The 72,089-nt window shown below is 38.0% G+C and overlaps 1 pseudogene; it reads right to left on the bottom strand.

Moving 5' to 3' along the window:
* Positions 1-22,808: 22,808 nt before the first annotated feature.
* LOC142458459 (mitogen-activated protein kinase 6-like) lies at positions 22,809-40,982 on the bottom strand (annotated as a pseudogene).
* Between the last annotated feature and the right edge of the window lie 31,107 nt (positions 40,983-72,089).

Consider the following 72,089-nt stretch of genomic DNA (forward strand, 5'->3'; position numbering starts at 1 on the left):
TGCTACTCATAACTACCTAGGATTTTTTTATATGCATTGTCATCATTTATACGTGTAGTTGATTTTTCAGCCTCTCACTAAGCTCAAATATGCTCCTTTGAATGGTGCTATGATATTACTCTCTAAAATTTTGTTATGTAAGAAACTGCAAGGTAACACACATAATCTTTAATATCCCCCAATAGAATATGTGTAGCCATTTGAAAATGTAATGTTGTCGATGTGGCAATGTATAATTTCCTCATGGTTAGTCTGAACTTGGAAAGGACGGTAAATATAAAGAATGGGCCCTGTTTCACGGGTTCTATCTGCGTTGGCTATCAGCTCGAAAGTCACAGGGCTCCTGGAGGGCCACCATCAGAGCAGCTCGACCTCTGTATTTGGTGGCCTCAGAGCCACATTCAGTGTCTATTAACAAACAGACAAAGTGCGGACAGGAATTGAGATGCCCGCTATAAGAGATGTAAGGATTAGTCAGCCCTGATTCCTACAGTGAAGATAGACTTTGTCACAAGTTAATCGGAGTACAGTTTTTAGTACCAAAAGACTATTTCAGATAAAGGAATACTTCATAAAAAGGAATATTAAATTTCTTAAGGTGATTTTCCTAGAGAGGTAGTCTACATGTGAATATATCAGAATCGGGCAGAAGATATCTCAATTTTTATCTTAGTTTTGTAAAAAAATTAAGCGAATCATGTACATTAGTCATGTATAAGAGGATAGTGGGTGGTGGATCAATGAAAGAACAATTTGCTTTGCATTGTTTGAAATAAAATTGCAAAGTCATTGTAGGGCAATGTAATGGGGCTCTTTGAATGGAAAGCAAAGAAGAAACCTAAGAGTTGTGCAATTAGTGATCTGAGAGTCAGCAATTTGGGCTAAACGTCAGGTGGCCTGTTTCTCCCAGAAGTTCTAGATTGCTGCTTCCTGTCATTATGAGGAATCTGCCACATTGTGTCCGCTTGTCATGAAGACAACTGCTGCGAACGATTTGGCCTCTTTGGCTGTCATTTCAAAACTTAATCAATACTGATTTTCTTTATAAATGTCCACTGAAAATGAAAAAGTAAAAAATGGGAAATTGATAGTTTTCACTTTTTCATTCATCTTGTAGCTCAGCAGCAGTCTGTTTTCAGAAACATTTGCCTCATGCTGTGAACTGACAGGTAGTCATCAGAGTGCAATTCTTTTTAGATAAGGACAGTTCAACATCTTTTTCGTTTTGGCAAAAGAATCAATAGTGCATTAAATTCTAGAATGCCCTATCCATTATGAAAACATTACATTTTATTGGACAAATTAATCTCTATGCTAATACCTGAAATCAGCAGAGATAACATGACTGTCTTAAACAGTACATTTCTCTGTCTTTCTTCTGTTGACCAGGAGGGAAATAATACTCATGGTTAATCATCAGTTTAGTTTCAGGTCCAGCATGACTCATATAAGAAAAAAAATACTATACGATGAAGGAATTATTATTATTCAATAATATGCATTAAGAACTTACCTTTGTCAAATACTGACCTAAGATCTTGACAGTCATTTTCTCATTTCCTGTCAGGGTCACTAGAGTGTAGGAGTTTAAGTGCTATAGTAAGAGCTCAATGAAATATGAGCGACTAGGTAACATGCACAGGTTGTAGTAGACAGAAAGCAATAAATTATAACCTGTCTTCAAAGCCAAGAATGTTATTTCATAAGTAATTAAAAATGATTCTTATTTCCTAACATAGCAGATTTGAATCATGTTTCTATTGAGATCACATTTGGAAAGAAAATTTGGGATGCAACACCTAACCACCATGTCTCCAAATCCAAAGCAATACTAATAAGTGACCTGAAGGAGTTTGGGCTTCACAGGGGTTATGTTCTCAGCTAGTAATGAAAGTAAATTTTGCCCAACAGCTTCCTGAGAGAAAGATTGGGGGGGGTTGCTTCTGTAATGATTAAAGCCTAGAAAAATCTAGGCGCAATTCTACTCAGCCAAATGAGGTTGCTGAGTCAGTATTGATTCAATGGCCTTAAATAAGTGGCAAATTACTTTCTCAACACCATCTAAGGTTCATTTGCCTTGATGCCAAAATTGTTAACTTAATAACAGGAACTTAATGGATGGTAAAATCATGGGGGCTTCAAAAAGTTTGTAAAAATAAATGGAATTTTTAGTTTCCTCCCCACCTTTACTTAGTGTTCTACCTCCCTCATTTGTCTTACTCTCTTCCTATTTTCCTATTCCTTCCTATCTCTAATTATCATCCACTTTTCATTTCTGAGCCCTTTTATTCCTCACAAGAATTATTTAACATATTGTATTTCAAAGCATCTGCAGTTCCAAATCCCAAGCAGTCAAATCATAAAAGAACTCTTAAAAATGTATATACAACAAGGAATACATTTGAGAGATGCAGGCTAAACCTATCATCATTCCTGGGATAGGGTAATGGTAGGGGCATCTTTATTCAAATATTGTTCTATTATATATATTTTAAAAATTCATAGTTTTAAATGTCCTCAATGTATGGTTCATTGTGTTTCCAGAAATGATTGTATATACTACAGCTGTTACAAAATAATATTTGGTTATAGTGAAATGAACTGAAATACTAAGCTAATATAATCTTGAAAAAAATTTCACTCACAAGAATTCATGTGACGATGGAATTGTATTTTTCCCCTAGTTTCTCTTGACTGTCCTGAACATTGCAAAACTTCTAATAAACCTAGTACTGTCCAATAAAAGCCCACTGCATCCTGTAATAAATGCGATAACTAAAATAATCCCACACATTCCAAAAATGATTTCTATTAATCTCACTAGAAACTACAACTTTGATTTATGTGAAGAGATTTATTAGAATCTCCTGCCCAGTACTCCTGTTGTAACCTGAAAATTAAGAGTTAAGGAGGCCCAAACTGGGAGGTAGGGTGCTAACAATAGATTCAGTGGACTAGGGTCTGGTTCAGACTTCACTCTTTGACTTTCACCCACAAAGAAATTAGAGAACTTGCTGAAATGCTCTCAGTTCACTGTGTCTGCCTGCCGGCTCCACTTTCCCCTCATCAAGTTCAGAGGATGGCATCTGTCACTCCTTCTTGCCCATTAGTCCCACAGTGAGCAGCAATTTCCCCAGACTGCTGTGTAAAAGTGGTCATAACCCCAGGCTCACAGAGAGCTCCCAGAAGCTAGTTACAAGACCTCACACCAGAGTTCCCAAATCTGCTATACACCATGTGCCTGCACTGTAGGACTTTGAAAACCCTCTCTTCCCAGCCAGGAACAGAGTAACTACATCAGCCATCTCCTTCCCGCCTTCCCCCAGCTGCACACTTGCCAGAGTAGGTAACAACAGATAATTTAAAAATAATGTTCAGCAATTGAAGAATAACTAGGATATTTACCTGACACAGAATGCAATTCCACAGGCAGGACAGACCCAGGAGGGACACAGGAGGGCTGCCTGGGGTGAATTCAGATCCATTTGGCACCGAACCCACTCCACTAAGCTGGTCTCACTTCCCTGGGGAACAGCACAGCACAGCCCTAATACCAAGGTACCCCATAAGGCCATTAAAAGTGTGACTTTTTGGGGGGGTAAAAAACACTTTCAATTCCTGGCTGTAGTTCTTTGTGTAACCTTGAATGTGAGCCTATAGAACTCTGACCATTAGCAACCATTAACATATCAAGGCAGCCAGAACTTGAATCTCCAGAGTTCAGCCTAGGGTTTTTAACATAACAAAATGGAAAAAGCCAACAGGCCTTTACAATGTTAGGCTCCACAGAGTGCCTTTGAAAGACTTCAAATTGTGGTCTGTCACGCCAGACCTGACCTTAAACTCACCCAGTAGGCCTGCCACAACCCCCACAGTAGCATATCTACAGTCACCAGCCTCAGCCCAGGCTCTCAGGCCCCACCACTGCCTCTTGCCTACATAGCAGTGTGACCCGCCACCATAGAAGGCCACAGGTAGTTCTTGAAAACACTGATCAGTCACAAAGAGAAAGAGTTCAGGGCCTCTTGATCTCCCAGAAACATGGTGCCCAGTTCTTCCAAACTGGCATGCAAATAGTAAAATACCACAACACTATCAACAGGAAAAGAAGAAAAACAAAACACAATGGCTGAGAGAATGATGCTCATAGAAGAATCGGTTGTGGATCTGCCACAAAAGAAAGATTCAGAAGTCTGCTTGCAGTAATTCATGATATTAGGGAAGCAACACAGAATGATGATGCAATTACAGAACAGATAAAGTACATGATAGAGGGGATGAACTCCAAGCACCAAAGGGAAATACAAGAGCTAATGGATGAGGTAACAGAAGCAAAATACAAGATCATAGAGCTCACCAAAGACTAGAAGAGGAGGAGAATCATACTAGCAATCTCAAGGACACTCATGCAGACTTCAACAAATGGGAAAGACAGCCAAACCAGATAATCACAGAGGCAGAAGAAAACCTGAGATCATTGACAGATTCTGTGAAGAGGAACAATATTCAAATAATTGGTCTGCCAGAACAAGACACAATGAAATAGTCAACGGGTAAATTAGCAAGTGAATTCCTGGAGGCAAACTTTCCCACCTTAACAAATGAGACTCAGACATACACACAGGAAGCAGAGAGGACACCAAGTAGACTAAACCCAAGGAAAAACTCAACGAGGCATATAATAAATTATCCAATTTTGAGCAAAAAGAGAAAAAATTAAGAGCAGAAAGAGAGAAAAAAAAGGTAATCACATACAATTTGTGCTCAGGTAAGGATATGCTCAGACCTGTCAGCAGACACTATGAAGGTGAGGACAGAGTGGAGTAACATCATCTAAAAGTTGAAGGAAAAAAAAGAGTGCCTGCTCAAGAATCCACTACCCTCCCAAACTATCTATTGAGAGAGCTGACAAGGTAAGACTCTTGCAAGACAAGGAAAAACTCAAAAAATAAGCTATAAGAGACCCAAAGCGGTGGAGAATCCTGCTGACTCACTGTGGTCAGAAGACCAATAACCACCAAGCACAAGAAGGAGACCATGATATAGCCCAACTTCACCCAGGAGCTAATGTACCGATAATAATTACCAAGCTAACATTGCCTCAGAGGGAAGAGAAGGCAAGAATGAAGCCCCCCAAACAAACACAGCACACTGATATAATGGGAGATAGGAAACACCCCATATAAAAGATATAAGATGATAGTAATGAATCCACAGGCCATGATAATAACTCTGAAGGCCAATGGCCTCAATTCATCCATTGAAAGACAAAGCCTTGCACACTGGTTCAGAAAACATCAATACATTGCCTGCAGTAGATATATCTTAAGCTCTCAGGAAAAAAATAAACTTAGAATAAAAGGCTAGAGGAAAATATACCAGGCAAATGGCAACTTGATAAATGCAGGCTGTAATTCTAATGTCTGACAAAATTGAACTCAAGGTGCAAATTATAACAAGACACAAGGAGGGGCACTATATAATGCTCTAAGGATCAGTAGACCAGGTATCAGTGAGCAGAATAATACATATGTGCTTAATTTTAACAAGAGACCCATGAAATTTGTCAAACTATTCATCATCACAAAATACCATAAAAGTCTGTACTCCAATGAACTAAACAATGTGAAAGACATGGACAAATACTTGGAAAAACAATCCCTCCCTAGATTATCCAAGACAGAGGTCAACAACCTCAACAGACCCATAGCAAACGAAGAAATAGATACAGCTGTCAAGAAACTACCAATCAAAACACTCCTGGTCCAGACGGCTTCACAGAAGAATTCTGCCAAGAATTCAGGGAAAAGCTGACACTGAGCATCCACAAATTATTCCAGAGCATAGAAAAAGATGGCATACCCCAAAACTCATTCTATGAAGCCAGTATAACTTTGATACCCAAACAAGGCAAGGATCCTAGGAATAGAGAACTACAGACCAATATCTCTCATGAACTAGATGCAAAAATCCAAAACAAAATATTGGCCAATAGAATACAAAAGTATATAAAGCATATCATCCTCCATGATCAGGTGGGATTCGTTCCAGAAATGCAGGGATGATTTAGCATTTTTAAAAATCCATCAATATTATACACCACATTGATAAGAAAAAGGATAAGAATCCCCTGGTAATATGTAGATGCAGAAAAAGCATTTTACAAGATCCAACCCATTGCTAATTAAGACACTCAAAGATGATAGGAATGGAAGGAAAATTCCTCAAGTTAAAACAAGCTACTAATGAAAAGCAACAGTCAACATCATAGTCAATGGAGAAAAAAATGAAAACAATCTCACTGAAAAGGGGAGCAGACAAGGATGCTCCTTGACCCCACTTTTATTCACCATCATACTGGAGGTCCCAGCTAATAATATAAGACAAAAGAAGGCCAGTAAAGGTATCCAACTAGGAGAGGAGGAGGTGAAATTATCACTATTTGCAGATGACATGATTCTATACATTGAAAATCCCTAAAGCTCCACAACAGGAATACTGACAATAATAAAGGAATATAAAAGAGTAGCAGGATACAAGATCAACAAACAGAAATCTATTGGGTTGCTATAGACATTGGTCAAAACCATGGAAGAGGAAATCAAGAAGGCAGTACCATTTATACTAGCCAAGAATAAAAGACTTGTACAAGGAAAACTAAAGGACTTTACTATAGAAAATCCAATGTGACCTCCACAAATGGAAGAATAGCCCATACTCATGGATCAGAATACAGATGTCAATCTTGCAAAAGTCACTATATCAGTTTAATGCTATCCTGATTCAAATACCAACAACCTTCTTCAAAGAATTGGAAAACTGACCACCAATTTCAAAGGGACAGAGAGAAGAAGCCCACAATTAGCAGGGAGCTCCTCAAAAAGAAAGACAAAGTCAGAGGGCTCGCTCTACCTGACTTTGACATTATACAAAGTCACAGTGGTCAAAGAAGTGTGGTACTTACATAATGACAGATACTCAGAACAATGGAAAAGAACAGAAAACCCAGAAATAAAACCATCAGCATGTAGACAACTGATCTTTGACAACAGCCCCCACAGTATTAAGTGGGAAGGGGGTGCCTTCTTTAACAAGGGGTACTGGAAACAATGGATACCCACTGGTAGGAAAAATGAAACAAGATCCTTACCACATCCCATGCACAAGAACAAACTCAAGGTGGATCATAGACCTAGAAATAAAACCCCAAACTATCTGGACCATCAACGAAAAATCAGGGAAGACATAGGCTAACTGTAATAGGAAAGGATATACACACAGGTGAACCTGAAATCAACAAGTGAGATATACTAAGGATAAAACACCAGTGTGCATCCAAAGCCTTCACCAAGAGAGTAACAAGAGAGCCCACAGACTGGAGAGGATTTTTAGCAATGACACAACAGACAAAGGGTTTATTACTAAAACCTACAATACCCTCAATACGCAAAAAAAACCCGTTAACCCCCTGGAGGAAGTGGGCCAAAGACCTGAAGAGATGTTTAACTAGGGAGGAGACCTGAATGGCCAATAAAAATATGACAAAATGCTCCCGATCATTAGCCACCAGAGAAATGCAAATGTTAACCATCATGAGATATCAGCTAACATCCTTGAGGATAGCCAAATCAGAAAACCAGAGAACAACCAACCTTGGAGAGGGTGTAGTGAGAGAGAAACTCTCCTCCACTGCTGGTGGTAGTGTAGATAAGTACAGCCTTTGTGGTAAGCGATCTGGCGATATTTAAAGCAAATGGAAATTGAGTTACCTTATGACCCAGCTAACTCTCTACTGAGTGTATCCCCAGAAGAGGTAAGAAATAAACCATGACCAGTTGTCTGAGTTCCAGTGTTTCTTGTGGTGCAATTCACACTCACAAGGAATTGGAAACAACCTAAATTTACATCAATAGATGAGTGGATTAAAAAAAAACTCAAGCACAAATACACAATGGAGTACTACGTAAAAAACACTGATGATCACATGAAGAACATAATTTCATGGGAAGAGTTGCAAGAAATTATTCTAAGCAAAGTTAGCCAATCACAAAGGACAAGTGCATCATGAGTCTCCTGAAGTAAGTATTATCAGCACAGTAGGTATAGAAGAAAAGCTACTTATCTCACATTATGTGAGTTGAAGTACAAGAAGTCGGGTGGAGGTCAGACAAAACCCAAGGAGGTACATGTTATCCCAACACAAAGAAGGGGGAAGGGGAAAAGGGGAACGATGACACGGGGGAAGCAACCCATGGGTATTGGTTATGTCTCCACAGAATTGCGAGTGTGCTTGCAGACCCAACCACAGCACAGCAAACCTTGAGGGCAATGTAACCACGTGGAACAATGCATGAAAGGATTGGGCTACAAAGCCAGCCTCAATCAGAGCCACACTGACCCCTCCCTAGAAGTATGTACTGCAGAGGACAACACTAAATCTACAGGTGGGGAGAGGGGCCAACATGCCATGCCAACACAGAGCCAAACCAAGAATAAAAAGAGAGAGTGAGTTTCTAGACTCCATTTTTGCACACCAAGCCTGAAGGATGATGTCATGACAAGATGTCCCCTCACTGGAGTATACTGCGACAGAGGGCAATACTGTGGACATATGGCATGGAGTTAGTCTGGTCTGAACACCCCAAAGTGGGGCAAACCAAGAAGGGAGCATAACAGATCAGCAATGGGAGCAAAGCAAAGCCACTGAGAAGCCCCCAAAATAGACTTCAGGCTAGAAGGGACAGCTCCCAGAATACCTCACGCACCAGTGGGGACATAATCATAAAGGTCAGCAGACAGACTTAGAATGATATGTTTTTTGCTAGTTATTATCTTTTTTTACCCTCCCTTTTTATTCAATCTTTTGTTTTCTTTTTGGTTGGGTCTCTGTTATTATTGGTTTACCTACTTACATAAAACAGGCATGGGAAGCAAGCTCAAGGAGAAAGCAATAAATCAATGGTTTTGGAGGGGCTTGGGGGAGAAGGGGTGGGGGAAGGGAGCAGTGAGCAAAAATCCCATAGATAGGGAAACAACTAGGGAATTAAAATCAACAAAAAGGACATAAAAAGCATGGGGGCTTGGGGACAGCAACAATTTAGCTGAGAGGAATTACTAAGAGGTGGAAGTAGGGTGAGAATGATAGTGGGGCAGGAGGACATTTAAAGAAAACAGGAAATATCTAGGAAGCAAAGCTATGGATAGAGGCATAAGTGTTGGTGTGTACATATGTAAATACATTAACTCATAAAAATAAAGGTATTGCTCTATGTACATATATTTATATGGTAATACTGAGATTATGCACTGACTTTGGACTTCTTTCTGCTCATGCCCTCCCTCAATTCAAGAACACTTTGTTCTAACAACCTGGCATTTTGTGATGCTCACTCTCTGGTATGATGGCTGATGACAAAATGAGTGTATAAGCAAATGTGGTGAAGAAAGTTGATGGTACCCGGCTGTTAAAATATATAGCCTCTGGGGTCTCTAAGGCTTAAGTTAAACAAGTGGCCATCTAGCAGAGAAGCAACAAGTCCACATGGAAAAAGCAAATGAGCTTGTGCTATCATGAGTTGTCGATGGGATCAGGTAACAGGCATCAGAAGATTCAAAACAAACAAACAATGAAACAAAAATATATTTTTGAGAACAAGAGGGGTCAGAGCAGAGACCCAAAACCCATCTGTAGACAATGGGACATCCCCTTACAGAAGGGTCACAAGGAAGGGATGAGTCAGCCAGGGCGCAGTATAGTACCAGTGAAACACACAGTATTCCTCTGGTTTCTCAAGGCTTAATCACCCCCCACTATCATAACCCAGTCCTGCCTTTCACTGTGGGCTAGACCAGAGCATGTGCACAGGTACAGATAAGAGAGAAGAGCTCATGATACATGGAACCCAGGAACAGGAATGGGAGTAGCAATACCAGGACAGTAGGGGAAGGTAGAGGAGGAGGGGAGGACAGGGAACTGATTGCAATGATCAGCACATAACCACACTCCCCATTCCCACCTGCTGTCCAGGGGGGCAAACAACAGAAACCTTGGGAGAAAGGAGATAGTATTCGGGTTAAGATATGAAAATAATAATTTATAATATATCAAGTGGTCAGGAGGGTGTGTGGTGGGGGGCGGGGTTGGGAGGGAAAAAAGAGGAACTGTTGTTACCAAGGGCTCAATAGAAAGTAAATGTTTAGAAATTAATGATGGCAACATATGTACAACTATGTTTGATACAACTGATATATGGATTTTTATAAGAGCTGTAAGAACCCCCAATAAAATGTTTAATAATATAAAAAATAAATTTAAAAAACATATTATATAGAAACATGAATATAGTTTGAGGGTCAGAATACCCAAGTTCCAGAGTTCATTCTTTCCTAGCATTAGAATTTCACATACGCAATTACATTACATATCACTTCTGTTATTAATTAGGAGAAACGCTGACATCTTAGCTAATAGCTTTCTGAAGGTATTATTCGGGTCCTAGTTTTCCACATCCTTTGGTGAAGTTATCTTCACTGTGAATGATGAAGAAGCACTTTTGGATTTGCATGATTTTCTTATTCAAGAAGGGAAAAGTGCATCTATAATACAATGTATGAGTTATAATTTCTTAAGACATTCTTATTTCTTTGCTCTTGTTAATTTAGGAGATTCATAAGAGGGATCAAGAAGAGTTGGTCTGTGCTACCCAGTCCCTTGTCGTGGGCTTCCAGTACAAGAGGTTCATTCACCTTGTCCTGCTGTACCCGAGGGGATTCTGCGGACCATTCCACCGAAACCATTGTTTAGTTTAGAGATAGGAATTGTTTGAGAAAATAAGACCAAGGAATCTGGTTCCTTGAGGTCAAAGCTAGTAGAGATCCAACTTTGACAGAGATTAAAATATACTTAGAAGAGATCTGGAACTTTGAGTAAATCGGGAAGACAAAAGCAGCAGCACGATAATGATACGTTTCACTTGTTAAGTTGAAAACGAAGAGAATAATTGCTACATGTTTTTTGACAAACAGCAAGAGTAATCATTTAAAAATACAACTAGAATAGTCTTTAGAAGTGATAATGATGGATCTTCAAATTATTTACTTTGGATTCATACATATTCAGGAAAGATCAACCATTTGGAAAAAGAAACAAACTAACAAAATATCATGTTTAGGAAGGGCAGCCAACCAAAGTGAGGGACACTCCCAAGACATGGATAGACACAATAATCTCAATGATGGACTTATGCATAAGAATAATCATAAACATGGCAAAGGACTGGGCAACATTTCGTTCTATTACAAAGTTAAGAAGAATTAAGCTGATAATAGCTTGACACACACGTCAAAAGTAAGCCCGTGCTGTTATTGCTGCATCATTTTAGACACCTGAAAGATGAAATACCTGCATTGCAGAGAGGAATTATGGGGCAATGACTGTTCTTGGTTCTACTGTCATACCAATGAGAGGACACGCCATATTTTTTGTTAAATCTTTGGGAATACTATCAGTAGAATGCTCCACCTTTTATTCTCCTTGTGAACACAAGGAGAAGGGATTTTCTCTTTGGTAAACAATATAGTACAACATTATAGATCAAAGAAAGTAGGGTTTTAAATAAAACCAATAGCCTACTAGAACACTAAGTTTATTTTATACACCAGATGTAACTTTCATATGTTTGAACTCCATTTCAATTTTCAAGTTAGGTTTAGTAATTTTTCCTCCTGAAGTTTTATTTTATTGATCTTAGTACTTTTGTTTTCTGCTATGAAAACACACATGTATGGGTCAACCATATGCTGGTTTCTGGCCACTACCTTGATCCTTCTATTTGATTGTACTGATGTCTTCTTTGTCCTCCAGAGTCCTTTTCTTGAGCAAATGAATATGTTCTAACAAAGAGTCTAATGATATCTGAGCTGAATAATATTTTGGGCAGTTTATCTGATTGAACTTGAAATGAACCTGAACATTTAAAGCTGTTATTGAAACCAAACTGCTGACAGAAATGGAAATATGCATCCCTAAATTCCCCATTAAATGAAAAAGCAAAGATTTATCAAAATCATAACTAGAAATCCATTATCATAAAGTTCATCACACTTTATATATAGTCAACATGACTAGAATAATATCCTAAAAAGGAAATATTTCCACAGATCAAGTAATCTAAGCAAAAGAATAAAAATGACAACAACAACAAAATGTTACCTGGAACTCTTTAAATGGAAGAAGAGTAATTCTAAAACTTTCGCACAAAAATTTTTGTAATCAAATTCCATTGTATTCAAATGTTTAAAATGCAGCAAGATAGTGATCATTAGCTGTCTGAGAGATGCACATCAAAACAGCATGGTGATGCCCTATGATTGTGAGCCCGGTTCAAGAAACAAGAAATAGCAAATGCTGAAGAAAGTGCAGTGAGATTGGGACTCCTGTGTTGCTGGTGGGTCTGTAAACAGTACAAGCACTTTGGGAAGTGATATGGAGCTTCCTCAAACAAATAGGACTAGAACTACCATATGACCCAGAAATCCCTCTATTTGGTTCATACTCATAAGAAATTAAAAACAGTAAGAACAGATACATGCACATGTACCTTCATCATAACACTATTCACAACAGCAACAAGATGGGAGCAGTCTAGATGCCTGCGAAAGGCTTGTGGGGCATAGCTGAGTTCCTCCCACTGCTCCAGAGAGACAGTGAATCCATCTCCAAACAAATACAAAGCTGATGGACACAAGGTAGAGGTCAGACCTGCCACCACCTTTCACCTTCTTTACTTATTCTGACACCAACAGTTTCTCACATGACTCTACTTTTCTTCTGGATTTGATAATCTGTTGTAATGGCCACACAGAACTCATAAACAAACTCCCATGCCCCAATTTCCAGGCATTTGTTAGGGGAAACACCACGTTACCACAAGTGAGGATCAGTAAACAGTAGGATATAATCACTGGCCCATAGCAGCACGTCTCTTCCACCAATAACCAAGTCTCTCTGGTCCTCAACTCCTCAGCCACCTGTTTCCCTCTGGTCTCCAGGGGTGAGAAGCCAGCTGCTGCCCTGCCTCAGTCTCATCACTTCAGCGTGCTCCTCGGCAATATGTCATGGCCTCCTTGTGTTGGCCTCAGGGCTTGATGGGGCATGGCCCCTGGGACTTGTGGTTTCCGCCTCCGCCACTTCTAGCAGAGAGGGATCGCACATGGTCTCCCATGGTAGCTGTTCTTTTAAATGGTCCTTTCTTATTGAGAAGTCGCTGGGAGATTGGAAAAGTTGTTGAGTGAACTATGATGACCTGCTCTGTAAACATAACTCATCGTTATTATTTTTAATGGAGCTATATACAAAAAGAAAATTAACTTTAAAAGTTTGAGTTCTGGTTACGGCAAAATATATTTTATGAGACTAACAGTCTCCCGTGTGACAATTAAACACTTGCAGAAAAAGGGGACATGTGACTGGAGATGAAAAAATAAGCAGGCAGAAACTGGTAAATGCCACGTGTATGTGAATTCCCCACTGATAAAATCCAAGTGACCCTCTATTGCCTGTAGGGTTCAAAGTGAGATCTGCAGTCTCACTGGCTTCCTGAGGAGCCACAGAGATTAGGACACCTCCGTGGTTGGAAATTGGAACCAGAAAAATTTTTTAAGTTATAGTGCAGGAGGCCCCCACATAAACATAAAAATTCTCATTAAATTCTTTGTTGCCCCTGAACCTATACATATGCAGTCAAGACGCTAAGGAGTCCAAAGAAAAGTACTATGTAGACAGCTGCAGAACTGAGCTTTATCTGCAAGATGGATCCTAAACATTTTTAAAAGTTCACAGAAAGACATAATTAAAAGACAAATATTTGCCATGAACTTTTAGAGGCCCCTTGTTTAATAGATGCATATTATTTTACATTTTAACATGTGACTATGAGTTAACGTTATTTATAATCCATATTGGAGATATCAAGCAATTATCCCAGAGCTGCAATGGTTAACAAGGAGCCCTGGCGACATAACTGTTACATACCGGGCTGCGGAAGGCAAGGTCAGCAATTCCAAGCCATCAGTTATGCCATGGGAGAAAGATGAGGTTTTCTGTTTCCATTAGGATGGAAAGCCTTATCAGAAACCCAAATGACCAGTGCTGCCCTGCCGTCTATGGTAGCTATAAGATGGAATCGTTTCAGTGAGTGAATAGCAATTACTATTTAAAGTGGTGATACTTATATCAAAGCAGAACTATCACAGGCACTTTTTTCATCGTTTTTTTAAAAAGAACCAAACTACTAAAATTAAGGGTAGACTGCAGCTCTTTGTCCTCCTTCATCTAAAAGAGAACTAATCCCTGTGCTCCAGTTTCAGTCAGGCTGGTGCAGCCCTGAAGGGGAATGACAACAATCACGCAATATGCGCACCTTAGAAGAATAAGCCCGTTCAGACAAAAGAGTGGCACTTGCACAGCGACTCGGTTCAGAGGGGTTTGCCCAGCAAACATAAAATACAGCGGGCCCCTGGGAGCAGTGATGGAACCTGGAAGGGACTGCAAAACAAGAGATGAAACCAAATGTACACAAAATGTGAAATGTTGGACTGATATCTGTTCCGCAAGCCTTTGCCAAATTCACAATTTAAAAGATGTTAAGCTTAAATTAAGGGTGGATAGAAAATACTCTGCAGTCAATGCTGCTGATGCACTCTGAACAAATAGAATCATGCTGCCATAAAACGATGAGCCAACACCCCTCTGAACATGTGCTCACATTCAAAAAATGCAAGGCTATAATGTTTCCTAATTTGCACCATTTCATCTCGGCAGTTTCTACTGACATTAAATTAACCGGCCCATCAGGTAAAGAGCCAGTTTATTCACAAAGTCATTCACCTAAATATAAATTTTAAAGTGGCATAATGATTACTTTCAACTCTCATTTGTTCCTTCCTAGGAGATATTTACTTAAAATAAAAACCTGTGGGAACACCCAATAAGCATATGATCTTTACATGCTATTTCAGTAGCATATGGGAAAAGAAAACAACATTTTCATATCCTCATATGAGTAAAATCATAAAATTATCAGATACAGCCCCCTATCTGGGGAATCATAAAATCAATTTATTAATTTCCTTTATGAACTGAATTGACTCGATGGCAGGACACTTTTTGGGGGGTGGGAGTTCATTATCAATCACAGTGAGAGTACTTAGAACTATGAAACCAAGAGCAAGGAGGAAAAAAAAACACTTGACATATTTCTATCTTCTATCTCTTCTGGTCACTTTAAGACATAGCCCAAACTCTTTCATTCTAATGTGATTTGAAATCTATCAATGAATGTATGCAAACTATTTGTTTCATATATTTTAAAATTTTTTTATTTGTGAAGTGTCACTCATGCCGAAAGCTCCCTGCGGGATGCTTCCAATTGATTGATAGTTAATGATGATTGCAGTAATAATGTGTTATTAATACCTTAAAAAAACAGTAATTGTGACTGCATGAGGTTCCGTGGATGAATAGTAATCGCATGGAAACTATGATTGTCATTGTGAAGTCGAAATCAATGTGTCTTAATGAACCAGCAGAGAAAAGGAGATGGGGATGAATCTTCAAATATACAAAAGAATTTAGGGAATTTACTGCTTAAAACAGACTCAAACAATATGGCTCAGGTAAGAATATTCTTTAAATTAATTGCTTATATAGACAGTATCATAAAAACAACAATATCAACCAAAAAATGAGCTAACAAGACATTTGGAGGCAAGGTTACAATTAAAATGTCCAAAATTGTGTGTTACAGCATGGGAGCATATAGCAAGATTGGATTATATCTAAAACCATCAGAGATAAACATCATGTTACGGCAATTCATCAGCCCAGACCCGGATATGTGTTACATCATTTATTCTTTGTAAGACTGATCAAACTTGTTACGTGCAGGGCCATTGAGGTGGCTTGGATACACAGCACCCTCATACCCACTAGGAAAAAAAACACTGCCTGGCTCTGTGCAATCCTCACAACTGTTGCTGTAAGTGAGCCAGGTGTTGCAGCCAACAATTCACCTCCTTAAGGTTTTTCCACTTTGTTCACTGACTGTCTCTCAGGAAAGCCTGGTGGCTATAGTGAGTGACCTATTCGGCTACTCACAACACTGGCAACACGTCGAACCCCAGAGCCACTCAGTGGGAGGAAGGTTAGACTTCAGACTCACACAAAGATTCACAGCCTGAGAAACACTACAGGCGGTTCTACTTCCCCCAAAGGGTTACCGTGACTTGGATTTAATGGCGGTGGGTTGGTTTTTCAGGTTTGATCTCCATTGGTAACATGTTCAACATGTGATATAAAACCTACCACCCTTGCTTCTAAGGAGAATTCTGACACACTTCTTCCAACATGTGTGTTTGTTCTTCTGGCGGAACATGGTACTGTCAGTTATCTTCATCAACACAGTAATGCAACTGCACCAACAGTCCTCCTGTGTTTCCTGCTCACTGATCACCCTTCACGTGGGTATGAGATGATTGAAAATACCATGTTTGAGGCAAGAACTCCATAGTCATCAGAGTGAACATGTTTGCTCTTTAACATGTTACAAAGGTGGGTTTTTTTGCATCAGATTTTCCCCATATAAGAACTCATTTGATTTTATGATTGATGCTTCCATGGGTATTAATTGTGAATTCATGTAAAATGAAATCTTTGGCAACTTTAATATTTTGTTTATTGTTATATTGTTTGTGGTCCACTTGTGAGAATTTTGTTTCCTTTTCATTGAGTTCAAATCCATTCTGAAGGATTTATTCTCTAATCTTCACAATACTTCAAATCCTCGGCTTTTGTCATGCAAGGTTGTGTCATCTCGTATTGTAGGCTGTTAGTCTTCCTCTACCCCTGACGATGATGCTTTCTTTACATTTAGGATAGTTCATGGGATCATTTGTTCAGCATACGGATGGACGCAGACACATACGAATCTTGATGTTAAAACGTGCATTACTGCCTTGTTTTGTTAAGTACTGCCTCTTGGCCCATGCGCAGATTGTGCAAGGGCACACTTAGTGTTCTGGAATTCCCATTCTTTTCCATGTTTTCAATAATTTCTTATGACTCACGCTGCGGAAACCTTTCCAGAGTTAACAAATTTCAGATAAACATCAATATTGTCTGATTTCAACTAAAACCCACCGAACTTTAGCAATTCTATTTCTCCCCCACATCCTCCTTTGAATTTGATTTAAATTCCGACACCTCTCTGTAGATTTCTGCTGCATGGGCTTTTAAATTATCTGCAGCAAATTTTACAATGTATGTTGTATTAATAACATAGTTCTATAATTTCTATATTTTAATGGGTCATTATTCTTTGGAATGGTCACAAAAATGAGCCATCCAAATTTATGGCATAAAAGTATGGACAATTGTAGTACGGTAATCCTTAGTTTAAATATCTCAGTTGGTAGTCTGTTCATTTCATTGCCTTGTTTTCGGCCAGTGACCTCAGTGTAACACGGAGGTCTTCCATCAATACCATTGGTTCTTGGTCACTTGATATCTTCTGAAAAGATTAAGCCTTGACCAATTAATCTTGGTACAGACTGCACATTCTTCCATGTTAGATCAATGTTTCCTGCATTTACATTTCCCTCATAGAATCTTTCAGTATTTCAACTTGAGGCTTGGATTTTTCCCCCCGGTTCTTTAAACTTGATATGAGCTGAGTCTGTTTTATTTGTTTTGTTTTTCCCCTTTTTGGCTTTTTAACTCCAGGCCTTTGTAAATTTCATTATAATAATATACTTCATATTCTCTAAGCCTTGGTGGAATAGCGGTTACAAAATAGGCTGTAATCCAAATCATCGGCAGTTCCAAACCACCAATAGCTCCTTGAGAGAAAGACGAGGCTTTCTACTCCTAAAACCCACAGTGGGTCACCATGAATCAGCACTGACTTGATGACAGTGAGTTTGATTTGGTTATAGTCTCAAAATGACTATTGGAATTTTCTCTTCGGCACTTTCATATCATCTCTCTCGTTCACTTCAGCTACTCCACATTCAAAAGCAAGCTTGAGTCTCTGCTGACATCATTTTAGCCTTTGCTTTCTTTGCTGTCTTTTTAGTGTCCTTCTTCATATATGATGTCCCTGATGTCGCCTAAACCTCATCTGATCTTATGTCGCCATCGTACACCATGTCAAAATTTGTCCTAGGAAGAGTTTCTAAATTTCATGGGATATACTCAAGGTCATATATGTGACATTATAGATGGGTTTTAATTTTCTTCAACTTTCATCTCAACTATACTATAAGAATTTGATGACCTGTTTATAGTAGGCCCCTAACCTTCTTCCGACTGGTGCTGGTGAGCTTCTCAATGTACTCCTCAAACATTGCAATGTATGCAAGCCACGCGCTTTCCATCTGCCAAAGGTTACAACGATGCTCACTATTTATGCAATTGAAAATTAGAGAATAAAGTTTCTAGTCTTACAAAACTCTATCAAGTGATCTCAATTGTAGTTTCTATCATTGTGGGCATATTATCACATATCTTGTCTTCTTTATTTCCAGCTTTTGTATTCTAATCACCAGTAATTTTCAATGCATTATGGTTACAAATGTTATCTATTTCAGAGTGCAGATGTTGGAAAAAATATCTTCACTTTATTTATCGTTGACATTAGTAGTTCATGCATAAATTTGAATATTAGTGGTAAAAACTGGTCTTCTTTTACCATGTGTGGATGTAATCTTAAACATGGTCAATATTGTACTTTAGGACAGAGTTAGAATTGTTCATTTTAACAATAAATATGGCACCATTGCTTTCCATTTTTATCTTTCCATGTATATTATATGATTATCCAATTCAAAATGACCAATACCAGTTCATTTGGGCATTAGCAAAAAACAAGTTTCCAGTTAATGAAACGTTTCAATAAGCTGATGAAGCACTGGAAGCACTCACTCATCTATGAGAACAAATTTGGGAAAACAGCTAGTTGGCCTACTTAGTGAAATACCCCATATGTGTACCCATTTTAAAGAACGGTGACCCCAAAGAATGCACCAAATGGAACAATATAATCGATACCACATGCGAGTAAAATTTTGCTGGGGATCATCCAACAATGGTTATAGCAGTACATTGACAAGGAACTGCTAGAGGTTCAGTCTAGATTCAGAAGAGGATGTGGACAAGGGATATCACGGCTCAAGTATGATGGATCTTGGCTGAAAATAGAGAATACGACCAGTATGCTTGCTTGTATTTCAGCAACTATGTAAAGGCATTCAATTGGATGATAACAGATTATGAATAGCCTTAAGAAGAACAGGAATTACAGAAATTAATGCATTGAGCTTATGAGGAACCTGTACATCAATCAAGAATCAGTTTTATTAACAGAACATGGGGAAACTACATGGTTTAAAATCAGGAAAGGTGTGAACTGCAGTTGTATAGTCTCACCATACTAATTCAACCATATGTAGAGCAAATAATCTGAGAAGTTGGATTACATGAAGAAGAATGAAGTATCAGGATTAGAGAGGTTATTAAGAACTTTTGATATGCAAATGACACAAGCTTGATTCCTAAAAATAAGGGAAACCGAAGCACTTGCTATGAAGATCAAGGATGGCAGCCTTCGGTATCGATTCCAACTCAATTTAGAAAGAGCAAAAATCCTCACAAATGGGCCAATAGGTAACATCAGGATAAACAAACAAACAAAGTTAGTGATGTTATCAAAGATGTTGTCATGCTTGAATCCACAGTCAATGCTCATGGAAGCAGCAGTCAAGAGATCAAATGACTAATTACATAGGTAAATATGCTGCACAAGACCTCTTTAAAGTGTTGAAAATGGAGAATGTTACTTTTAGGACTACAGTACACCTGACCCAAATCACAGTGTTTTCAATCGCCTCATCTACATTGGAATGATGGGCATTGGATAAGGAAGAAGAGATGCATTTGAGTTGTGGTGCTGGCGAAGAACATAAAAGCACCACGGGCTGCCAAAAGCAGAAACACATTTGCCTCATAAGAAGTACAGCAAGAATGCTCCTTAGAGGCAAGGTGGCAAGACTTGGTCTCACATACTTTGGGCATTTGTCAGGAGAGATCTATCTATGGTAAAGTGGAAGGGCTGTGGACTCCAGAAGGCCCTCAATGAGATGGACTGACATGGAGGCTACAGAAATGTGGTCAGACATCAGAACAATTGTGAGGATGGGACAGGACCAGGCGGTTGCTCTGAGTTGGACCAACCCAATGGCACCTACTAACAACAACGACCGTGCCCAGGACGTTGTCCCTCTCCCTTTTCACACTTTCCAGTTTTCCTAGCTCGCTAAGACATGCATTTTACACCGTGATTATTAATGTATGCTTGTAGCTGTTTCTTCTTAGTTTTAATTGCGCCACATCAGCAACTGAAGAGTGTAAAAGTTTTCCTGCATTAAATAAAGTCATTATGGGGGCATTTATCTTGAGAAGAGAATCCTTCTCTAGGTGTATTTTTATTGTCTTCCAAATTGAGGAGCTCAGCTTCTGACACTGTTTCTGATAATGTTTTCCTGCTATCCATAGGCTTCCAATAGATTTTTTTAAGATAGATTAACCATACGGGTACTGAAGTAACAAAAGAAATGAATACCATGATTAAAATATAAAAGAGGAATTAGTTGTAATACATAATGTAGCCAAAACATAAGGATGATTATTGTGGCATGTAAAAAAAGAAACAAAGAAGAATCTATAAGAAAAAGTGTTTTTCATAAGAAACAATAGTTTCAAGATAACTTTGAAGGGATTATAAAATGAAACGTAGCTACCCAAATAAATTAATTTTGTTGTTAACATGCTTTTGCGACTTGATTTTAAAAAGGAGTGGCCACTACAGTTTAAAAACATAAAAATTCAGACCCCGATCAAAGGAAGTGAAGGTTGAGAAAGGGCTTCCTTTAAGACTTCCATAGTTGTTACAGTAAATTAAAATAATGTACATTTGGCAAACTAACTTGGGCATTTGGATTTCTTGCAGCAAACAATGGTACTTACTCTTACTGGGTTTCAGGTTGTTACTGAGGCAATGACAGGTAAAAGACCTGCAGAACCTGTACAGGCGTAATTTCAGAAAACAGCAACAGCAATAGTATTTTGGTACCTATTTTTTGCTAATTAAATGAATGTGCACCATCGTCTTATTACATATCATTTTAAATTTTGGCTTTGATTATATTTATTTATTTTTCATAAGTCTGAAGATAATACATAATTATTTTATTCACGATAATTCTCAGATGCAGATAAATTTCTTTCTCTAGGCAGCCCTGAAAGTAAGTAGGTGATGAAATTTTAGAATTTATTTCTGCATGACTCATTAGTGTCTGCTTTTTCTACTGTATAATTCTACCACCATGTGAAATATTTCATTAATTAAAATGTTTACCAATAGTTAATTTCTCTTATATGATTAGTTTCTAACCTGTAAATTCATATATGAAGCAAAATCTTTGTCTAGAGTTTATAGCAATCAAATGTTTGATGTGTGCTCTGATTATTATTGTTATTATTTAGCATTTAACCTAATTTTATTCATGCTTGCCTTGAGATTGTTAACTAGATCATTCAAGAAAAGTAAAACATGCACTATGCACAATTCTCAAATACAAAATGCAATTATGTACCTTATTTATTTCTAGGCACACACATCTAACATTACAAGTTTTACTTTGAGGTGTGTTTATTTGCTTTTAAAAAATAAACAGAGTTAATAGCTGTATGAGCATTTTGTAATAAATTAATTCATAATTTCACTTTGCAGATAGATAAATCTCCTACACAATACAAATCTTATACACAGTGAACATTTTACTTAAAATGAACAGAACTAACATTACAAAATGTCTGCAGCTTTCAGACAAGCTGACATTATAGATTTAGCTAGGTAAGGAATAAAACATCGCACCAAAAATGTAAATATACATGTATATATATATATATGTGAGTGCAAATAGATTTCAAAATATAAGGTACATTTTTGTATTTAAATATAAAAATTACACAGATTTGCTAAAATAAGTGAGATATAATGTATTAACATTTCACTATAAAGAATATATACCAGAAGAAAAAGTCTTATTAAGAATAGTTTACTGCAATATGCAAGTTCAATACACTATATTAATTTCCCTAACAATTACAATGTATAGAATACGAATTAGAATTCCATATTCTGAAGCACTATGAGTGGTTTATGTTTCACCACATACTTTTATTCCCCTCGGGTAGATAACACATGGCTACCAAGCTGAGCAGCCATTCTCAGTAGCTGATGGTATCCTGTATTTCGAGAACTGTGGGCAGTATAAAAACATGAAAATCCTGAAGAATAAGAGATGTTTTAGGGGGAAAATACAGAGAAATATTTCCATGCAATTAATGTACAATTTCCCTGTGTAAATGTCAAGGCAAGATTTTGTTTCCTGTAAAATAGATATCATTGTCAATGAAAGGATTTTTCACTTGTCTGTAATACACATCTTTTGTCCCCCCTTGCCATGCATTAGCTTGCTCTATCCTGTAAAAATGCAAAAGGCATGCCAGGTGGAATGAAAGCTATCTCATGTGTAGGAAATAATTCTGCATTTTTAAAACCAAGCACTACTGAAATTGTTACTACAGTGATGCCGTCTAATTCAAGTCAATGTGAATTAAATAATAGTAATAAAAGACAGCACATAACTCCTGAAGAACACAAAGAGAAATGTCTACTGGGTGTTAGAGTTCAGATGCTTCGGAATGATGAATTTAAAGAGGAATGTGTTGAATGCGGAATTTGAGGGCAAGATTTCATTGAAGAAGCTATTAGCGTTGTCTATATTGACTAAGTGGTTGCCCAGTTGTCCTGTGAAATTGTGGGATTCCTAGAGACTCGAGCTGCTTATTCAAGAGAAATGCACCACTGTTGCTCAGAAATCCTTCCTCATCCTCATCCTCATCCTCCACCACCCCCGCCCAGCTCGCCATCCTCTCCCGGTTCTGTTTCTAGCATTTCAGCCTCTTCTTTCCTGCTCAAGAATGTGTTCATATAAACGGTGTTTAGGGGTTGCTTCCTCTCCTTGTTCGTCTTGCTTAGCTCACAACAAAACTGGTCAGTGAAAAAGCAGCCTGGCCTCCCCAAGGAAAACTGCTATCCAAAAAAAGAGTGATTCAGGGCCTCTAAAGACACCGAGTCTGCCATTAGTTTTTTTTCCTATTGACTTTGATAGCAAACTTTCCAATTGGGAAAACATGGGAACACTGAGTCAGTGAAGTCATTCGATTTATCAACAAGATCAGTAGGCTCATGTTGTGAACGTAGCTGAACTAGTGCCTGCAATAAAGGAATCAAATCTAAGCCCAGTTTTTCACCCTTTCTTTCTCAGCCAGCTGCTAGCATGCTTCTTTCACCCTTTCTTTCTCAGCCAGCTGCTAGCATGCTTCTGCGAGCTGGCTGCTCTCTAACCAATCCCCTCCTCTCACCTTTGGACTCGCCTCTCCTATCAGAGTGTCCTTGGCTTTGTTTATTCCAATTGGAAAGTTCAATGATACATTTGGGCTCAAAGTCATAGTGAACTTTATTCTTTCTCCAAACTAAGTTATCTAAATATGATGATGGCCTCTTTTTGTAATTACAAGTATGGCGACATTCCAGATTACATGACGTGTTTTCATAATGGTCTCACTATTACCAACAAGGCACCGTAGACTAAATGGCATCAAAAGTTGGATCTTCCAAATGCATTTCACGATCTCTATCCAAATATTTTCAAGGACCAACTTATGACATCAAATGGAAAAGGGTGAACATCATCAGAATCAAACTTGGGGTGTGTCGGTCAATTGTGCTCTGAAAATAAACCATCATGTACTTTTCCAGTGATATGTGTTACTATGAGTTTCGTCCATAATCAGAATATCATGAACTTCATCTTCAGTATGGAAGACATGGCTTGAAATCGGCCTGTCTCCTAGAGATGCACAGATGTTCACATAAGGATGAGAGAGCGATTCTCCTACTGTCCATCACTGTGGAGCTGAATGTCAGTCCTGGTTCCAAGAAGCCCAGGGCTTCTCAATTAATGCCTGGAAGCAGCTGGCTTAAAATGTTGAGTGGCTCAATCATGTAATTTTAATATAAGCTAGAATTTCACTGAGAAGCTACTGATAATCTTCCTCATGTACAAAAGGAATTGAACCATGCGATTGCAGTCCTTTTTACCTATTTGGTTGAAAAGTGAGTGCCCTTTTAAGATATTTTTTTTTAAGATTAGGAAATAAGGTAGAATTCGCCAAAACTGGGCTGGAAGATGAATGCATAATGATGCCTCTTGAAAACACTCACACAATTGTCCTTGCTTGATAAGAATGAGAAGAGATTTGTTGTGGTGGAGAAAGGTTCTCTGATTAGAAGAATTCTTTCCCGGGTGTTTTTCTGATAAAGTTTTAAGTCATTTTCTTAAAACACACTCATAATAAACCCATGCTATTGTCCTTTGACCTCCAGAAAGTCAACAAGCAAAACCACTGCTGCCATGAATGTTACGCTTGTCCTATATGGCTTTGCCTGGACCAGACCCTTTCCACCATTTGGCAAGCACTGCTTTGTTTGTGCGTTGTCTTCAGGATGATACTGATAAAACCATGTTTCGTCTCCTATTAGGATCCTGCAAATAAATGCTTCAGGACGTCGCTTCCACTTGTTTCACGTCTCGGTGGAGAGCTCTGCTCCGGGCTGCCGCTGCACTGTAACAGCTCCCCCAGCCATGCAACGGCAACTTTTCACAACTTAATTTTTTACAACTGAATTGTCTACGCGGAACCAGTTGACAAGGACATAGTGTCTACTATTGCTGCTACTGTTTATCACCAGCCCTTTTCAATTAGGGTACAAACAAACTTTGTTTTGAGGGTTTTTTTCATGACAAATTGATGTGGATGGTTTGCTGCTGCAGGCCTCATGCTGAGCCTCGTGTTAGCCCTTCAGAAAGCCAGTCACCCACTTGGAAACGCCTGTGCTTTGGGACCACTCAACTCGCACCTGTTTCACAGAGCACCAGTGACTTCGCCATTCTTCCACCCGAGTTCCATCATAAATTGAAGCAGAATTCATTTTGCTCTGAGAAGGTCTCTTTCCAAAGTGGCTTCTCTTTCTTGGTACCTCAGACTAGGTCCTGTTGTGGTATTCTAAAATAGCAGGTATGTATCCTACATAATAGGTCTCAAGGAAATTTTTAAGGTAATATATGTTCATGGCCTATGTCTCTTTACCCATGCTAACATTTTCTTCCCTTGTGTAAAGATTAAATTACTCTATTAAATCAAAATATTGATATTGATACCTGATGGTAACTCAGATACACTATTCCACCTTTCAAATAATCTTCCTGTTTAACATAAACACAAACAGGGGGCAAGAAGGTCTAAATTGTTTTCTAACTAAAATGTTATCGCGTAACTTGAAAAGACTGTCATGCTATTTTTGCTAATCTATTTTCTATCAAACACCATGAAGTCACACTTTCTAGCCATGGGGTGCACCGAGTTAAAGTTCACAATGACAACAAATGCAGTCAACTCGATCATCGTCGCTGAAACCATTGCGACTTCAATGCTGTTTACATTTAATTCTTTATTTATAAAGAACGAGTATGAGATAAGGGAGGAAGCTGCACTAGAAAGATTTATCTACAAATGTGTATTCCAATCATGAACCACTAGAAGAGCCCTGAGAAGCATCACCATATTTTATAAATCTCATTTCAAGTAAAATGAATTGAAAATGACCTGAGAGAATGAGGACATAGTGGCATAAAAGAACAAACTTGTATGAATAGCCAACTGACTTTGATATCATTAAAGCTAATGTGAAACCTCTTAAAATTGCTTTTATTTCATGAAAAAAAGAGTCTGTTTTATTTAGTAAAATGAGAGCTTCTTCGTGCTTTTTTCAAAATTCAATTTGACTTAAATATTGATCCCATTTGCTGGTTGCCCCTAAAAGCACATGAATAAATGTCAGAGGATTTGGAATTGAATTGCATCATTTTGCAAAGTGCACACAGTTCAAAGCCAGTTCTCTTTGAATCCCTTCACTCGCTCCTTGAAGTTCTTTCCAGTTCTGATACTTTACAGCTTCAATACTTCATGATAGCTGACCCCCTTTCCCATCAATTTTATATCACACACAAAAAATGTGCATTGCCTCACATCAGTCACAAATCTTTTCCACTCCAGTCCTGTCTGTGTCATTCTTATGTCCCATAGTCCACAACAATGTTCCTTTTTCACTCTCACAAATCAAAGTCAGCTCTCCCTTTTATCTTTCAATTCTGCTTTCTCACACATCAAGTCAGATGCTTGAGCAGATGGAATAGCTGTCCACAAAGTTTCTACTCCACACCCACTGTCATTGTATCGACAAAGAAACCCATAAGTTTAAAGTAAAAATTATACACAGGTAACTCTTATAATAGACAAAAATCAGTTTAAAATATAAAGTTTCAAGGATTTGCCTAGAGGGATTCAATAGTCATTTCATATTTGGGCCATAAGAAGACACAATGGTTAATTCAAGAGAAATTCATTGTCAACTCTGGTAAAAAAAAAAAGCCAATGTCAAAATCTGCAGATACATAAGACAGAAAAGAAAGAGTGGAAATCACTTTATAGAATTAGAAAAATCATCCTTCTTAAATCTCTAAAGTAATAACTCAAACCAGTGGAAGGTTATTGGGTAACATGTTCTCAAAATATTGTCTCACATGCTATTAATTGAGTACAGATTGGAAAATTATGTCTATTTTCAAAGGCAAGTCACTTTGACAAATGATAACACAACAACCACAGTGGATCAACCTATCTCAATTTCCTTACCTAAGGAGTCCTGGCGGTAGAATGGTGCAACAATTAAGCAAAACCAAAAGGTTGTCAGTTTGAAACCATCCAGCAGCTCCACAAGGGAAAAGTGGTCTGCTTCCATGAAGATTACAACCAAGGAGATCTTATAAGGCAGCTGTAATCTGTAGCGTAGGGTCCCTATACATTGTAATCAACAATAGCATATATCTCCTAATGTGTTGCAAAAAGAAAAAATGGAATATAGTGTCTTCTTACTTAAAGTCTATACCCTGAATCAAATTTGAAGGAAAAATACAGGAAAATACAGCATCTGAGATAGTCTACAAAACAACTGTCCTAAACTTTTTTAAAAAAATTTACCTCTAAGACATAGATTAGCATCCAAATTATAAGATAAATGTTCATGAGCTTATACTAATATCAATTTGGGTATTAGTTTATCCTAATTTAACAAATGATAGAGCAGAGGCAATTGTGTTCTACAGAATTCAAAGTAATTAACGTACATAATTCCCACTAAAGGAAAAGGAACATATATAAACCTTAATCCTCTAATAGTGAGCTGCACTTAATACTGTTTCTCCAAAGAATAGAGCATTGAAATGAGGAAACATGGAGAATTTTTACAAAACTTAAAAACACTACCTCACCCAAAAGATGACTTGTATTTGTTGCCCCACTGATAGTCTACTGCCTAACTAAAGGACACAGCATTGAAACTGAAGCTAATATGGAAACTAGACAGCATCCTTCTACTTGTTTTTCCCATTTCACTCCGGAAGGCCATTTGTCCACCACCACACAATTTTTCTTCACTTACCCAAAGAATTTGCTGCACACTGCCCCTTGCAGCTCCCTTATTTCGAGGACATGCAAGCATCTCGCAGTATGTCATAAACGGTGACATATTGCAAATTTCCAAACTACAATCTGTACAGATCTCTTTGGTGAAAAGCTATTAAATTCTAGTTCTAGACATAATATTATTCTAAAAGTTTTCAATGTGGGCACATCCCTTTTCAAAGTCTCTAGTTATAATGAAATTGCATTGTCTTCTCAAGCAACTAAAGTCACTTAGATTTCTTGACAAGAGTTAGTGTTTGTGTGTGTTTTGTATTTTACTTTTGAGCACATTTGACAGTTTCCTATCTGCTTCAGTTGTGCATTTAGATTGTTCTCATTTTTCAACATTTTGTGGATATTATAATAATTTCATTTTTATACATTCTTACTGCAGGAAGTTTACTTATTAATTTTGAGAAGAAAGAAAAAGGATGGATGTAGCAATGACTCTTGAGCTGCCCATCAATTCATTTTTTAATCTTGGTCCCACTGGCAGAGTGCATTTCCCTGCCTGCCTTGCAGGAGATTTTGGGTGATGGGTTAAGTATTTTGATTTGCCATGTAAAGGGAGAAAATAGAGAATGCACATTTAAAGCAAATAGAACTGAGTGTGGGTTTGGCTTTGACAGCAGAGTAAGGGTTCCTGGGGTGTCCAGTGTGGATAGGAGGTAAGAAGGAGCTAATATCAAGGAATTCAAGAAACCCAAAGCATCAGTTTACCCTGATCAACAAAGCCTAGGAGTAGGAACCAACTCCATAAAAGTAAGTTTAGATGTTGGAGTTTCGAAGGGATGTTTAGAAGCCTAAGACAAGTGTATTGTTAGGAGAGCTTGTCTACAGCACATTTTGACATGAACTTGAGATTGTAGGAAATGAAACTCTAGTTTTGAGGTACCTTCCTATGAACCCTTGTGAGGATATGGTGGAAATAGCATGGGAGGGCTACAGTTGTCCTCCTGAAAGCTCAGCCTAGTTGTTAGAAAAACATCAGACAGATTTCTCTATCAGGGCATCCTACAAGAAATCCACCCTGTATTCATCAAAACTGTCCAGGCCAACAGAAGCAAAGAAAAGCTGACGAACTAAACTAGAAAAGAGGAGTGTAAAGGAGCAAGGTAACTAATTGTAATGAGGTTTCCTAGATGGCATGGTGGAACAGAAAAAAAAAGAAAAAGGATAATAGGTAAAGACTTAGGAAATCTGAATAAACTATGGACTTTAACGATGGATCATTATTTTACGTCATTAATTTTCTCACCACCAAGTCAATTTCAACTCATAACACTACTAAAGTTAGAATATAATAATAGGGAAACTCCAGCTGGAATATGGGGGTTTTCTATGTTATCTTAACAACTATTCTACAAACTTCCAACATTTTAAAAATTAAATTCTACTAAAAATCAATGCTGGAAAGGAAAGAGAGAGATGCCATGAATTAATTTGTTGATAGGGTATCTGTCACATAGCCAATACTCATTGCTAGTTTGAATTTCTTATTGCCATAATTTTCATAGAATGGATGAGATTAAGCTCTATACCCAATCTTAAACTTAAAATTCTTGTAACCTGGAATAAAAGGTAAAGTCTTGGTCTATTATGTTTTTTTTTAAAAATTAGTATGTAACCTGCTCTCAACTACAGGAAACTATACAACTTTTGAATTGATATGGCTAAGACTTCAAGCTCTACATTTTATTTCACCTATGCCTACCCTACCTGACTTCTAAATAATACCTTGATAATTCTAGGACTTGTAATGGACACGCGACCTCACAATCACATATTTCCTGCATACATATTGCTCATACCACAGACAGTAAATAGCAAAGAAGATTACCAAAGGATATGCTCTGATTAAAAGGGATGTAAACAATTTTTAGGAGGAGACTCAAGGCCTGAAACATAAAAGCTAAAACAAACAAAATAGACATACAAGAAAGAATCAACATGAATCAAGGCAAACAATGAAGGATTTTAAGAAAATTCGTAATAAAAATTACAGGATGGTTGAGAATAGACTATTACAGCATGTAATCTAAATTTATTTTTTTAAATAGGGGATTCAATGTATTTTTTAGTTTTATATAAGACAATACCTGAAAAGTACCTAAAGAAAAAGAGATAGACTATTTGTTATATATTTTTTAAATCCTCTTGAGTCTATTCTAATTTATAGAATTTATAGCACAGAGTAGACCTGCTTCCATCGAGTTTTCAAGGCTGTAAATACTTACAAAAGCAGGACGCCATGTCTTTCTCTCTGGGAGCAGCTGTCAAAAAGTGGACAGTTTTAAGTTGACAGGTCAGTGCTCAACCACCAGACTACCATAGTGAATGGAAAGATAAGTTTCCAGGGTAGAAATAAATAAAAGTATATTTACCTAAAAAATGAAATAGAATGTACAATTATAGGCATTTTGTACAGCAAAAGTGGTGTTCCTTGTCATAGTTTTAAGACAAAACAAAATCTGAGCAGTATCAATCTAATAAAGTTAATAAAATATGAAAGGAGACAGAGGGCCATGACTTTAAGTACGAGTGATGTGGTTAGACGCTGTCAAGTCAGTCCCGAATCACAGCTACTCCATGCATTAGAGCGCAAACCACAGTCCAGCCCTGTGCTTCCTCCCAGTTGTTCTCAGGTTGGAGCTGTGGTTGCCGCCCTGCGTCAGGCCATCTCATTGAGTGTCTTCCATGCCCTTGCTCTTTACCAATCAAGATGTCCTCCTTGTGAGACGGAGCTCTCCTTACAACGTGTCGGAACTATTTGTCACACAGTCTCACCGTCCTCGCCTCTAGGAGCATTCTGGTTGTCCTTCTTCCAGGACAGAGCTATCTGTTCTTTGGAGAGTCCAGGGCACCTGCAACATTCTTTGCCAACACCCTATTCCAAATGAATCCGCTGTTCATAAATCTTCCTTATTCAGTCTCTGACTGTAACATGCACAGGAGACCATTGAATATAGCGTGGTTTGTGTCAGGTGTATATGAGGAATAGTTGTTAGAAATTAAAGGGAAAAGGAATTATCCAATGATCAAAGAGATAAATGGCATCTGTTTTGATCATACTGGCCTCAAAATCAATGAAGCAATATTCTTAATCTGAAGTTTGAAGAAACATCTTGCATAATTGGAAATAATTTGTCATTAACATCCACAATGGCTGCATATTTCTAACGTCTTATTAAATTATAGGGAAAATCCAATATCAAATCATTTCATTGAGCCAGTATTTTTACAAAAGGCCTTTTTGGTGTGCCTATCATTCACCTGTAATTAATGTTCTGAGTATATTACTCCAAGTGTCGTGTAATGATTTGTAGAGACGTACATTTCAACACAGGCAGATAAAATAATGCACCATGCCTTTTCAGACCTTAAGTAAGGCTTATCAGACTGCGGTCAAGAGTGCACCCGATTTCCAATGCTGCGGTAACAGAAAGTCTGAATTGAGGGTGCTGGTTGTGGATAATCTTTCTCTTGAGGTGTCAGCTATGAAGGAAGCTTCTTTCTTTGAGCTTCTGATCCTGGATGACCACCAGGCAGCATCGCTTCTCTCTTTTCCAATCTCTGTTTCCTCCCCTCCCCTTTCCTTCCCCCCTCTCCTCTACATACCCGCCTCCTTTGCTTGTTTAATCTCTTTGATAGCTCCAAAAAGATGGATTTAAGAAACCCTCCACTCATCCTGTCTCATTACTACAAAGAAAATCCAATCCCCAAAGGAACTGTAATTAATTTCATTTTAATCATAAGCATAGCTCTCGCCCACTCCCTATGAGCTTGTGTTCACTCAGCACTCCACGTGGACTTCCAAGGCTCGGAGTCTTTCCAGGAGCACGTAGCCTCATCTTTCCGCACAGACGGGGTGGTGGACGGGAGACCCCGGTCTGGTGGGGGACGGTACAAAAATTACATATCAGCGTCACCAGGGCTTCAGTCACAGATTTGGTACTAGAATTTAGGACTTGTTTCAATCTGTGACAAATCGAGAGCCTGGTGATATTGTGGATAATATGCAGATGAAGTTGTGCAAACCTTCAGCGTGGCACTCATTGTTCTAGAAACCATCATTTTTCATACACCTCTTGCCCTCATTTACCTTTTTTGTGTGTGCTGTAAGCATTGCTTACTGCTTCATAACCTGCACTTATTGTGTCTGTTCAGACCATTTTCTCCTGAACAAATGGATGCAAAGAACTTTTTAACTGGTCTACTCTTCCCAAAGTGGTTCCCAATTTTTTACATCACTGATAAGTTTCAAAATCTGATGAAACCGCCATACATATCGAGATCAGGCATTCAGAGCACTCTAGCATTTTGTCCTGCTAATTAAACTTCCAGAATCATCAATTTTAAATAAAAATTTAAACAGACATTTCTAATGACCAACTTTTCCTAATTACTATCGCATTTTTCCTTCTGAAAACATTATTTAGGGACATTAATCTTCTACATTTCATTGAGCAAATTATGCATTCTCTCTGTGGTTTTGATTCATTATGCATAATAGGGCATCATAACAGTACCTGCGTCATATGATTGGTATTAAGTGAAGACAATACATGTGAAACACTTAAGAGTGCCTGGTTCATAGAATTCTTGAGAATTGTTCACTATGGTTGTCGTGCTTAGTTGTCTAGTGGGCTTATCAATCCATAGTTTAGCCTTTGCAACTATTTACCACACTATGCTTCAAAGAAGATATGAGTTTACCATTATTTTCTGTCTATGAAACTCTGCCCTCTCCTTTAAAATCTTCTCATCCTTCTACCCATGCCCTCAGGTGAATCTATGCTGGATCTTTACTAAGTCTTGATGTGGTTCCAATGCAGCTTACTCATCTCCTAGTTAAAAATCTTTATCATCTGTTTTTGTTGAAAGATGCTGTTATTTTTTCTATCCTGGTTGCTTTTTATTAAGACATTGAAAAGTCTAGTGATTTAAAACAGCACCGCTCAGACTCAGAACAAAGTCATACCAATGTAAATGGGAGGCGGGGGAGGGCGAGGAGTGGCGACCCAAAGGCCCTCTGTAGACAATTGGACATCTCCTCACAGAAGGGTCACAAGGAAGAGATGAGCCAGTCAGGATGCACTATAGCACTGATGAAACACACAACTTTCCTCTATTTTTTTTAATGCTTCCCCCCACCCCCACTATCATGACCTTAATTCTACCTTACAAATCAGATTAGATCAGAGCATAGTGCTACAGGTAAGAGCCCACAACACAGGGAATCCAGGATAGATAAACCCCTCAGGGCCAACAATGAGAATACAAATACCAGGAGAATAAGGGAAGGGGAGAAAGGGGGAATCAATCACAAGGATCAACATATAACCCCCTTCCAGGAGGATGAACAACATAAAAGTGGGTGAAGAGTGACAGAGGATGATGTAACATATGAATCTATAACTTATCAAGGGTTCATGAGGTAGGGAGGGAGGGGAAGAAAGGGAGGGGGGAAATGAGGAGCTGTTATCAAGGGCTCAAGTAGACAGAACATGCTTTGAAAATGATGATGGCAACATATGAACAATTGTGTTTCACACAAAGGATGAATGTATGGATTGTGGCAAGAAATGTAAAGGCCCCAATAAAAGTATTTAATAATAAAAATAGCACTGCTCAAATTATCTTTCCCAATGTGACAGTAAGAATTATTATTTTTATTATACAGCAATAGTTAGGAGCAAACACAATATACAATAAACATGATGAAGTTTATACTATTGGAAAAGCATATGGTAGAAGGAGAAAAACAAGTAATCAAGAAAAACAAATGGTGTTCTAAAAGTCAAGCGAAAGAATCCAAAAATAGTTATACAAAGATTTGTAACATAATTTAAAAATATTTTTAGAGATAAACTGAGAAACTACCATATTCCAGTCCCTACTTCAACCATAAAACCCCTACTTATCTTTAGGGTAAATTTATCATATATATGTTTCCAGCAAATCTTTTTTGAGCTCACAAAAATTGGAGTTAACTGGACATAGATTTATTGTATTCCTTTTTATATGTATCCAATGTATTATAAGCAGTTGTTTACTGATCTATTCCTGCCAGTAAAGTGTGACAATGAGAAGCCAGTGGCTGTGTGAAAGTTGCTTGTGGGAGCGCAGCAGCTCAGCGCATGCTTACTGCATCTATTAACCACCTATTAATGTCTTCAGAGAAGTATATGCAAACATTCATATCTCCTCATTATCTCTATGCTTATTTTGATTCAACATTTTTTCATCTAAAATCTGTGCTGCGATTTAAACTTCAATTTTGTATTTTCCAACTAATATATAGTTCTTCGGTTTAAGTCAATAAACCCACTGCTTGTTCACATACGCATCACAATGCACAAGGCTCGAAGCCAATGGGAAGCCGTGGAATTCTCCAGCAACACCTCTGACTGGCTCAGTTAATGACATTCTGTGGTTTAATTTAAACTGCTGTGTCCTTTGCTCAGAACAAGGAGCACAGGTGGGCTGTCAGATAAACCTTGGACTGCTAATCACAAGCTTGATGGTTCAAAACAACACAAAGACAAGGCTATATGCCCCTTCAAAGCCTCAGCAATCTATACGGGGTTGCTGTAAAGTGGAAGTGATTAGATGAACTTAAGCTGTTTTTTGTTTATACAGTAGTTTTATTGGCATAACTCACATATCCTGCAAGTCAATAGTTTAACCACATCAATAAGAGGTGTACAATCATTCCTACAATCAGTTTTAGAACATTTTCTTCATTTTTGCACTCATTGTAATTAGCTCCCCGTTTCCCCCAAAATCTCCCTTCTGTATCCCCAAGGACCCATGAATCCAGTTCCTGTCTCTATAGATTCTCCTATCCTGGATTTCAAGAAAAGGAAAGTATTCAAAATAAAAACCAAAAAGTAATCACAATCACAAAGTAAAACAAAACTTCCATAGAAAAGAAAATGGAAAATATTAAAAACCAGAACAAATTTAAACGGATCATTGTTGTTTTTGGTTGTTAGATGTCGTCTATTCCGCGCCAACCCATCGTGCCTCTAGGCAGAACAGAAGGAAACCCTGCTTGGTCTGTTCCTATGCTTGAGCCCATTGAAGCAGCCACTGCGTCAACCAATCTCGTCAAAGGTGCTCCTCTTTCTCACTGCTCCGCCCCCCTCCCTTAGCCACATGGGACATCCTCTCCAGGGACTGGTCTCTCCTGACTACATGCTCAAAGTATGCAAGATGCAGTCTTGCCATCCATGCTTGCCTCTAAGGAGCACGCTGGCCTTACTTATTCCAATTTAGATCTGCTATCCCTTGAGTCCTCTATAATATTTTCATTAAATAATCTCTAGCACCACAATTCATCTGCATCAATTCTTCTTCATAAGTGAAATCAAATGATAGGCTGCTAAAATTTTAACCTAACAGCATCTTCAACAATTCACTTTCCAATGCATACTGCAAGATAGAAAGGTGAGGGTATTGCTCTGAATGACTTAAGTCAGTAAAACAACTGAAGATAAAGAATGAAAGGCACATCATTTTATTAATCTTGGACACAAATTCGGGTTCTATCAGAGCTCCCCAGATTCTATCTCCAGATAGTCTTCATTTTTTTTGACCTGATAAAAATTACATCATAACCATATTATACATATAAAACAGAGCAAACAAAAAACCCTAACACAGTTAAGCAATGATCTCATTGAAGTAATTATAAAGCTGGGGCTTTGTTTTGCGTTGCTTCTTCCTTCCCATCTTAATGGTCCTTTGCCTTACATAAGCAAAAAGCAAAAAAAGGGATAATTTGTCCTACCTTTGGATGATCTTCCTGTGACATAGATGGCTCCCCATCAGGCTTTAACTCCAAGCTCAGCCTTCTTCTCCTGAAAGGATTTACAACCTGTAAAACACAGAGAGCCATTTTATTCTGTCCTAAAGGTTTTCTGTGAATTAGATAGAATTTACTTGAACATGGTGAGTGGGTTTCTTTTTAGTTTTGTAATTCCAACAAATATTCATTTATGTATGTGTTTCTTTTATATGAAGTTCCATTTAAGATTCAGCTCCTGGTGTTTATCTACAAGTGGATACCCAAATAAAAAAGAATTTTTATTTTCAAAGCTATGTATTTAAATTTTTTAACAAAACAACCTTATCACCTTCAAAGCACTCTCCATTACATGTAATGCATTTTTCAAATCTGCTATTCCATTCTTGAAAACATTCTTCAAAATCATGTTTGAATGGCTGACAGCACTGCCCTCAATTTTTTCTTCTCCTCTGCTCCATCATCTCATCAAATCCCTGTCCTGTCATGTCCCTCTGCAATCATGGAAACAAAAAAGTGAGTAAGGAACATGGGGCAAGGGAGGCCTGCTGACTTTTGCCAAACCCTGTGCACTGAGACAGCTGCATGAGCAGGTGCTTTGTCATTGCCGTGGTAGCAAAACTGGTACCCCCAAACCAAGAAGGGAACCTTACAGACCAGCAATGGGAGCAAAGCCAAGCCACAACCCCCACACCCGATAAGCCCCTCAAATTGATATCAGGCCAGGACGGGCAGTTCCTGGAACTCCCCAGGACCAGCAGGGAGATGGTCATAGAGGTCAGTGGACAGAGGTTATGTATGCTTTTTTAAATTTTATTTTTGGCTAGTTATTTTCTTCTTTCCAATGTCTTTTTATTCAACCTTTTGTTTACTTTTTGGTTTTTTCTCTTTAATTGTTGTTTTGCCTACCTATATAAGATAAACACAGGAAAAAAGACCATGGAAAAAGCAACAGAACCAAGGGTCCAAGAGATACTTTGGGGAAGAAGGAAGCGAGGGAGAGGCTGATGAGCAAACTAGGGAAGTAAAATCAACAACAAAGAGGTCATAGAGATCCTGGGAATGTTACAGAAACAGCAATGTAGCTGAGAGGAAGTACTAACACTCAGAAGGGTGAGTGTGTTAGACAGGGTTCTCTAGAGAAACAAAACCAGAATGATAATAATTATATATATTTTTATATATAAAATATATAGATAGATGTATAACATAAGAAATAAACAGTTAATTAAATTATAAAACAGTCCAAATGGCTCAGTGCAACTCACTCCCGTGAGACAGTTGTGAGACACTGGCAGTCCTTCAAATCTTGAGGGCCTCCAGGTAGTCACCTGTAGAGCAATTCAGGCTATCTGGGCACAGACAGCAAACAGCACGGCAGGTCACCAACAGTCAGCCAGATGACAGGGTCCGCCAGTCCCCAGCTCAAGAGATGTAAATTGCAATGGTGTGGCGAAGCATGTCTTGAAGAACCTCAAATTACAGCGACACAGTCCACTGGTTAGGTGTCCCACAGGTCATGTAGCTTGCAAATTGAGGCAGAGAACAAGCAAGGCAGCCGCACACTGGTCCGATGATCAAAGAGCAAGAGACAGGAAAGGAAAGGCTCGCCGAGCCATTTATCTCTCCGTCCTTCAATGAATCCCACATGTGTTCATTGGCCAGGTTGGCACAATAAACTAACTACCTCCGTGAGCATGATGGTGGGACAGTTGGAAGTTTAAAGGAAACAGAGGAAAGATATAGGAAGGAAAGCTCTGGATAGAGGTATAAACATTGGTGTGTACCTATATAAATATGTTAATTCATAAAAATAGAGATATTGGCCTATGTACATATATGTATATGGAAATACATTGACTAAGGGGGTGGACATTAGGCCTCTACTCAAGGCTGCTCTTGATGCAAGAATACTTTGTCATACAACCTGGCATTCTGTGATGCTCACCCTCCGGGCATGATCACAAAAACAAAATGGGTACAAAAGCAAATGTGGTGAAGAAAGCTGATGGTGTCCTGCTATCAATAAACATAGCCTCTGGGTCTTAAAGGCTTGAAGGTAAACAAGTGGCCATCTAGCAGAGATGCGGCACGCCCACATAGAAGCAGCAAACCAGTGTGTGCAATCAAGAGGTGTCGAAAGTAACAGGCCCCAGAAGGCTCAAAACAAAAAAATTATATCATTGAGACGGAGGGGAGTCAGAGCACAGATTCAACCCCATCTGTAGAAATAGAACATCCCCTCACAGAAGGGTCACAAGGAAGGGATGAGTCAACCAGGGCACAGCATAGCACTGATGAAACACACCATATTCCTCTGCTTCTTTGAGGCTTCCTCCCCTCTTCGACCCCCCCCCCCCACTTCCAACTATCATGACACCAGTCCTGCCTTTTAATTCTGGCTATATCGGGGCATGTTCACTGGTCCAGATAAGAATTCACGACACACGGAATCCAGGTCAGATAAAACCCTCCGGAACAGAAATGGGAGTAGCAATACCAGGAAGGTAGGGGAAGGTTGGGGGAGGATGGGAGGAAAGGGGAGCAGATCACAATGATAGATGCATAAGCCATCCCACCTACCCAACCCCCCTCCACCTCTGGGGATGAACAACAGAAATGGGCATGAGGGGAGACCGGCTGGTGTAAGATAAGAAAACAATAATGATTTATCATTTGAGTGGGGAAGGAGGGAAAAGGAGGAGCTGATACTAAGGGCTCAGATAGAAAGTAAACATTTACTAAATGATAATGGCATATAAGTACAAATATGCTTAATACAATTGGATGTTATAAGAGCTGTGAGAGCCCCAATAAAATGATTTTTTTATATAAAACAGTCCCCCGTCTGCCACAAATCAGGCCTTTTTTTGTCGCACATTGTTACACAATCTTTTCAGAAACCCTAAATAGAAAGGTTAATTAACAGTCTGACCTGGTAGAACAAACTTTAAATGTACTATCACCCTTACATCAAAAACAAATAAGCACTGGTTTTGGGGTACCTCCTGTAAAACTTAATAGAAGGGGGGATTTGCTGCTGAACATATGCTCTTCTAGGGGTTTATTCTCAGCCAGAAGGACTTTGCTTTGCCTGTCAATTTTATTAATTATCATCATATTAAAAAGTATTATATGTACCATGAAAAATTTATAATAAAATAATATATCCTTCTTGCTATTTTTTCCTTCAAATTATTTGTCACTACCACCTATATATACTTGTATGTGTACAAGTGTGTTCATTGTCTACTAGTTCCAGAATGTAAGCTACATGAAGCTGTGATTGTCTAATTTTTCCAGTACTATAATACACAAAGCTAGATCATGGCTGGATTTGTGATTAAAAATCTATGTATATACAATTGATGAAGAGAATAAGATATGTGTGTTTAAGCAGTAAAATGGATAAAAAATACAATAAAAATAGAGGTGTTAACCCTTGAGAAAGGTTCAATTCTTAATCATTTGAATCAGCCATTTCTAATAATTATGAATCTCCAATTTCTTTAGTAACTAATTTGATTGTCCAATCTCTGTCAATTTTTTATATAGAAAATCACTAGAAAATATGTTCATTTTGCATTGTCTATTCAGATACTATTGCCAAATTCCTATGGTTTTAATCCTAAACATTACTGTTAACACAATTTAAAAACTATAATAATTAAGAGATAAATGTGAATTATTGCAAAGCCACATGGTTAAAAAATAACCACCTAAAGCCAAGTGTTAAAGGCTGAAAACCGTTCATTTCAGTTAATTGTTGCTGTCACTTTTATTTTAAAGGTGAATTTTTTATTTTCACTACTCTCCTTCCATAGCTACACTTAATTCAGAGTAATTTCCAAATAGTCACTACTGCCAGGTTTGTGCAGGAAGCAGGCAAAAGCAGTTCTTTTATGGTAGAAGTTAATTTCCAGGAATGTACAGATAATAAATTTAATCAATATTTTTAATTTAAATAAATTTGTTCTGACGAAGGTTCTGCATTAGCTGTTTCACAAACATTTAACTGGCTCACAAACAAATCTAAAAAGAAATAAGTGTTGACACACAGTTCTTTCTTGTCACATCTACTTGTTTTACATTAATTGGCCTCAGTCTCTAAATCAATATGTGTTGAAATCAGCTTTTAAATAACTTTCTGCATTGCTTTTTCTACCTACTTTCATTTTACACACCTTTAATTTTTTTCAATATGTATCTGTATTCCTACCATAAAACATAAGTTGAATTACCTTTGAGGTTAAGTTTGATGCATACTCTGAAAATGCTGAGTCATGCTAACACTAAGGAGAGCTATGTATTGAACATCAGGCCAACATGATATTTTAAATTTGGATGTCTACACAAATATACTGAAAGCTGTCTGTCTTCAGATTACAAAGCAATAATGTCTTGCCCATGTTGGCAGTAGTGAAAGAACACATAAAAAAAATCTAGTCTTTGACTAAAAGCTTAATTTTTTCGGATGCATTGCAACTCTATATAAAGCTTCTTAGAATATACTTAAGACAATAACAGTGTAATACATCTTACTTAGTCTCACATAAATAAAGCTCATTGACACGGTGAGTCAAATGACACCCATTGATAAGAAAATAACAAATATCTGGTTATATATGAAATTAATCCAAAAGAATATTTTGAAAGTTTTCTAAATTGTTAACAATGATAGATGTTATTTAAATTTTACTTGCTTTCCAGAGGACACAAGTTGAGAAGGCATATAAAGAAAGGATAAGATATATTTATACATGGTTTGTTCAAATAAATTAAAATGGAGTAATGTTGATAGTTTTACCATATAAAAAAGTAAACAACCAACTAAACATTAGCTAGAGTATAATTTTATAAACATTATTATGCATTTTGTTTATTATAAGGTGAAATTTGTGTTCATTACCAAAAACGATTTACATATTCCCTATTCAAATACCTGGAAATTGCGATCTGTAGCCCAGAGTGGCATAAGCCAATAAAGATCCACAAAAGTGAAGAGTCAAAGGAACTGTGCTTTCTAAGCATGTGCACAGCCTGAAAGAGGGGGTGCTCCCCACTTTTCCAGTTTCCTTATAGACGACAAGTTATATCATCATCACTTTATCCATACAATGTCATACGGATATGGTGATAGGTTGAGCAGGTGAGGGTTACAAGCATGGCCACTGTAAGAAAGGTGTGGGAGGCAGCATCTGATCTTCCCTGATCAGGAGGTAGGCAAACCAACATCAACATCAGCCTAAGGCTGCTTCCTGCGAGGTAGTAGTCAGACATTCTTACCCCTCCAACCTTCTCACCACTCTTGGTCGACTCATCCCTGCCATGGCAGTAGACGCTTCTCTGCTGGGTCTCAGTGTTCATTGCCACGGCCACACAGAACTCACAGACCACACTCCTCATCATTGGCTTTACTGGGAAAGTTAAAAGATTATATTTCCGGATCAGGTATGCTAAGGATATAGCTCTTCCAGTCAGGATTGCTTCTCTTGGGTCTTCAGCCTTTCAGCCTCCTGTCCTTGCTCGGGTAATAATACAAGTCTTTCAGTACAGCTAATAAATGCCCCCAAAGAGCACTCTACTTTACATACCTTCAACGTGAAGGCGCTGAGCTCCAGTTCCGTAGGTCAGCAATCCCAGTTCCCCAATTAAATCTCTCTACAAGTAAGCTTCCTGCCCAAAGGCACTTGCTTTCTCAGTTCCAGGTCTGGGAAGCTCATCGCTCGCCCTTGTGCTCTGCCTCTTGGTTCCCATGCCGCCACACATCAACCACGCCTCTGCTGTCACATCTGTGTCTGCTGGATCAAGGAGGCCCACGGCATGAGCTCTGTTCTAGCTTGCCTCTCATAATGGTGCTGCGATTGTCAATTCTGGTTTTGAGATGGCCCATGTTACAGCCAACAGGGGGGCAAAAGGGACCAATCCCCATGTTAGGGCTTCCAGGTTTTATAAGCAAAATTAACCTGGAGCAATCACTCACGACTGAATCATAGAACCATATAAGCATATCAACAACACCTCCCACCTTCACCGACTCAAGCCCATCATGATAAAAGGAAATAAAAACACCTAATCAGCATGGTCCCATTAAGTTGTTCGGTGGGAGAACCATAAACCATGACAAGAAATGTCATAACTCTGTCAGGTCATAATTCAGTAACTCATTGCACCACAGCAAACTTCAGAGTGGATCACAAGGTTTCAGTATAATGTCTGTCAAGTCACTGAAATGTGATTTATGTGCCCTCATTATCCTATACATGTCACATGACCATCGAGTCTCACCCCAAAATTATATTTCTGCTAATTTTCCTTTATCTCACTAGAAGGAACTTTGTGAAACTTCTACAAGGGCATAGTTCATTCCTTAGTGGCTGTTATACATCAGAGTTGTGAGATCACAGATTCTAATACCAGAGCAGCTATTGGTGGGGTTGTGGGCTTTTATAGTTATTTCATTTTTCTGCACATTAGCATATTCATTTGTAAATTATAGATTGAAAACCAAATACCTCATAGGATTGTGAGGAGTAAACAAGGCAATAAAGATAAAACAAATGCCATATTGCATTCACATACACAAACATGCATACATCTCTGCTGTTATATAAAATGCTTACAGTTTTTCCTCCTCCCCCAAATAGAAATTCTATATGCACTGCCCGGTGTTGATTTCTTTGTCTCTATTTTTCCCTTTTCCATTTTAACATATGGTGACTTGTCCATCACTATGATGAATTGCCTCATATGAAATCCCTCTCTGTATCAAATGGCTATGCATTGTATGGTTCCACTGCCCTGTCATTCTGGAAAACGTGAAACTAGAGGGACAGGAAAATGATCAATGGTTTCCAGGAGCTGGACATAAGGGTAAAGCTGACTACAAAGTAACAAGGGATAAATTCCTCTAGTTATGAAAGAGTCCTAGATCTGGTATGAGTGATGCATATACAACTGGTTGCATATTTATGAAAATATGCCACACTGTACAAAAAGGATGAAGTTTTCCTCCTATAAATTACAGCTCATTATAAAGTCTATGGAGGGAAGTGCTCATGAATATGCCCCCCACAAATCGACCCATGGCAACAATATTGCAATAATGATACTGAAATATCAAAAACAAATCTGAATAAAATTGTTTAAAATGGAAATACAACAGTCTCAAAAATAATGCTAGAACACTGCATACATATACATGCATATATTTATTGTTGTTAGGTGTCACTGAGTGAGTTCTGACCCAGTAGAACCCTCTGTACAAGGAAGGAAACACTGCATTGCTCATATGTCCGATCCATTGAGTATATAGTATTTATACTATGTATTAAAGCAATAATCATGGTTTGAATCAAAATATAAACTGGCCATGTGCCCAATGTTGTTTAGCTCATAAGGAAATCCCAGCTAGTCACGCAAAATGCCATTTTGGCAAGTGGTGAGATCTAGTCTAGACTGATACCGGACGTCATAATTATCTAAGACTTTCAGTAAATCGGCATTTGATAGAAAGCGGATATTTTGGTGGAGTGTACACTTGAAATGAACTGTCGCTATCCTTTAGACTCCATCTCCTAATTTATAGAATGCATGGCTAACCTTCCAACTTAGAGAACGCTCATCTATGTACATAGGAGCCCTCGTGACAACGTCAGCATTTGCCTGCTAAACACAAGGTTGGCAACTCAAACCCAGCAGCCTCTCAAAGGAGCATCATGGATCTGCCAGTGCCTGTAACGATGCACAACATCAGGAACTCGGTGCCGGGTTTCTCTGAGTCAGAATTGACTCCATGGTGGTGGTTATGGTTTGTCATCTCACCGCAGTTCTACCCTGCCCTGTTACTCCTCACTTCTCGAATCTCACACTGACCTCACTTCACGAAGAAAGAAAGCCGGGGGGGGGGGGGGGAGGCGGGGGGGCGGCGGAGAGTCCTGCAATTATATATCAAAATAAAGTTGATTTCCACTCAGATTTAGCATAAGTCAAATGCTTTATTTTGGCCTAATTTACAATTTCACCTGTTAAATTATCAAGAATTTCATGATGATTTATTTTTATTTCTTTCCATTTTCATGGAAATAAAGCCAAAGGAAACATGCTGATAAATATTGCTTCGTTTTCAAGGATTTTTGTCATAGCTTTAGATTTGCATAGGTTTCTTGTGTGTCTTTATACCAGTCTACTTTTATTAAATCATTGGCCATATTCAGGGACAATGATCAAAAGATACATGGAACCTAAACATTTGCTTTTAACGGACCATTTGGTTTATCGCAGAAGTAGTGCTAGGTGTGGAACCACTCTGTGAACAAAGGGTACAATGACACATCAGCCATGGACTTCTGGCTCTGCCGTACTCCACTCTCTGTGCTGTGTGTTGTCTATTAGTTATACTTTGAGAAAATACCCGTATTTGTTCAGTGACATTTCTGGGGCACTAGCCCATGAGACGGTGCGCATAAATGCTGCAGGCTGTCATATTGCAGTGTCATCAACTATAAAGGGATAAACGAGTGTTACTTTTATTTTTAAAATTAAACATTCTTATTAAAAAGTTGAAATAGTTCAATTTCTTTCATTTTGGTATCTTTTCTTGCATTAGGAATACACATTTTCCAAGATATCTTAAGGTTTTCTTGCTCCTACAAGAAATTTTTTACTATTCCAAAATGCCTTAATTTGTTAACTAAATAAACACCAACAGCTAAAAAAAATTCTTCTAATAATGTAAAGTCATTTCATTTGCGCATTGTTTTTCTTTGTTTCCTTCTGTGGTACAATTGAATTGTGCTTTTATTCATTGTCTTTTTCAACCTCACCGAATGACTGGATAGGAACATGGAGATGAGGTGTGTGGCTTCCAATAAGCGGATTTGCCAGTTTTCTCATCCTGCTGGGTATAAAGTGAACCATATCAGAAGCAGGATCAGAAAATCTCTTTATGGTCAAGAAAGAAAACTCACAAGTATAGTGAAACAAGCTCTGTGGAGAGGTGGTGGGGGCAGACACAGGAGAGCACAACATAGAGACTATGAGACAGAGTTGGACTTTCTGGCTCACAGAATCAGTCAAGCGGAATGCCTTTGGGCAAGTGCCTGGCTTGCAGAGTGGGGCACCCTGTGGGTATTTATCAGTGCTGGACAATGGTTTGTAACACTTATCAATGCACAGTAGAGTCCAACAGGATGCATGGGAGAAAGCTCAAAAGTTGTACTTGCTGGCACAACTGAGAAGTAGCACTGCACATGGAAGAACTGTGTTCTTAACTTTCCAAACCTGATTTGTAATTTACCAACTCCCCTAGTAAATCCCGTAAGTGGGAGTATTTTTCTGTGCCCATTTTGATGGATTACTGAACCCAGCAGAGGAGCAGAGTGCTCTAGGAAAGAGAGTTGGTGATCAAATAGTAAGGAAGGTTGGAGGGTGGCGGCATGTCTAACCTCTGCCTTACGGGATTCATCCTTGGAGGGCCAGCGAGTTTTACTTTTCTCCCCCCCCCCCCCGGTGTAGTTGGACAAATATTTGCAAGACCTCCATGCCCTCATTTCTCAATGTTACATTTAGGTGCATGATTCATTAATGTTTTCCTTGTTCACCCTGCTCTTCCTGGATATTTTGCTATGGGCTTGTTTGATTACATTGACTGCTTATGTTTTGCCTTTTTTCAAAGAGATAAAGACAATCACTAGATCACTATTTCATTTTTATTTTACTTAAATTTATAATTGTTTTCTGTTTTCAAGAAAGGGAAAACAAAGCTTTTGCACATCAATGTTGATTTAACTTGTGAGTGTATTTTGCAAACAAGGCTGTTCTCTGATACAATTCTTTCTCCTGTCTTTTCCAACACTCAAAAGTTTTAATTAGATTCTTATGGCCCTTCTGAAACCTTTACCTGATATTATTTAAAGGCCTTCATGACTGATTTTCTTTGAATTTCCCAATTCATCTAGAATGACCAGATTTTTCTAGAATGATTTTTTACAGGAGACTTTTTTTTTACTCTTGGCAAAATGGACAATATCTAGCAGCAAGAACATTATCTTGCTATCATTACCTGTTCAGTTATGTAATTTAATGTATTTATTTAACTGTCCATGAAATTTATTTTTAAATCATTTTATTGGGGGCTCATACAACTCTTATCACAATCCATCCATCCATCCATGTGTCTAGCACATTTGTACATTCGTTGCCATCATCATTCTCAACACGTTCTTCCTACCTGAACCCTTGGTGTCAGCTCCTCATTGTTCTCTTCCTTTCCTCACCCCCCTTCCTCGTGAACCCTTGATAATTTATAAATTATTGGGTTTTTTTTCATGTCTTACACTGTCCGATGTGTCCCTTCACCCACTTTTCTGTTGTCCGTCCCCCAGGGAGGGGGGTATGTGTAGATCATTTGATCAGTTTCCTCTTTCTTCCCCATCTTCCCCTTAGCTTCCTGGTATTGCTATTCCCATTATTGGTCCCCATGTTTCTAGCTCTTGTCTGTGCCAGTGTACATCCTCTGGTCCAGCAAGACTTTTAAGGAAGAATTAGGATCATGATAGTGGGGGAGAGGAAGCATTAAAGAACAAGAGGAAAGTTGTATGTTTCATACATGCTATAGTGCACCCTGACTGGCTCATCTCCTCTCTGTGACCCTTAGGTAAGGGAATGTCCAATTTCCAATAGATGGCCTTTGGGTCTCCACTCAACTCTCCCCCTCATTCATAATGATATGATTTTTTGTTCTCTGATACCCGACCCTATCAACACCTCATGATCACACATGCTGGTGTGCTTCCTCCATGTGGGCTCTGCTGCTTCTTAGTTAGGTGGCCACATATTTATCTGCAAGCCTTTAAGACCCTAGAGTATATCTTTTGATATCCAGGCACCATCAGCTTTCTTCACCACACTTGCTTATGTACCCGCTCTGTTTTCAGTGACAGTGTCAGGAACATGTGCACCATAGAATGCTAGTTTAATAGAACAAAGTGTTCTTGCATTGAGTACTACCTGTTCAGTTATTTTATTAGACTTTTAAAAATCAGTTATTCATTGAACTTTCTAAGTTTCTTGAATAGATTAGTAACAGAAATGTGCAAAAATATCAATGATGTTATAAAGCATCATTTGAAAATAAGTAAGAAAGAAGTATATAATAGACATTTAAAATTATATAAAACCCAAGCCAAACTCACTGCCAACAAGTCAATGATGACTCATAGTGACACCCTGAGGGATTCTGAGATAGCAATTATTTACAGGAGTAGAAAGCCCAGTCTTTCTCCCCTAGAGCTGCTGCTGGTTTCAAACTGTCAACCTTGCAATCCCAATACAATTAATAACCATTATATAACCAGGTATCCTAGTTAGTATATTATATGATATTCTGCTATATTATAGTATAATCTGCTATGTTACATTATATTAAAAGGTAATAGCACCTATCAAAAATTTTCAGAACAGACTAAGAGTATTAGAAGAAAAGAGCTGTATATAATTAATAATATTGTTTCAAATAAGAAGTAATTTATTCACAGGAACTGTTATATTGATATTGTTATAAAACACTTAGAAAAATTATTCACCTTCCAAGGCCTATGAGTACACAATTTGAAAATCAAAAATATAAAGTATTGAAGTAAAATACCAAAATTTCAAAGACTATATTTCACCGACAGGGAGAGGGAACAAATTGCTTTCAATATGACTGCTCTAAGATGAAAAAAATCCACCTGATAATTATGAACACACAGTGAGTCATTAACTTAATGATATATTATTTTTAATTAACGTTTTCATCTGTCTTTGGGAGCAGTGGATCCAAAGTGGCACACATATTATATTAATGAAATTATTAAAATTTTGCCATTATGCTCCCCTAGGGATCAGGGGCCTGACTTGACTTTCTAGTCAGCACATGGAAACTTTTAAGAGCGTGCTTCATCAGGAGCCATCCTGCCTCCACTTCAGTATCTTTGATGACAATAGTTATCTGTCCTTGAAAGTAGTAAATTCACTTTTATTGTTTCATTATAAATTGACTTTACATTCAACAGACATCTATATTTCTGTTAAAACACACGCATATATTTAATCCCACTTACCCATGGCAGCTTTTAAAATAAATTTTTTTCTACTATATATGTGTACAAGCGTGTGTACCAAGTATTCTGTCTCCATCTCTTGCCAGTTTAAGGCAATGTCAATTGATTTTTGTATTGATTTTTAAATATTGAGACTTGTTTTCAAAGGAAAATCCCTTGTCTGCCAAGTTCACCATCTAGTCATGAATAATTGATCACCTATGGCAGTGGTGGTTGTTGTTAGGTGTCATCTAGTTGGCTCTTACCCACAGAGACCTGATGCATAATAGCACACAACACTGCCTGGTCCTGTGCCCGCCTCACAATGCTTGAGCCCATTGTTGCAGCCATGGTGTCAATCCATCTCCTTGAAGGCCTCCCCCTTGTCCACTGTCCCAGACACGAGGTCCTTCTCTAGGGGCTGGCCTCTCCTGACATGTCCCAGCGTATGTAAGACTCAGTCTCACTACCCTTGCATCTAAGGAACACTCTGGCCTTACTTATTCCAAGACAGATTTGGTTTGTCCTTTAGCAGTCAATGGTAATTTCAATATTCTTCTCCAGCACCAAAACTCAAATGCATTGTTTTTTGGTCAATGTTCAATGTTTGTTTGTTTGTTTTCAATTTTTTTCTTTCTTCAATGTCTAACTTTCACATGCATATGAGGCAATGGAAAAAACTATGGCTTGGGTCAGGTGTACCTTAGTTTACAAAGTAGTATCCTTGCTTTTCAATGCCCCACAGAAGTCTAGGGCAGCAGATTTACCTAACACAATTTGTCTTCGGACCTCTTGATGGCTGCTCCCATGAGCATGTATTGTGAATCCAAGGAAGATAAAATCCTTGAAAATTTGAACCTTTTCTCAAGTTATTATGATGTTACCAGTGGTGAAGATCCTGGTCTTCTTTCCACTAAGTTGTAATACATAATGAAGGCTTCTAATTTGAAAGCTTTAATCCATACATCTGGTAGTGGAGAGAAAGTGAATTGTTACCCCTACGCCTGAGACAACTGTCTTTACCTGCTGTGAGGATGATCCTCAGCATTAGTAGAAAAGTGGGGTTTTTGTTTGTTTGTTTTTTACCCTAAGGAATCACCTTACTTTAAAGTAGTTACTACTTTAAAGTAGAAAATGCCTTTCTATTATTAATACAAATTTTAAAACTTCTTTAATCACCTTTGGATCATATTTGAAAAATATGCAGTAATAAAAATATAGCTTTTGTATGTCCTAATCCATGCTATTTTATGTAAATAAACTGGTATATAGTTGAACTTTTGATATAAACTAATCAATTTTTTAAATATTTTTAAAATTTTTAATGTTTAATAGTTAATGTTCAACAAACTGTTTAAAGATCTTAGTTTCTTTGCCTGTTGTGTTCAGTGCAAAAAAGTAAAGTGAATTTCAAATAGACTGTCATGAAAGCAAACATATTCAGACGTCCAGCAAGATGAGTCAGACATGCTACACATCCTCTCTACAACAAAGACACAAGAGACCAAAAGAAACTGATAAAATTGAGAACAAAACAAGAACAGATATGTGTACAGTCAGGTTGATCACCACAATTTCTATAATAGTAAAGAGATGGAACCAATCAAAATCTTTGTCAAGGAATTGATAGATATATTCTGATACTAAAACACAATGAAATATTATGCATTTTTTAAAAACAATGCCGAGCCTGTCAAACATCTCATAACTGGGACAAAGTAGAGGACATTATGTTCAGCAAAGTTAGTCAATCTCATAAATGTACACATATGACACTATTATTGTAGATGGGAACAAAAATGATTTTCACACCCAAGGAAGACTTTGAAGACTATGGCAAGGGTGGAGGTGGGGCAAAGAGGCAAGGAAGGAGGGGGAGCTAGCAAAAGAAAAAGAAGAAGAGAAAATCATATATACAGGAGGATGGCATGTTCACTGGGATACTGTGAGTATTTTGATGAGATGGACTATACAACTGTTTACGAGGACATCCCCCAAAGAGCCTGGAATTTATTCAACTTTTTGGTGTTTTTTTTTTGCAAATCAAACTTATCACCTTCAAAGTACTCTCCATTACACTTAATACATTTGTCAAATCTGTTATTTCACTCTTGAAAACATTTTTCAAATTCTCTGTTTGCTGTTTGGATGGCTCATGGCACCTCCCTAGATTTTATTTTCCCTTCACCTCTTCTATGTCAACAAACTACTGTCCTTTCATGTCCCTCTTTGTAAACAAAGAGAAGTCACAAGGAGCAAGGTTGGGTGAGTCAGTTGTATGGGCCAAAAGAGGCATGCTGGGGTTTTTGTGTGTGTGTGTGTGTTTGTTTTTTTTTTTTTTTTGCCAAAAACTGGCTCAGTGAAATGGCTGCATGAGCAGTTGTATTGTTGTGGTGGCAAAAACAGTAGCCCATCTGACACAAATTAGGCCTTCTTTGTTACACACTGTGATGCTATCTTTTCAGAAACTCCAAATAGTCTGACCTGGTGAAATGAGCTCCAAATACAATATGAGTCAACATTTTCATTCACTGGGGAATTTTATGGATGTCCAGAATGAGGTTTATACTCAATGAGTTGACTTTTCACCTTTGGAAATGAGAAAACCATGTGTACACTTGAGTTTTTCCCATAGTGCTATCCTTGTTAGCTGTGTTCTACATCACAACAGTTTCTGAGCAGTTTTCCTGAGCAGAAACAAAATTTCACAGCCTCACTCTTTTCTTACATTGGCTATCATAAGGAAAAAGGTTTGAGAGAATCTGCTTTATGAAAAAACTTCATTGTGATCACAGAGAACCTCACCAGGTGATGCCACTGGGTGCACAATTCAGACAGTTGTTCTATGCTCTCCTCATGAGAAAAAATGCATACTACAAAAGTTGCACTCTGCCCAGCACAGTTTTGGTTTTGAGGGGGTAGCCCCTTGTATAGCATGTTTTTTTTAAATATATGTTATAATCCACAAATAAAAGGGAAAATGAAAATAATAAAAACAAATAAATTTAAATAAAATTACCCAGAATCCAACTGGGATATAGAAGTATACAAAGTAAAACAAACATACAAAATTAAAAATACAGCTCTAAAGCTATAAATTTGTAAAAGACATTTACATAGTTAAAAGAGGGAACAATACACTTATAGAAAGTTTAAATGTAGAGAAATTCAAAGAGTTTTAACTTCATTGAAGGGAAACACAATAGAAAATAAGAGAAAGGTTGCAAAAATAATGGAGACAGTAGAAGATGTGACAGGACTACTAGAGTTAAAGTTAACATTGGTATATACTGTATTATACATAACCCTGCAAGAATAGCGATCTACATGTAGATACATAGATGGATATAAAGGTTGAATGGATGTGGGGTGGAGATTGGATTTCCCAAAGGATATCTGAATACAGATATTTACCTTTGCTGCAAATATATTCATGACTATGATAGAACATTCAGGTTCTATCACATGTAAAGGACGAATGGGCCATGCAAATATCAGCTTCCCTATCAGATGTTCCTGATGGAAGAAAAAGGAGGCTTTCTACTCCCTTAAAGAGATGCATTTCATCAACCCACAGGCTAAATTCTACTCAGGAGGGTAAGGGGAAGGCGAAATAGAAGAGGGAACCGATCACAATGGTCTACATATAACACACACACCCTGGGGGATGGACAACGGAGAGTGGGTGAAACGAGATGTCAGACAATGTAAAACATGACAAAATAATAATAATTTATAAATTATCAAGGGAGAGGGGAGGATATGCAGGGGGGGAAATGAGGATCTGACATCAAGAGCTCAAGAGAAAGAAAATGTATTGAGAATGATGATGGCAAAAAATGTGCTTGACACAATGGATGTATATATGGATTTTGACGAGAGTTGTATGAACCCCCAATAAAATGATTTTTAAAAGAAAAAAATACATAAAGGACTCAGTACAAGACTTTGCAATCTTAAATACATGGGAATCAAATTACTCCATCTGTTTAAGAGAACCATAGGGAAGTTCAACATCAGCACCCACAAAGAGACCAGGGACAAACTGTGGAACACAACAACATTTGCTCGCTTGTAAATTCAGGTTGAAGTTAAAGAACATTAAACAAACCCATGAGAGCAAATATACTATCATACAATCTTGAATCTATCCAAACTGAATTTTAAGAACATAATTGACACATTGAACATCACAAACAGAAGGACTGGTGGGTTATCAGAAAACATCAACAAAGCAAACAATTACTAAAACTACTCAAAATAAAGAAAAAATAAAAATAGATGTCAAAAGAGATTCTGACATTTGCTTATCTGGGAAAAAAGGAGGAAATATGGGCATCAACGAGCTGAACAAAACATTTCAAAGGGAAACTCAAAAAGACAAAGTAAAATCTTATAATGAAATGTGCAAAACCCAGAATTAGGAAGACTATTCTCAGTTGAGATAATTGAAGAAAAAAAACTCACGGTTTAATTTTAGTGTTGAAGGATTCTATGGATAAAATATTAAATGATTCAGGGAGCATCAAAATAAGATAGAAGGTATACATAGGGTTACTGTAAAAAAAAAAAAAAACCAAAAAAGGTCAACATTCAACAATTTCAAGATGTAGCATATGATTAAGAGCCCATGCTACCGAAGGAAGAAATGCAAGCTACACTGAAGGCAATAGCAAAAACAAAGTTCCAGAAACTGAAGGAATAGTAACTGAAATGTTTCAAAACCTGATGAATCATGGGAAATACTCATCTACTTCTATGCCAAGAAATGTGTAGGGTAGCTGCCTGGCCTGCCTGGTCAGCCAACTGAAAGGGATCCATATTTGTGCCCATCCAAAGATCCAGTGGAGGGCAGAAATTATTAAATTATTGAACACTGTGTCACTAATACCACATACAAGTAGTTTCAATGAAGGTCATTCACAAAAGTTTGCAGCAAGAGATCCATATGGAATTGCCATAAATTCAAGTCAGAGTCAGAAGAGGATGCGAAACAGGGATATCACTGAGGTCAGATGGAACTTGGCTGAAAGCAGGGAATATCAGAAATATGAAAAGGTATTAAACTATGTGAATCATGACAAGCCTTAGGAAACATTGAGAATAATAGAAATTCCAAAACACAAATGTGCTCATGCAGAAGCTGTACATGGACTAGCAGTCTTAAAAATAAAACCAGAATACCTTATGGTTTAAAATCAGGAAAGGTGTGCATTAGGGATGTATCTTTTCACCATAATTATTCAACCTGAATGCTAAGCAAATAATCAGTCACTAGAAATTATGAAGAAGAATTGGATTGGTAGAAGGCTTATTAACAACCTATATGTAGTACACAAACTAAATTATTTCAAGAAAGGAGGTCTTTCAAGGACTTCCTGACAAAAATTGAAGGATGAAACCTTCAGTATGGATTATAACTCTATGTAAAACTAAAAATGAAATCAGCTGATATCCAGTGAATATATAATAGGGCCTGAGATTGTAACTCTTTATAGGAGTAGAAAGTTTTGTCCTTCTCCCAACGAGTGGATTAGTGGTTTCAAACTGCTGGTCTATTGGATCACACTCAATGTGCAACCACTATGCCACAGAAGGTCCTTATAACTCAAGGCAAAGAAACCCAAAATCTTCAGAAGTCTACCAATAGAAAAGCATCATTGAAACCGAGAAAAGAATGACGGTATCAAGAATTTCATTTTGCTTGGAGTCAGAATTAATGATCATGACGCAGTGGTCAAGAAATCAAAGGGTATATTTTACTGGGTAGGTGTTGCAGGGTAAGGACGTCACTTTGAGGATTAGGATGTGCAACCAAACCATAGATGCTCAACTGCCTGATTTTCATATGAAAGCTGGACAATGACTAAGGAAGACTGCGCAGTATTGATGCATTTAAATCATGGTGTCGATGAAGAATATGGAAAGTATCTGAATGCAAAAAGATAGATAGATATATAAAATATAAGAAATAAATAGTTAATTAAATGACAAAGCAATACAAATGGCACAGTACAACTCACTCCCGTGAGACAGTTGCGAGACACTGGCAGTCCTTCAAGTCTTGAGGGCCGCCAGGTAGTCCTCTGTAGAACAATTCAGGCTACGCGGGCACAGGCAGCAAACAGCAAGGCAGGTCACCAACAGTCAGCCAGATGACAGGGTACAATAGTCCCCAGCTCAAGAGATGTAAATTGCAATCGTGTGGCAAAGCAGGTCTTGAAGGAACCTCAAATTACAGCGACACAGTCTACAGGTTAGGTGTCCCACAGGTAGTGTAGCTTGAAAATTGAAACAGAGAACAAGGCAGCCACAAATTGGTCCGATGATCAAAGAGCAAGAGACAGGAAAGGAAAGGCTCGCTGAGCCATTTATCTCTCTGCCCTTCAGTTAATCCCATGTGTGTTTATCAGCCAGGTTGGCACAATAAACTAACGACCTTACATAATAAACAAGCCATTAGGTGAGTCATCATCTTGACCAAGTTCTAGGTGACACCTAATGCCCTGTGCCCTCCCCAGGGGGAGTAATATGTGATCAGTATCAGTGAGAGATGTCAAAACAGAGATTGCTACATTTTGGGTAGGCTATAGAAATTGATTGCTCTTTTTTTTTTACATTTTATTAGGGGCTCATACAACTCTTATGACAATCCACACATATACATACATCAATTGTATAAAGCACATCTGTACATTTTTTGCCCTAATCATTTTCAAAGCATTTTCTCTCCACTTAAGCCCTTTGCATCAGGTCCCCATTTTTTCCCCTCCCTCCCCGCTCCCCCCCTCCCTCACGAGCCCTTGATAATTTATAGATTGTTATTTTGTCATATCTTGCCCTATCCGGAGTCTCCCTTCCCCCACTTCCCTGCCGTCCATCTACAGATAACCTTCAGCTATTTTGAAGTAGCCAGAAACAGGGATGATTCATCTATAATGTTGCTCCTTTGTGACTGCTCCTTAATAGAGGGCTACTGTGGGGGACATATTATTTGTCCTGGAGAACATGTATTTGAAAACATATTTATCTCAGAACAATGAAGATCTTTCTCAAAATATGGCTAGTTTACCATGCCCATGGTTGCAAGGATAGAAATAAGGCCAAATACACACTACCAAGACCTCAGTTTACCATAATCTTCTAATATTTGTAAAATAAATATATAACTAAAAATACAATGAAATTTTAGAATTTTATAAGATCAAATGTTTTGGGCTATTCAGTTTGTAGTATTTCAGGGTGGACCTCAACTCTCTAAACACAATGAAATAAACTAAACACAATGAATTAAAAAAATCACTCTCCCCTAGGTTTGAAATGATCAAGGCCAAAAAGATGGAACAAAGTACAATATGTAGTATTACCCTGGAAACCAATGTACAAAATAATGATCCATGAATTTTTTCTAATGTAAATAAATAATTAAATAGGGGAGGATAGAGAAGTATTCTGAAAAAAAAAAATCCTGAATAATTTTTGTTAATGCTGTGTCCTTAGAGTAGCCGAAATTCATTTCTTACCTTGCATGCAAAGCCATGCAGAGATGAAAAAGTGAGAAAAAACAATTATACAGTGAATAAATCTGGCAATCCAGTACTTCAATATAGGTAATTAAGGTTAACAACAATACTGATAAATCATATTGATGTTTCGAGCCTTGGAATAATGGGGTAAGAATATTTAATCTCAAAGTCTTGCTTCCCAAAATCTATATCCTCAGTCTAAACTGGAGAAAGCATCATACAAACTACAACCGAGGCACTTTCTGCAAAATATCTAGCCTGCACTCAACAAAATGATCAAGGTCATCAAGAATGAGAAAAATCTTAGAAAGCATCACAATAGCCAAGATGAACCTAAAGCCACAAGACTATTAAGTGTGATGTGGCATCATTTATAGTGCCTGAAACAATGAAACACACAAACAAAGGATATTAGGGAGGTAGGGTGGAGGCTGACAGGGCACAGCAGGAGGAGGATCGGTACTACAGGGCAGGGGTGCAGCAGCTAAGGAGAGCTACAGAGTAGCACATACTCCACAGAGAAGAGCCCAAGGAGTCGCCAAAAGGGATAGCACATCCAGACCACAGGACTTTCAACATAAAGATAAGTGGACATAAATTTGCTAAAATTAGAGTGCAGCAACATTGGCCACATAGAAGCTCCTAAAGCATCTGCCTGTGATACTCGGCCCAGGGTAGATTCCAGGGTCTTTGAGTCGAAAAGCTAGCTTGGGGGAAGGTGGGGAGGTAAAAAAGGTTGATAATTCTAAGGGACCAGACTGGAACAGGGGTGAATAAACATATAAATTGATTTGGCTCCCTCCCCAGAGCAGATTTCCAGTGGATACCCTATAGCCAGGCCTACCCAGTAGTAGGGACCACACTACTTACTGAGCCTTATTGGGTTGAGACAGCAGGGCAGATGCTGTCCTTTCATGTCCTCTTCATTTGTAGAATCAAAAAGAAGTTGTACAGAGCGAGGGCAGGTGCATCAGGTACATGGGGGCAAAAGTGTGTTCTGTTCTATTTTTTGCCAAAAACTGACTCACTGAGATGGCCAGGTGATCAGGTGCATTATCATGTGGCAAAACCAGTCCCCTGTCTGCCACAAATCAGACCTCTTTTTGTCATACACTGTTATGCTATCTTTTCAGAACCTCTAAATAGAAAGCTTGATTAACAGTCTGACCTTGTGGAAAGAACTCCAAATGCACTATCCCCTCACATTAAAAAACAAAAAACAAATGAGCATCGGGTTTTGGAAAGATGCCTCCTCATATATTAATAGCTGTCGTTCATCTCACCCTAGATTTATTTTCCCCATTACAATTTGCAGTAGGTATATAATCTGGTGTCAATTTGAGGATTAAGAGTGTAGGGGTGGACTCTAGACTGTCTGTCAGGACATGGTTAATGAGGCTTCTGTGTGGGCACAGCCTTCTCCTGAGGATTCTGGGAACTCCTGTATATCCTCCTTGGAGATGAGAGACACCCTCTGTGCTCACTCCCTGAGGGATATCCCTGTGGAGAAGACACATGGAGAGAGGCTGTTGGAGCCAGACCTCTGGAGCCAGAGGAGCCACATAGAGATCCCTGCCAGCGCTGAGATGCTTCTTATGCCACTGGATCCACAAGACCTTCTACCCACTGGCCTGTGATCTTCCTGCATTCAGCATCATTACATGTGTTTCATGAGTCTGAAGAGGACTTTATAGATTGGTATCAGACAAATGGGCTAATATTGGATTTATGGACTTGATCTGGACTGGGCTGGGATGTTTTCTCAATATTCAATTGCTCTTGTATACAAAGCTCTTTGTTATATGTATATGTCTATGGATTTGTTTGTCTAGTCTATCCAGAATTACACACTATTCTGAAAACTTTTATCCTTTACTTTAGTTTTCCTTTCTTTAATTTAATTATCTAAAGTTTTCCTTCATAAAACGATTAACCTACCTCTTAGTTTCACTTCTAATCAAACCATTTCTCATCTTCACAGCCTCGTAAAACCAAAGCTTGACACTATTATAACAATTTTTAAAAACGTTTTTAATTTCAAATACTAGTGCCCATTCCTCAAGCATTGCTGATCAGGCATTTGGGGGTTTGCGTGCAAATATCCCTTCATTTAACCTCCCTTATCCTTAACCTGCACCCCAACCTTATTTTTCTTTACTGACTGCTTCTTTCATTCTCACTGCCTAATACTTCTTCCCTAATTTTGGATAGCTCTCCTAACAACTACCTTAACACTTTGCCCCAGACACTTAAACAAAACTGTCCATCAACCCCCTGCTGCATCACCTAACAGTTACCCACTCTCAAATAATACCACCTACATAACACCCCTAATAGCAATGCCAAAAGGTCAAGAAAACAACAGGAGATATCATTTCACACCAAAAAATAAAGAAAAAAACAACAAGAGAAACAGAAACAAATAACTGAATACCAATTAGACTTCATATAATCACTTAAATTGAACAGGCCATGAATTTACCAGAATAAGAATTTAAAAGACTGATGACTGAACTCATGCAACAGTTCAAAGTGTCTGAGAGAAAAAAATGAAACAAAAGAAAAGCTATTAACCACATTAGAGAAACCTCAAACTGAAACACAAAAAGTAAACACTACAATAGCACAGTTAAACAACACTATAAAGAAACAGCATGAGGCTATAAAAGAACAGAGAAACAGAATGGAAGAGAGATGTAAACCCAAATTAATGAGCTAGAAGGCAAATTTATAGATTCCAACATAAAAGAAGAAGGCATAAGAAAAAGGTGCAAAAGAGACTGAGAAAAGCTTTAGAACAAAGTGGGATGCAATTAAGAGGAGCAACTTGTATCTCTTTGCGATTCCAGAATAAGAAGAAGCAAAAAAAATCCACACAAAGAAGTCTCAGAGCTCTTACAAAAGACTTTTCCTAACTGACTAAAGGCGGGTGGGGGGGATAATCATTGAAGAAGCTGAAGGAACCCCAGCCAAGAGGGATGCCAAACGGAAAACTGTCTAGAATATTGATGTCCAGATGTCTAACATCAACAAATTTTAGGAGAAGTCCAAGGAAAAAGAACAATCGCATACAAAGGGTTTGCAATGATAATAACCTCAGATTTATCAGCAGAAACAATGGAGACAAGAAGATAATGGAGTGACATCTACAGTGTACTGAAGAAGACAATTGTCAACCTAGAAGCCTATATCCAGAAAATTTACCAATTAAATGGTAAGGTGCAATAAAATTATTCCAAGACAAGGATTAACTAAAAGGATTCACAAAAACAAGGCCACCATTCAAAAAAAGTACTCAATGAAGTACTGTAGCCAAAAATTCGACAGCAACAACACACAAACCTTAATCCAACATAGAAGACAATTCCTCACAAAACCAGCACACCCAGAACACCACCAAAATTAAGAAAATGACACAGGAAGAACAGAGAAACAAAACCCCCAAACACCTACAAACACACAATGCACACACACATAAACCAAAATGACAATATTAAATACATATATCAAGAATCTCACCGAATGTTAATGGACTAAATTCACCAATAAAGAGAATAAAATAACAGAATGGATAAAAAAGCAAAACTCATCAATGATACCTACAAGAAATACACGCCACAATACTTGAACAGTTTAAATTCAGAGGCTGAACAAAAGAATGCTAAGCAAACAGCAACCCCAAAAAAGCAGGAGCAGCAATATTAATCTCAGAGAAGATAAATTTGAGGTCAAACAATATAACAAGAGATAGCACATTACATAGTGATAAAGGGAACAATAGCTCAGGAAGCCATCATTATAATAACCATATGCACTCAATGAAAGACCTTCAAAATGCATCAACCAAATCTTCATGGAATTGAAAATGGGCATGGACACAATGATAATAATAGTGGGCGACTTCAATACAAGGAAAGACAATGTCAAGAAAAAACCTCAACATAGATACCAAAAAGCTCAATAATATAATAAAAACACTCATGTAGACATATACAGGACACTTCACCCAACCAAAAAGCAGCATATGGTCTTCTATAGTACACATGGAACATTCTCAAGAATACCACACCCCAGGCCACAAATCTTGCCTTAGCAAATTCAGACAGAATGATCCTACAATCCATCTTCTCAGAAGCAAAGCTATAAAATTGGAAATCAGCGATAAAATAAGCAGAAACAGAAAGACAAACACATGGATACTGAAAACATACTGCTCTAAACTGCCTGGGTAATAAAGCACAGAAAGGAGAAAATTGAAAAATCCCTTGAGACAAATGAGAACAACAACACAACACATCAAAACATTTGAGACACAGTGAATGCAGTATCAGCACACACATGAAAAAAGGAGAAATCTAAAAACCAACACCCTCACACAACACCTCCAAGAACTGGAACAAGGACAACACAAACCTTCCAACACAGGAAGGAAAGAAATGATAAGGATCAAAGCAGAAATAAATGACATGGAGTACAAAACAAAACAAAAACCAATGGAAAAATAGCGCAAAAAGCTCTTTTTTGAAAGGACTAACAAAATTGACAGACCACTGGCAAACTTAACGAAGAAAAAAAGATGCAAATATCCAGAATAAGAGATGAAAATTGTGTCATTACAACAGATCCAAATGAAATAAAAAACATAATACTATAATAATAATACATTGCTATGAAAAAGTGTACTCAAACAAATTTGGCAATCTAGAAGAAATGGACAGATACCTAAAACCACATTACCCACTCAAATTAATGCAAGCCAATATTGAATAACTCAACAGAATCATAACAAAAGAAGAAATAGAGTGGAAGAAAATCCCAGGATCTGACAGTTTCATGGGACTTCTACCAAATATACAAATATCTAACAACAATACTACATAAACTCTTCCTGTGATAGAAAAAGACAACAAACTCCCAAACTCAATCTATGAAACCAGTATAAATAACACTGATACCCAAATCAGGCAAAGACCCCACAATGATAGAAAATTATAAACCAGTATCCCTCATTAACATAGATCCTCAACAAAGTTCTGAAGAATACAACAATATATCAAAAATGTAATTCACCATGACCAAGTGAGATTCCTTTTAGGCATGCAGGGATGGCTCAATATTAAAAAACAATCAATGAAATCTACCCCATAAATGTGACAAGAAATAAAAACCACATGATCAGCTCAATAGATGCAGAAAAAGCTTCTGACAATATTCCACACCTATTTCTGTTTAAAACCTACAACCAAATAGGAATAGTAGGATGAATCCTCAACATAATAAAAGCCATATATGAAAAACCAATAGCAAAGTTCATGTTCAAAGGGGAAAAGCTAGAAACAGTCCCACTGAAAAGTGGGACCAGGCAAGTATGGCCCCTATCACCAATCTTATTCAACATCATACTGGAAGTTTTAGCTACAGCCATCAGACAACAAAACAAAATCAAGGGAATATTCCAATATTGGTATTCCAATAGGAAAAAAAGATGTGAAACTCTCATAAATTGCAAATGATATGATCCTATATATATAAAAGCTAATGTCTCAATTAAAAGCCTATTGATGCAAAGTTAATACAAAGAAATCATTTGGATTCTTCTATGCCAGGGAAGAGAGCTACGAAAAGGACATTAAGAAGCGTGTTAGTCCGGGTAAACTAGAGAAACAAATCCAGGGAGACACTCATATGTGTACAAGAAAGAGCTTTATATAAAAGAGCAGTTGTATCTTGAGAAAACATCCCATTCCAGTCCAGATCAAGCCCATAAGTTTGATATTAGCCCGTATGTCCAATACCAGTCTATAATTTCCTCCTCTGAGTCAAGCAACACCTGCAATGATGCTAAATACAGGAAGATCACAGGTCACTGGGTGGAAAGTCCTGTGGATCCATGGTGGCGGAAGCATTTCAGCACTGGCGTGGGTCTCCACATGGCTCCTCCAGTTCCAGGGCTCTGGCTGCATCAGTGTATCTTCTCTACACTCCTTTTGTAGACAAGTGGCATGTCAGCAAGTAGACGAAACAGTGTGTTTCCCGCCTCCATTGCAGAATATAGGAGTTCCCAGAATCCTCAGGAAAGGCCATGCCCACAATGAGGCCTCATTGGCTATGACCTGATTGACAGGCAGGACTCCACCTCTTCACAAGTTGACAGGAGCACTTGCGGTAACTACCACAAAAAGTCAACACCTTTTACAATAACCACAGGAAAGAGGATGTACTTAGGAATAAACAACTAAAGAAACTAAAGACCCATACAAAGAAAACTGTAGTTCATTACAACAGGAAACTAAAAAGGACTTACAAAAATGGAAGAATATCCCATGTTCATGGAAAGGCAGACATAATACTGTGAACGTGACAACACTGCCTAAAGCAATCTACAGATACAGTGTAATCCCAATCCAAATTCAAAATAAATTCTTTTAAAAAATGAAAAATGGAATGACCAATTTCATATGAGTAGGCAAAAGACCCAGAAAAAGCAATGAACTTCTTAAAAAGCAGAACCCAGTAGGAGACGTGGAACTGCCTGACCCAAAAACGTACAATCTAGCCAAAGAAGTCAGAACATCCTGATACTGGTACAAGGAAAGCTACGTAAACCAATGGATCAGAACAGAATATCCAGACATAAGGCATCCGTCTGAGGCATCGAACCTTTAACAAAGGGCCTCCTAGAAACATCCAATGGGAGAAAGTCAGCCTCTTCCACAAATGGTGTCAGACAAACTGGATTTCCACGTGCGGAAGAATGCCCCCAAACCCGTGTATTTCCCCAGGTACATGGCAAACTCAAGATGGATTAAAGGTCTAACTATAAACCCCAAAGCTGCCAGGCTCATCAATGAGAAGGCTAGAACAAAGTTAAGGACCCTGCCGCAACGCAAACATAGACGACGAAGTATGATGGAAGAGATACACGCAGCTGAAGACAACACAGGTGATTGGGACATGCTGAAATCATATCATTTATGCACATCAAAGGACTTCAGCAGGAGAGGGAAACCAAAGCCCAATGATTGGGAAAAAAATTTTACCAACATATTGGACAAAGGAGTTAATTACCAAACTATACAGAACTCTGCAACAGCTCAATAAGAAAATAACAAGAGACAAAATCAAGAAATAGGAAAAAGATATGAACAGACAGTTCACCAAAGATGAAGAATACATGGCTAACAAGCACATGAAAACATACTCCACAATGAGAGACCACCTTACACTCACAATGCTAACCCAAATAAAAAACAGAAATCAACAAATGCTGGCGAAGGTGTGGAGAGAGTGGAACATGTATGTATACACTGTTGATGGACATGTAAGTACTTACCACCACTGTAGGATATGATATGGCGATACTTAAAGCAACTGGGATTGAAATCCCATATGACCCAGCAATACCACTACTTGGCATATACTCTGAGGAAACAAGAGACACAACATAAGTGTAGGTGTGCTCTCCCATGTTCATAGCAGCACAGTTCACAATAGCAAGAAACTGGAAGTAGTCAAAATACCCAACAGTGGAAGAATGGTTAAAGAGACCATGGTACATACACACAGTGGGATAATATCCATCCTTAAAAAACAGTGATGCAAGCATGAAACATGACTTAGAAGGTCCTGGAAGCCATTAGGCTGAGTGAAGTAAGCTAACCACAGAAGTATTATATGAACCCACTACTACAAGGAGTCCAAAAGTGAAGCCAAGACTAGGGGAGAGGAGCATCTACATTTCGGAAGAGACACTGAAAGTTGTATTGGTGAGTAGAGTGGGTGGCTTGGGAGGAGTCACCTTACCTCAGGAAGTGATGCTAAACAATAAGTGCAGAGACCTTGGGGGAGCAACGGGTCAGATGTTATGTTCCTGGGTAGACACTACACATATGTTTCTATCTAATCCTCAGTGAAACACGCTGTGGACTAAACACCATGACAACCTTAGATGCTGACCTTGAGGCTACACCAGAAGCACTTAACATGTTCATCTGGCAGAATGAACTGACCCAGGCTTCAAAGGTGCCTGCACCCTTGGACTGAGGTCTGGAGTATGTGGAGAACAGAGGGAGGAAAGGGCGACTGCCCTGACTTGTGGAAGTGGTGGTCATTGGACCTTGGCAGGAGTCCCTGAATTGCTGGGTGCCCAATGGAAAGGGACTGAGAATCACCATATATTAATATTTTGCTGTCCCCCTCACAGTGACATGACAGGTTTGATCTATTGGGTAAAGGTTTGAACTTGGAAGAACTGATCCAGGAAGAAAACCCCTGGCACCAACCTCCAGGCTTAGGGTAAACAGAGCTCAACAAAATGGGAGACCAACCAGCGAAGAGCAACAACTCATGGACTGCAGCTTGTGATGGAATTGAACTTGTACAGACTATTCATACCTACAGTGTCCAGAGTGATGTGCCATTGTTAAAAACTAATGATATTACAAGTGCAAACACCTTATACCCTAGAGGGATGGTTGACAATTATTTACTCTTCTGTTTTGATGGGGTGGGGGGTTGTTTGTTTGTTTATCTCTGCTAGTTGGGTCTTAAAGGTTAGTATTCAAATAAGCATCCATCTAAGTGAGGAGTAAGGTACCTAAGTCCACATGGAAGAAGCACACCAGCTTGTGTGATCCAAAGATAACAATAACAAAATTTAAATATTACAAAGGGAATGGAAACTTCAGAGACTAAATTGCAAACACCCAATTTGTAGAAGGTCATAGAGAAGAGTGGGAGCTGTAAGCCCATCTGCAGAAACTCTGCCTGGTTAAACAGCGGGCAGACCCCGCCAAGATGCTTCTAGAGGTGAGTATTGCTTGCTTGCTCCATGACAAAAATTTCTACCATGGACTTTTACATATTCGCAGTGGTCTTTTCTTTCTTACCCAATTATTGTAATGTTATCTCTGTATTATTATCTTATCCTTATGACTTTATTTTTTGTTCTGTATTTTACTGTTTCTGTTCGTAAAGCACAGAGTGGATACATAGACATGAGAACTGATGCAAGGCTTTATAGGGAGGTAATGGCGGGGATGGGAGATAGGGAAGGTGAGGGGGTTGAGGGAGCAAACAAAGCATGTTGAAGAGGGTACGGAGCACTCTCTAGAACTGATGATGTTTACACAACTAAATTTAAAAGTAATTGAACCAGGGAGATGGGGGGAGAGAAAATGTTCTAAGATTGATTGTGGCAATGATTGTACAACTCTTCTTGTCATGATTGCACTGTTGAAATGTGTGATATGTGGATTAAATGTCAATAAAGCTGTTTTCTTAAAAAATATTGGGGGGGATATTGAAAAATTTCAAATAAACTAGGGAAGTTAATAATGCATTGATACGGGTTCATACATTGTGACAAAAGCACTATACAACACAAAACAGTACAGAGAACTGATTGTGACATGAGCGAAAGATGGGACTTTTCTTTTCATGAAGAGTTACCTTCTCAGAAACTCACAGGGGGCAGTTCTCTAGGGTCACACTGCCCTCTAGGGTCACACTGAGTAGATATTGATTCGCTAGCAGGGAGTGAGTTGGATGAGATATACAGACAGTCTCTGGGGGTGGCATAGTTACAGCGCTCTGCTGATAATCAAATGGTTGGTGGTTTGAGCACTTACGGCTCACGGATATGGACCCGAGTCAGTCTTCAATCAGTAAATAACAATACCGCATGGTTTAAACCCATTCCCTGGAAGAAAGATGTGAGACCATCTGTTTCTGCAAAGACTTAAATATTTGGAAATCCTATAGGGCAATTGGACTCTGTTGTGTAAGGTTATTATGAATCAGAATTGACTCTAAGACCATGGATGGTAGATTCTTAGTATATTTTGATTTAAATATAATTTGGTTCTGCCATCAGTATAATTATACATATGATCTTAATTTTCTTTTGAGGATTTGCATGAAGTTGTAACATTATAAAATTACAAGTTTCAATGTAATACATAGCACATATTATTAATAAGGAGATGCACAAAAATTAAAATAACACATGACCATAGTGTGGTTTGTCATAACTAAAATACATTAAATCAGACTACCTGTATGTGTTTGTGAATATTTTCTAAAAAAATTATAATCTATCCTTCTCTTTCCATTTAACAATGTCTTTTAAAGTGAAAATGTATAAAATATCATTAAATAAAATATAGTATGTGTATTTCCATTATGACTCATGCTTTTTTGTCTTATCTAAGAATATTTTCTTAAGCAAAGAATTCCTTTATAGCATATATGAAAGAATTAATATTGTCTCAAGGCTCAAGTGCAAAATAACTCCTCCTGGCTACTGGGGGTTATATATAATATAGAAAGAATAATAAGAACCAAAATATATGAAGACAAAAAGTTCTGTCAGAAAAAGCAGATTTTTTCCAGTAAATTACAAAATTCTTGCTCCAGTTCCATTTTAACAAAACTCTTCTATCTTCTGTGATTTAGTAATAGGAAACCTCTCCACATAACTTGAACTACATAAAGACCAACTTGGTCCATTAGGGGGGAAAAGACTGCAATCAGAATCCTAGCTATGTTTCACAGTTGTTTCAGCATGTTCAATTAAAATAAACAAAATCCATTTTCCTTCATCTATCTCTTTATTATTCTCCCCAAATTCCTAAATTCTCTTTGCAATACCCAAGATTCAAATAAACTTCTATTCTTTAATGAACATCATTGAATTGTTTTAATGATTAAAACTATTCGATTATCCTAATTGAAGCATGGTTTATACCTGAAGGATTATTTTTACTGTTGGATTTTGGTGTGTCATAAAAAAATAAATGGCTCCCTAGTCCTCCAGGACGAAACCATTTCTACCAGTACACAATACTTCAGTATTAGTCTGGACATGACCAAGACTTCTCTGCAATACTTCCGTTACACTGCTGTAGCACTGGGAGTGGGCCTGCCGGCGACACTGGTGACAAAGCAGAGGACACAGACTGTGCTGTGAAAAGAAAGTTGTACTTTCCATTGTTCATCTGTATAGACACAATCATGATTTTTACACATGTGCTTTTCCTGTCTTGATTTGATTCCAAACAAATGCGTGGTTTTATCTTTTTCAACAAGAAGTCTGGCTGTTATTGAAACCCTTATGTGACCATTCCTTTTGCATTACATAGCCAAGACTTCCTAACCCTGATGATCCATGGGCTCCTGTCTGAATTACAGTGATTTATCTAAAACATGCTCCTTTACCCAAAGAACTTAACCACATCTCCAGAAATAAAAGTTCATAAAAATATCCTCTTTTCTTCTGCTTATGCCTCCAGAGAGTACAAGAAATTTTTTAAACTGGGTAAAGAATGAAGAGAAATTGTAGATAGAAAAACTAACAAAATATAAGTCAACACTCTTGACAACTCAAAAAAAATCAGGGACTGCCAGCAACCAGAGGTAAACAATCATGTCTGAGAATAATCCCCTCTATGACAGCATCTGTTCAAATGAAATCCCAAGTCATGAGGCCAAGACTTTCTACACTTCAAGAAATGATAAAGTTAGAAGTCAAGGCGAAAATATATCTAGAGCAGTCTTGAAATAGAATATCAGTGATTTTTAGGGTTATTTTCTCAACGGCATAAAATAGAAAAGCAAACTATTTGCTATCATAAACCTTTAAGCACACACACACTATAGATGTGTCACTATGCGTCACATCCACTCATCAGGAGGAAGTGGGTTTTATAGTTTTTCTAATTCTTCGAGTATGTCAGAAAACATAGGAGACTGCTCCTAAAAAAATGATGTATAGAGGCAAATTAGAAAAGTGAATGTAGATGAGGAACAGTAGTAAATATAATCCCTGAGGTATAAACATATTCCAATTAGGATAATCCAATAGCTTTCATTATGAAAAATTCAATTTATAAAGAACAGAAGGTTATTTTATTCTCAAGTATTGCAAAGAACTAAGAGAAAGAGAAAAAGACAGATAATTTTGGTTTGTTTATTTTAATTGAGCATGCTTAAACAATTGTGGAACATAGCTAGACTACTAATTACTTTTGTTTTTCCTAGTGGAGCTAGTTGGTGTTTATGTAGTTCAAGTTGTTCTGTGAGGTTTCTTATGACCACACAGTTTTTATTTATTTGTTTCTTTGTCATTTTCAATTTTCACTATTACTTTTTAATATTACGATTTAATATTTCAATATTGCTCTACCTGGGAATGGAGAGAAGGCTGTGAATGGTTTCCTATACATGAACTTCGATATTTTAAAGGATGTGTCTTTGTAATCATTTACTTTTGCTAAGTGAAAATTGTACATCGTGCCACATAGTTTGACTGTCTGTTCATTTGACATAATTAGTAGTAAATGTTGACAAGCATGAATATCAAGCAGGGACAACCCAGTTGTTGCTGTATTTGTTAGAGGTCAGAGATGCAGAACCACTATGAGAAATTCAATGACTTGTTGAGACCAGTCAGTGGTTCTCAACCTGTGGGTTGTGACCTCTTTGGGGTCACAGGAGTCACCTGATCCATAAACAGTATCAAAATTACAGTTATGAAGTAGCAATGAAAATAATTTTATGGTTGGGGCTCACCACAACACGAGGCGCTGTATGAAAGGATCGTGGCATTAGGAAGGTCAGAACCACTGGTTCACATGGTTGTAGGTGTTGGCTGAGAAGTGTGTCTGTCTCTGCAAAGAAATAGAGGGCGGGGCCTGAAGTCTGCGGGAGTATTTGTTTAGAAGGGAAGATGGACAAATAGGAAAAGAAAGAAAGAAGAAACGATATCCCAGGAGGGTGAATGGTCTCACGATGATAAAAGGAAACATATATTCATCTTTCTCCAGAACTCTCACTGGGCTCTAGCCTTTTCCAAGTCTTCAATTGGGATTATGTGGTGACATAATCTTGTGGCATCATCTATCATAACTTCACCAGGACCTGGCTCAGGTTGTATGAAGTTGAACTTGGAGAACTTCAAGAGCTGCAGAAGAGAAAGGCCCAGAGGCTTCCCAGGTGAGCACGCCAAGCAGGTGAGCACGCAAAGCAGGTATACCCGGGAGCTGTGACTTTGTCTGCCAACTGGGTTCTGAGCTGTCAACATCATACTTCCTTGTACAAAAACAAGCTAAGGAAGAATCTTTTCATTTTAATCTGACTTTCCTACAACCTCGATGTGAACACACGGAGGGATGAATCCCGTTCTTAATCTGACAACTGCCTGTAACTGCTTCCACCTCTTCCATCCTCAAACACCATACATTTTTCTCTGAGTTTCTCTCACTGAGAAGCCACAGGAAATCTTACAATCTCTACACAATGATTTTGCAAACCACGTGATGTAAAGGAGCAAGAACAAAGCAGTCAAACACAGAGTTAGATACTAAAATGTCTGCTATGGTCAAAGCGACCTTTTAAAAAGGAAAATATAGTTTTTAGTCAAAAAGTAGTATCTATTGATTATAGACTCTAAAAGATACTCTCATAGTCACACTTGTCAATGAAACACTACTTCAACAACTCTCTCCAGTGATTCTCTCAATACAGCATAAAGTAGAAATCCATCTGATATTATTTTTCTTGAAGTGCAATACAAATGTACATTATAATTTCTCGAAATAACACTATTTGCCTTAAAGATCCAAGAAACTTAAATTTCTCTTAAAATGCACTGTATTATTTACCCTAAGTATTTATTTACATTCAGATCACAAAAGCATCTCTGATATTTAGATGGAAAAATAAAAACAAATACAGCTTTTTTCCTCTTATGAAAAATTAAATATGACTTTCCATTAAATGAATTCTTCTGAATTTCATGCAAATTGAAATGTAGGAAAGGTGTCAAACTATAATACAAAAATACATAGCTTGCATAACTAAGAATTATACAGCCTCCTACTGGTTTCTCACCCTGCTGCCCAGTTAACCTCCTTTCTACTCAGTTCTAGATTCATCTCAACATCCAAACTTTCATTGTCAACTTATCTTGATCATCTTTGGTTAAGAAAATTGTAAAAGACAGGCAAGTCATTCTGAAACCATACACACTTCATTTTTAATTCTCTTTCTCATGAAAACATTGTGAGCCTATGCGCATTATTCCTACTACAGGTATGAGATTCTTCATCAGTTCCCGCAGGCCTAAGTTGATGACTATAGGTGTGCCATTCTTAAAAGCACAGCCTTTGTGACCTCGTAACTGTGTAGGAGGCCTGGTAGCTAGGTGGGTTATGGGTTCTGCAGGATTGTGCCAGATTAGCAGTCTGAACAACCAGCTTCTGCTTGGGAAAAAGATGAAGCTTTCTGCTCTTATAGGAATTTATTTTACAGTCTTGAAAACTCCCATGGGCAGTTATCTGTGCCATAGGACCACCATGAATCAACTCAAGGGCTTCGAGTGATTGACTCACTCATTCTCCAAGCACAAATCTATTAAAGGAAGATGATAGCAATGTTCTGATGGTGTCTTCAATAAAATAATGCTGTAATGTTTGTACCCCAAGCTTCTGAAAAATCAGTAAACATTAGTCATTACTATTTTATTATTTTATGCTTAATAAATGAAGTAAGATTAATAACTTCATATGCTTTCTCCCATTTAAGCCAGATTATGTATATTAGTCCCATTAATTTGTCTATGTCAATTTGTTTTTGTTTTATAATGTCTCTCTCTCTATATCTATCTATCTATCTATCTATCTATATCTATATATATATATACATATATATATATATATATACAAAGTCATATTAAGTTTTAAAAATTAACGCAAAGTTTTTTTGGGGAGGTTAAATTACTTTGTAACAAGTGTTTAGGAATTGTAATTTAGATGATTAAATGTTTTTCTGGAAGCCATTTCCAGTATCAAAATGTGGAAAGAATTATATTCTTCTCTAACAAAAATGTAGTACCTTTTATTTCTGCAGCGAGCTCTCTCCACAATTGTGAGTTTTTGTCTAATGGGAAAATTATATCAAGAATGTCTGTGCATTACAAGTCATATTTAGGTTTTAAACTCAATGATTTGATGCATATTTGACTTTTGCCTATACATCGATGCAGGCTCAGAATTTAAATAAGCTGTTAATCAAAAGAATTCTGTGTGATGGGCACGTGTAGCCTTCTTCTCTCCTTATTGCTTATGTGATTGCTCTTCTCTTGTTCTCTTTTCATAGTTGCTGAATTCCCCTAAATCACTAACCTTCCTTGCTCATTCCCATTTACCGACTCACATTGAGTCATATGCAAAATGCCAGCAATAGAAATATTGCAGAAAAGACCTATATAGAAAAATGATCAAAATGAAATAGCATCATGTGTTGTTTTTTTAATTCTAAAGGTCAATATATATTTCTTCCCTCATTAATGAATACAGGCTCTGCTCTTGGGATATTTGTATTTGTCCTGAGGGAGCGGTAAGGAAATAGGAATAGTTCGGGGTAGAACAGGTCTTCGTTAAAAATAAGACTACCAGGGAGAGCTCTTTCATGTTTTAAAAAATTGACCAGATTTCCCAGAATTTTTACTAAGACATTCTAATACATATATAATAATTTTAATTATATTTTTATAGTAACTGGATGAAAGCACAATTGGCACCATTATAATTTAGAGATATTTTATTTGAATAAAAAATTTCCTTAAATATGTAAACATACCTAGATAAAACATATACATCTTTAAGGTCTGTAGTGGGGTCCAAGATTTACTTCCAATTCTTGATTGATTTTCCTGTAAAACTCAACTTGGAAATAGTTTCTAGAAAAAGAATATGACATATATCATATTGCTACAAAGAAAAAAATACATAAATCTCTCTCAAAGAGACAGAGAAAAACAAGGGCTGGTGACAGAAAGAGAACCAAAGAAGCTTAGGGAGTCAGAAGAAAGAAGCGGGGACCCAAACTACCTACACCATTGCAGTGCTCCTGGGAAAGAGAACGAGAGCCTAAGAGAAGTCAGTCGGAGTAGGGATGGGAGGCGATGCTTGGCCTCAACGGAAGATGCTCGCATGTGTGATTATTAAGAGGTAGAATATAGGGCAGCCTCAAGGTTTATAGATGGGCAGAGTTAAGAGCAATAGTAACCTGCATAGTCAAAGCAAACGAACCAGTGAACAAATTCAGGTTGATGGAGAAGGGAACTTCAAAAGCTTATTAAAAAATTGAATTAAAATTTAATGAGGGTTTTCAATGAGCTTTTTAAAGCTCCCTCATATAATACAGTTTGAGATATCTATCTATCTATCTATCTATCTATCTATCTATCTATCTATCTGTCATCGATCTTAAAATGTTGACATTCTGGCTGGAGATACTGCAAAGGTGATATTCTTAGGTTTCTGGGGTGGTTTACCTCAGTTCATTTTTGCAATGCTGAGATAATTCGCATGGCAGAAGCACGTTGATGTTTATGAGGGATTGGGAAGTTTCAGGAATCACAGTCTCAGAAATTTCACACTAACTCTGCAAAGTGTGCAAGGATGCATGGTGGGGGCCATGGGAAAGTTCACAACTGAAGATGGTCATTTCAGGGGAGAACGGATGAACATGTGGAAGAAATGCTGCACCAGGAGCTCAGAACGAACTTGTGGAGCCAAGAGCAAGAAGCAGGAACAGGAAACCCCAAGAGAGCCAAGTGAATGCTGGGGCCCCAAGAGGGCCCTCAGGCTCTTACACACCCTGCATGCAGGAGAGACCCCATCCCTGAGCTTGCAGAGCCACACCCAAAGGAGAGAGTCCACCTGCAGCCTGCTTTTAGCTCACCTATCCCCACTGGCTGGGGAAGCACAGTTGAGGGTATTAATTGATCTTAGTGGCTGAGCTGAGGCTCACCTATGTGAGGTCATGTTGCAGGTGCCTAGTTGTGCACCCAGGTGGCCTCCACTTGGGTGTCCCATAGATGCCTAGTGTGCCTGACTTCT

Source organism: Tenrec ecaudatus, chromosome 10 (genome assembly GCF_050624435.1).
Source record: "Tenrec ecaudatus isolate mTenEca1 chromosome 10, mTenEca1.hap1, whole genome shotgun sequence".
In the NCBI taxonomy this organism is placed as follows: domain Eukaryota; kingdom Metazoa; phylum Chordata; class Mammalia; order Afrosoricida; family Tenrecidae; genus Tenrec; species Tenrec ecaudatus.